General features: G+C 43.6%; 1 protein-coding gene across 2 annotated transcripts; it reads left to right on the top strand.

Moving 5' to 3' along the window:
• The first annotated feature begins 22,692 nt into the window (after positions 1–22,692).
• Positions 22,693–42,987, top strand: LOC110692412 (probable serine/threonine-protein kinase At4g35230). 2 transcript variants are annotated; one of them, XM_021869407.1, is made up of 10 exons: positions 22,693–23,266; positions 23,565–23,794; positions 36,361–36,496; positions 36,708–36,841; positions 38,041–38,146; positions 40,284–40,369; positions 41,176–41,364; positions 41,478–41,636; positions 42,098–42,211; positions 42,341–42,987. In XM_021869407.1, exons 1-10 carry the CDS (start codon positions 23,182–23,184, stop codon positions 42,590–42,592), a joined length of 1,491 nt encoding a protein of 496 aa, XP_021725099.1. In that variant the 5' UTR covers positions 22,693–23,181; the 3' UTR covers positions 42,593–42,987. The 2 variants fall into 2 exon arrangements, with proteins under 2 accessions (XP_021725099.1, XP_021725098.1); XM_021869406.1 differs by having other exon boundaries at positions 22,697–23,266; positions 23,562–23,794.
• The last annotated feature ends 29,102 nt before the right edge of the window (positions 42,988–72,089 follow it).

Here is a 72,089-nt window from a genome sequence, read left to right as displayed (position 1 = left end):
AGTTTTACGAATCAAAGGTTTACTCTTTTCTAGAGTTGCCTTTTTAATTCCACTCAAGGTTGTCTCAAATCCCAATACCAAGCTTGGTATTTATAGGGAAATGATCCCTTGATTTCCAATCTCCCATCAATGTGGGACAGTTGGTAAAATGATAATTATTTAATTCCAAAATTAAATAATTAATCAACTCAATCACAAATCGACACATGGCACAAATATAGAGAAAGCCAAGTAAGGACCAAGGCTTGGGGGGACCATTTCCTTGATCCCCAAGGTCATGTATTGGTCCCCACACACCATGCCCAAAACCGGGTCAAGCTGTCCTAGCTGGCTGCCAGCTAGCGTGCCTTGCTGCCCAACACCCAGCCAGCCAGCCAGTGCACGCTGCTGCTGGGCTGTGCTGGTGCTACATGCTGGCGTTGGGCGCCGCTAGCACCTAGTGCTGGCATTAGCCCCAGCAGCCCAGGCACTCACTCTTCGCGCCTCACTGCTAGCGAGCCACGCATGCTGGCCACACTGTCCCCCCGCACCATTCGCATACCCCATCGCACACACGCACTAGCACGATGCCTACGCTAGCACTAGCTAGTGCCTAGCACTGCTAGTGCTTGATGCGAGGCATGTGCGCACGTACACGCACTCGCATGCGTGGCGCTGCTGCCTAGCACCCAGCCAGGCATTGCACGCACACGCACCAGCCATGCGCCACGCACCACGCACTGCCAGCCCACACGCATCACATGCGAGGCTGCTTTGTGCGAGGCTAGTGTGCGAGGCTCCGAGTGCCAGGCCCTAGCATCGAGCAGGCGCGCAGCCCCTCGCATGTGCTGCGATGCTTAGTGCTTCCATGCGAAGGCTAGCACTCAAGCACACGCACATTGCGCGCCATTGCCAGGCAGCCAGCCACGCCAGCACCTGGTGCTTGCGATGGTGTTGCCAGGCCAGGCACGCACGCATGCAGCACCCAGTGCTTGCGATGGTGCGCCTGGTGATGCCATGGCCTGCAATAGGCGCCATATGCACCCAGGCACCACGCTAGCTGCTATGGGCTGCCTGGTGCCTGTGTGGCCTGCGATGGCTGCCATGCGCACCTAGGCACCCATGCTAGCTTGCGATGGGCTGCTAGGGTGCGCCTAGGCTGCGATGGTGCCTAGCACACCATGGTGCGCCTAGCACACACATGGTGCACCCAGGTTTGCGATGAGCTAGCCTAGCCTAGCTATGGCTACGCTCATGCTTGTCGATTGTGATTTTGCGACGCTCGGTATCGACGCCCTAGGCTCGATTTCCGACGTCTGTATTCGTAAAACTCTATCGATTCATTAAATTCTTTCGGATTAATTCGACGTCTCGGATCGGAGATTCGATTGGGTTCGACCCGAAGGGTTCAGTTAAGATTAAGCTGTAATATCAATTGTATCCTGATATTACTGATCGGAAGCGGCCTCCACCTAGGCATTCCGATCACTTGACCTTACTGAAGAATTACCTCTGTAATAATTCTGAACCCTCTATAGGAACAATACACTTGTTGGAAGGACACCATTCCTTTCAAATATCCTTTTGGCTACTGAGTTAATAAAGGGATATACTCATAAGTTCATTTCCCCCCAAGACCCGCTCACTAATTAAAGCAACTAAACATGCAATCACATAATTAACAACATAGGAGAGAGAAAGAGAAAAGACATTCTTACCCTTAACACGTGCTTCAATTCGCTCCTATAGAGATCGGACTTCAAAGCCTAAGCTCCGCAAGCGCGAGAGCCTCTGACGGAGTCCACCCTGAAGACCCGACCCGAACGGCCTCTACCCCGAAGGTTAGTCGGGGCTAGACCAAGAAAAGAGTAGAGTATTACGAACTTAAAGGTTTTCTCACCTTTAGGGAGATGCCTTATTGAATTAAACTCAAGTGATTTTTCCCAAACCCAAAACTTGGGTATTTATAGGGAATGAAGACTTGATCTCCCTTCTCCTATCAATGTGGGAGATTTGCATTTTCCTCTATTTTATTTTAATATAACAAAATAAAAATGCAATGCAATCAACAAGCTCCAAGTGTCACATGGAGGGAGAGAGTAGGTGAGGACCACCAAGGGGGGACCAACTCACCTTGCTCCCCAAGCCAAACACCAACCTCTTTGGTCCCCACACAAACCGGCATCACCAAGCCACTTGGCTGGCTGCCAGCATTCCTTGGCTGCCAAGGCTGCCAGCTGGCGCCTAGCACCAAGGCTGGGCTGCAAGCCAGTCTGCCCACGCACATACGCAGCCAGCAAGCACACGCATGCGCTGCTGCCTGGTGTGTGCTGCTGTGCGAGTGGCGTGGTGCTTGGTGTTGCTCGCTAGCACACACGCCGCATAGCCCAGCATGCCTAGCACGCTGCTGCTTGGTGCATGATGCTATGCAATAGGCGAGGCCTAGGGGTGCTTGGTGCGTGCCAGTGCCTAGCACGCATAGCCCATAACAGAAGTACGCATAGCGAGCTGCGGTACGTGTGCCATGTGCTGCTTGCTTGCGGTAGCGAGGCCTAGCAAGCACTTACGTGCTGCTGGCCTTGATTAGGGGATTTTGCTCCCACCAATCGGAATGCGCCACGTGGGCCAATCAGGTCCTGCAAAGTGTCCCCCAGTTGGACATCTCAGGGCTTGCCACGTGGCACACGCTTATTCGTCCACCCTGGACTTATTATGTCATGACACGTGGCATACTCCATGACTAATGGAGAAGCCGGTCACCTAGGCCCAACTTCCGAAGGAAGCCCAATCAGCCCAAGGTTAACCTAAACCTAGATTGGCACGTTTCCCGAGGTTATAAATACCACCCTTAATCCTCATTAAGGGAGATTACGCGAACAACGCAGATTACACACATTAAACACTCTCACCTAGAGAGACCCAATCACTTTAATTTCCGCATTAATTACTCCTTAATCAAGTACTAACTTGACCGTCGGAGGCGGATCTCCAACCATCCGGAGCATCCGTTTGTTTTGCAGGTACAGGCGTCCGGTTCCAGTCTCGGAATTGTAACTCTCCCGCAGGACATCAGAAAACCCCAAAACATTTTGGCGCCGTCTGTGGGGAGAGTACTTCTGAGATGGCACCCACGTTTGTACCGGCTCCTGAAGGGAGACGTCCCCTGGACGATCCTCTAGTTCAGTCGGACCGCGATACTGAGAATGAATTTGAAGTTGAAGCTTACACAGCTTCAGACGGGACCCTAAGGGCCCGACGTACCCGTCATACCGAAATGAGGGAACGGGAACATCTTCAAACTGGAAGCGAGCCAGCAGGCGCACCGTCTGTTCGGCAGCAGCCGACTGATGGGTCTGCTCCCATCACAAGGCACGAACTCATGACCTTCATGAGGGACTTCAAGGGAGAAATTCAAGAGTTGATCAACAAGAAGCCGCCTGCTCTGGACAAGGAGCAGTCGGCTAAGAAACCCTCCACTTCACGGAAGAGGAAGCCAGTTCAAGGGCGAGAGGCGACCCCTCATCCTAAATCTAGGAAGTGGGAGCCACTTGCCCTTGATTTCACAAAATACCGTTTTCCTACTCCAGGAAATAGGAAACATGTTCGTCATATTCAGGCGGACGGGTCGAGGAAAACATACACAAACGCTCGGCTACTGCTAGAGCAGAAGAAGAGTGACCGATTGTCAGAGTCGGCCTCTACTTCATACTTCCAAGACAGTCTGCGAAATACCTCGATGAGGCATACTCAGTCGTATCATAAGAGTCAGTCAGGCGGCACCTCCCTTCAGTCCGGCTTTCATAGCGACCAGGCGGTACCAAACTTACCGTTTGTACCACAACAACTGTATTTTTTACAGCCACCTCCGTTTGGTGGACATGCAGCAAAAAATGTCCAACCTATGGACTGGCAGCTACGGTTGCTTAGACTTGGTGAACAGCCGTCGGCCTTCTCCAAGGAAATTACTGAAGCCACTCAGCCGGCCAAAGTGAAAAATGTATTAGTAGGAGCCTAAGACGGCACTACTAACCCAGAAGACCATCTGATGGCATTCACCAACCTGATGTACCTTCAAGGGTTGGATGATCCCACTTGGTGCAAGTGTTTCCCAGCGACTCTCAAAGGAATTGCACAACAATGGTTCGGCAACCTGCCGACTGGTTGTGTAAATAACTTCAAGACGCTTGCTTACTTATTCACCTCCAACTTCGCCATGAACATCCCTACGAAGAAGACAACCCTTGATTTAAGAACAATTCAGCAGGGCGAGAAGGAGGGGCTTCATTCTTACATCAGGCGGTTTAACCTGATGAGAATACAGATTCAAGGGTTACCGGATGAAGTAGCATATACTGACTTTTTCAGAGGTCTCAAAGACGGGTCGACCTTCAAATTTGATTTGGTCCGAAAGAGGGTGGCGACTCTTCAAGAGGCCTTGATTGAAGCGCAAGCCTATATACAGGCGACTGATCTTTGTAGTACGGTAAAACAGTCAGACGGGAGAAGGTCCGACAAAAGAGAAGGACGACAGAAACAGTCGTCAAACAAAGACGAGAAGAGAAAAGAGGTCTGGGCGGCTGATTCCTCTAAACAGCCGGCCCAGAAGAAGAAAAAAGAATTCAAACCATACTCCCCAAAGAATGCGTTTAACAAGGATAGCCAATTTATCCTAAAGGAAATCAAGGGACGGATCTCAATTGAGAAGCCGGTCCCCATGAAGGGTTCTGCAAACAACCGGAACCAAGAAAAATTATGTGATTATCATGAAGATGTTGGTCATCACACCAATGAATGCATCAGTCTCATGCGGTATCTGGACCGCCTGGTTGAGCAAGGTGATCTTGACACTTATGTCAAGAAATCTACGGGGAACACTTCCTCGAAAAAGAAGTCGGCCAAAAAGAATCAACAGGCCGACAACTCCGATACAGATGATGCAGTTGTCTACACCATTGCAGGCGGCTTCTCAGGAGGCGGCCCCACTATTAGGGGCAACAAAGACAATATCAGACGGTTAGATGTAAATTCCGTTCACCAAGAACGGCCCTCCAAATATTCATTTCCTGAGATTGTCATCACTGAAGAAGATCTAGGAGGGGTAAGAGGGCCGCATGACGACCCTATCGTTATTGAATGTAAAGTGGCCAACAAGAGAGTTGACCGAATCCTCATAGATACCGAAAGCTCCTCAGATCTCATCAGTAGCAAATGTCTGTCGAAACTAAAATATCAGACTGATTGCATACATCCGGCATCCCACCCTTTAGTAGGGTTTGGAGGAGGAGTCGTCCACCCAGTGGGACGAGTGGATTTACCCATCCGCCTGGGCAAAAAAGGAGAAGGACGACACATGGTAGTCCGGTTCCTGGTAGTAGAAGAACTCTCGGCCTACAACATGATTCTGGGACGACCAACCCTGAATAATTCCAAGGCTGTTATAATCCCATCTCTTATGTTGCTCAAGTTTGAGAGGGATAATGAAACAGTCGGGTCCCTAAGGGGAGATCAGAGGATGGCCCGAGAGTGCTATCTCTCGGATGTCAAGCCCACTGTTATGGCCACTATGTCGAGCGGTGGAAAAGTAGACCTTGACAATGTCAAGGAGAGTGCGCCTGTTCAAGAAGCAGGCGGCAAGAAGAGAAAGGCATCCCAGACAGGGGCCGCAAGAAAAGACAGAAAATAGCAATCATTGGCAGAGGAGCGGTCGGATGAATTCCGCCGTCAGCCAGCTGGTGAGCATACGGACCTGATCTTAGATGACTCGCGTCCTGACAGAACAATCAAGGTTGGGACGACTGCTCTAAGGGACCTGGGTGACGACTTTCACAAACTATTGAAAGAATACAAGGACATCTTTGCATTCGAAGTCCATGAAATGCCAGGCATTAGTCCTGATCTGGCGGTACATAAACTGGCCGTGGATCCGAAAAAGAAGCCGGTACGGTAGAAGAAGCGGAACCATGGCGAAGAAAGAAGTCAGGCGGCAGCCGCCGAAGTTAAAAAATTACTTGATGCAGGGTTCATTCGGCAATGTTACTTCCCAAACTGGGTTGCAAATGTGGTGCTTGTTAAAAAGTCGAATGGCACCTGGCGAATGTGTGTAGACTACACAGACTTAAACAAGGCGTGCCCCAAAGGCAGTTACCCTCTGCCTAAAATTGATAACCTGGTCGACTCAACAGCCGGCCATGCTTTGATGAGCTTTATGGACGCCTACTCTGGTTTTCATCAAATTCCTTTATGGAAGAAAGATCAGGAGAAGACGGCCTTCGTCACTGATCAGGGGTTATACTGTTACACGGTCATGCCGTTTAGTCTTAAGAATGCCCCGGCCACTTTCCAGCGAATGATAAACACTGTGTTCTTTTATCAGATTGGGAGAAATGTCGAGGCATATATTGATGATATGATTGTCAAGTCTAAACTTCAGAAAGATCATCTGTCGGACCTCCGAGAAACTTTCGCCACACTCAGGAGGCACCATGTCATGCTGAATCCCAGGAAATGTTTCTTTGGAGTTGAGTCTGGGAAATTTCTTGGATTCCTTATCAATCAGAGAGGAATAAAGGCGAATCCTGAGAAGGTGCAGGCGGTCATCGACATGCAGTCGCCTCGTACCATCCGAGTGGTTCAGAAGTTAACAGGTTGTCTGACGGCCTTGGGAAGATTTCTAAGCCGATCAGGCGTCAAATGCCTATACTTTTTCCAGGCAATTAAGAAAAAGGCAAGGTTTGAATGGGGGCCGGATGCTGAGGCGGCCTTCCAGAAATTGAAAGTTCACTTGCATTCCTTGCCGAGGCTGGTCAGCCCTTTGCCCAAAGAAGTACTCTACATGTACCTGGCCGTCTCTGATCATGCGTTAAGCGTTGTTCTCCTTGCTGAAAGAGACGGCTGTCAGCTCCCGGTCTACTTTGTCAGTCACGTACTGAAAAATGCCGAGTTGAGGTATCCCTTAGTGGAGAAATTTGGTCTTGCACTCTTCATGGCTGTTAAAAAATTGAAGCCCTACTTTTTGGCACATGCAGTCGTCGTGTATACAGACCAACCTATCAAGCGGCCACTGACCATCATGGAGTCGTCAGGCCGAATGATCAAATGGGCCATAGAAATACAGAGCCTCGAAGTTACCTTCGAGCCTAGAAAAGCAGTGAAGGGGCAAGCCTTTGCTGACTTTATTGTTGAGATGACTCGTCCTCCTGATTCTCAAGTTCCAGACCAAGTCTGGAAGGTATATGTGGATGGAAGCTCTACTTCAAATGGTTGTGGAGCAGGCGTCATATGTTAGTCGCCAGAGGGCGACAGGTACGAGTATGCTCTACGCTTCAGTTTTCAGGTCTCAAACAATGAGGCAGAATATGAAGCTTTACTAGCCGGAATCCGCATGTGCAAGGCGGCAGGGGCAAGAAAAATAGACGCATGTTCTGATTCACAATTGATAGTGAGTCAGTACAATGGTGAATACGAAGCAACCCATCCGGCCATGATCAAGTATTTACAGGCGGTCCGACAAGCAGTCGGCTCCCTTGAGGATTTCCATCTGACCCAAGTGCCGAGATCAGAAAACAACCAGGCGGATGCACTTTCAAAATTAGCATCATCCGCCTCCTGTTATACTCCTCGAACTGTTTTTTGGGAAGTAATGGAGAAGAGAAGCATTGAGGAAGACCCTATTGGAATCTTAGACAGAAGCTCAACTTGGATGAATCCAATCAGGGCATATCTGACAAATGGTACCCTGCCAGATGATCATCAACAGGCGGCAGCACTGAAAAAATGAGCAACCTGTTTTGAAATAATAAAGGGAGAACTTCACAAAAGGGGGTACCTTCAACCCTTCTTAAAGTGTGTTACTCTAGAAAAGGGGCGAGAGATACTAGATGATCTTCACTCTGGTTACTGTGCTTCCCATATAGGCGGTAGGACGCTTGCTCAACGGGCAAGGCGGCAGGGCTACTTTTGGCCTACTTTAGAAGCAGATGCGATGGAGATGGTGAAAAAATGTGACAAGTGCCAAAGGTTTGGCAAACTAATTCACCGTCCGGCTACTGACCTCACTACCATTCATAGCCCACTACCGTTTGCTAAGTGGGGCATGGATATTCTGGGTCCATATACGCCTGCTACAGGCGGAAGGAGGTAACTACTTGTTGCCGTCGACTACTTCACTAAATGGGTAGAGGCGGAGGCTGTAAAGGGAATCAAGACGAAGGATGTAATTTCATTCATTTGGAAAAATGTCATCACTCGGTTCGGGGTTCCCATGTCTATGGTTTTTGATAATGGTCCCCAATTTGAGACGCCTGTTCTCAAAAGCTGGTTGGGTGACGAAGGAATTGCACACTACTTTGCATCTGTCGGCCGTCCACAAGCAAACGGCCAGGTAGAAGCCTTTAATAAAATCATCTCAGACGGTCTCAAGAAAAAGATTGAACGAGCAGGCGGCCTATGGGCGGATGAATTACCACATGTTCTCTGGGCCATTAGGACGACTGAAAAAGGGGCGACTGGAGAAACTCCATTCCTCCTAACTTATGGTGCGGAAGCTGTTCTTCCAATAGAGCACTACGAGCCGACTCTTCGAGTAATGCTATATGACGAAGAGGCAAACTAGGAAGCCATGCGACTGACATTAGACTCACTTCCTGAAAGGAGGGGCAATGCAGTCTTGCGCCATGAAATTTACCGCCTGAGAATGACTAGATAATACAACAAAAAAGTACACAGGCGTCCACTCAAAGTGGGGGACTTTTTACTTAGAAAAATGGAAGCAGTTGGAAGGGCTAATGAGTCTGGCAAACTAACTCCCAACTGGGAAGGACCCTACCGAATCTGTGAAGAGGTCAGGGACAGTACCTACCGTTTGGAAACACGAGACGGCCAACCGTTGCCTCGAACTTGGAATGCAGATAATCTTAAGAAATATTTCTTTTGAATGATATAAATAGTCAAGGGCTACTTAATAAAAGTTTGCATACTTAATATTCAATTTTGTACTAAGAGGGGCACGCCTTCTAACAAACAGTCGGCTACTCTCCATACTCAGTTTTCATTTTTACTTAAGAGGGGCATGCCTACTGACAAACAGTCGGCTACTCTCCATGTTTAATTTTTATTCTTACTTAAGAGGGGCAGGCCACCTATACATTTACAGTCGCCTACTCTCCATTGAGTATTTCACTTTATCATCAGAGGGGCATGCCGTCTGTACCTTTACAGTCGGCTACTCTCCATTGAGTATTTTACTTTACAGTCGGCTACTCTCCATTGAGTATGTTACTCTATCTTCAGAGGGGCATGCCGCCTGTACCTTTACAGTCGGCTACTCTCCATTGAATATTTTACTCTATCACCATAGGGGTATGCCGTCTGGATATATAGTCGGCTACTCTCCATAGAAGAGGGCCGACTGGTTCCAAAGCACACATCCACCCCCCTTATACTTAGTTAAAAATGATCAGGGCCTGGCCGACCCTATGCCTAAACAGGCGGCTACCCTCCTCTTACTTAGCACCTACGTTCACCAAGAACTAACCAAGGCCACAAGCCGAATGATCAGTCCAGGCGCCAAGCCAACTGATCCAATCTTTAAACTAATACGACCTGTCCCAACATCATAGCAGGCGTCCGGCGGCATCCCTCCGGATGAAATTCGTCGCAGAGAGCAGCTCCCTTTTGGGTGGAACATTGCTCTATAAACTAATTACACGGCACCTATACGACTGTCCCCAAGGGCAACCACGTAGCCGTTTTTGAGACAAGGATAACTCTATCACTAACCAAACCAGTGGTAGCAGTTGACACCTGAGTCAGATGACCGCCTGTATTACTTGGGATAAATGCAGGGGGTACCTCTTGAGTTAATAGCCAACAAACATTGGCGAATCAAAAGGTTCAGCCGGCCTCCGCCGCCTGGTACCTTTACTACTCAAGCAGGAGTGACGGCGATTGAGTAACACCAAAGTTAACTCATAGTCACTCTCTCAAACTTAGTATGGAGCCTAAAAGGTATGAGTCGTCCGCCTATTTTTAGCAAACAGGGGCTCTCAACCACTACTCCTGCTAGGTTAACAACCTATGAGTTAAAAGCCAACAAACATTGGCGAATAAAGGGGAACAACCAATACCCACCGCTTGATACCTCTACTACTCAGTTACTTGGTCACTCCTTAAAAATTTAGTATGAAACTAAAAAGGTGTTCATACAGCACCTATTCACACTAGATTAAATATGGCAGGGAACAATCGGCCTAGACGACCTAAAGTCTCTAGCCTAAAAGCATGACAAGTAGGAAACCACTTTCCTACTTGGTTAATTTTACAAATGACAGGACCGCCCACCTAAAGAGGATCCAGTCTTTAAAATGTTTCGAATACTGATTGGATAAATGGCCGACTGATTGTCTAACTTGGAAACAGACAACCAGTTGTCCAGGGGCATAGGCGGCGTGACTAACTATCCGTACCTGTCTGCAACTATCGGCCATGTAAAACAGTCGGTATAGTGTACAATTGGATATCAGAATATTCAATACTTAAACAAATTTGAAGCAAAACAAAAATATTCATGAAAAAGAAGCCGGTCATTAAAGACCGGCAAAATATTCAGAGCCCCGGCCCCCTGGCCGGGTAAATACAAACAAACGGCACGCAGGCCGGGGAAAGAAGACATAAAGCTTATGAAGGGGGAAGATCTTCAATATTAGCAGCTGCCGCCTGGTCAGCACTCTTTTTGCTAGACTCGGCTTCAGCTGCATCCTTCTTTGATGTATTACCCCCAAGCGGCACAAGCGCCACCACCGGCTGCTCCTCCTCCTCCAGTGCCTCTTCCTCAGCAGCCGCCAGGATCTCTTGATTATATCTATCAGAACACTGGCGGTACGTTTTTTCCCAGGAGGCAAAGTCGGCATTGGGGAAGAGGCGGCCCCAAGTCATGCGCTGGATTTGAGCAGAGTCTTCCATCATCTCCCGGACCAGCTCTTTCTTTTCTTTCTTGGCCTTTTCCGAGAGCTCCTGAGTAAGACACTTCTCCTGGGTCACCAGGCGTACCTTTACGCTCGCCAAGGATTTCTCCAAGGTTTCGTATGAGGACATCTTTTGGCGAAGAGGTCTCAGCTCGGCCTTGAGGTTGTTGATGGTCGCCTCCAGCTCGCTATTCCTCTTCTGGGCCGCCTCTAACTGAGCCCGGATAGCGGCGTAAGCCTGCGCCTGATAATAAAGAATATCAATGGTCAGAACTTCATTTTGGGCAATTTGAAACATTGCCTTATCACAGTCAGAGGCGGTCATAGCTTTTGCAGCCTTTACCTCTTTGTTCTTCCGGTCAAGCGGCTTGCGAAGGCCGTTCACTCGGAGAAGGGCCTAAGTAAAAAGGGGAACAGGCGTCAGTTTCCAAACAAAAAAGAAAACAGGCGTCCTGGAATTCAAATACTCAAAAATATGCTAAGTATACCTCAGCAAGGACCCCTGCAATCCCGTCTAGGTCAAGGGTGCCGACACCCCTGACCGCCTCCCTTTCAGCTGGAGGAACGGCTTTGATCATAGACTTGGCCACTTCGACCAAGTCAGGCTCCTGAGGGCCGGCTGCATCAAGCATAAACAAACGGATTAGACCTAGTAAAGGAGGGAGCAAGTCTAAAATTTACAAGGACAATTTCATACTTCTAGGTGGCCCAGCTGGAGTTTTAGAAGAAGTGGCCGGCTGTTTCTCAGCCGCCACATGTTTCCTGGCAGAACCAGGAGAGCTCGCAACAGTCGTCCTCTGGGCCTTGGGGTCCGGCTGTTGGGAAGAAGAAGCTCTTGGAGCGCCCGTCTAAAAAAGAAGAAAAGAGTCAGTATATGCATAAACACAACTCCAAAAAGAGGGTGAAAGGTTCGAAGCCCACCAAGGGTGCCCCCTTGTTGGGGGAGTCGGTTGAAGACTGTTGCATGATGGAGGCCCGCAACATGGCCGCCGCAGTCTTGGAGGCGGTAATTTTGCTCATGGCGTCCGCTGCAAAAACAAATAGCAAAGTTAATAAAAGTCATAACAAGAAATGCATGGAACAACAGAGTATTCGACAGGCCGGCTACCTCTTGAGCACCGACTGCTGAGGCCACAGGCGGCCAAAAAGTAATCGTCGTAGAGCCATTTGAAGCTCGGGACGCAGTGCAGGGGTACTTGCTCTCGTACCCCTGAAGTAGAGTTCACCTTCGACTCTACTTTGAAGAGTCCTTTATCTAGGATCTCTTCCTTAGCCTTGGGGGGAACAGGCGGCATGCTGCGGCCGCCTGCAAGAAGGGGCGGATTCCTGTTCCACCTGTTGAAGCGCTTGTTCATCTCTGTGTCTGAACTCTCAATGATAAGGAAGGTGCTCCGCCAGTCCTTCCATTTGTTTGCTTTACCTCTCGTCATGAGGTAGCCCCTGTGGCTCGTCAATTGATACCAGCCGGTACCGCTTGCCTTAGGGGTCCGGCTGAGGTAGTTCATGTGGGCGAAAGCCTCGAAGTTCGGCTCCACCCCGTGCAGTTCGCACCCGGCCACATAGCCGAGTACGTTAACCCAGGAGTTCGGAGCTAACTGCCATAACCCAAACTCATACCCATCCAAGATCCGTTGAACAACCGGATGTAGTGGGAAGCGCAGCCCAGCCTTGATGGCCGCCTCGTAGCAGCCAAAGCAGGCGCCATCATAACTGGTACCAGCCGGCCAGACGACTGTGTCTTCTGGATCCGGCACGAACACTAAAAAGCCGGGGCCCATTGTGTGGTTTGCGATAAAGCTCCCCATTTTCTCTTGCATGGCCGTGATCCGGCCCCGAGGTGCCGTGCAGTAGTAGGGGGTATTTTGCTCTCGGTGAGAGGCGGATGGCTCCGCCCAATCGTCCCCCTTCTCAACTGCGTGAGAAAGCCTCGCCTCTTGTAGGCGACTGTTTTTCTCTTCTGTGTCCAGAGAAGCATGGCCAGAAGAGCTAGACTCGGATTCGTCCTCTGACGAGTCCGAAGAGGACGACTCCTCCCCTCTCCCGGAGGGGCCTACCTCCTCTCCTTTAAAAGGAGCAGGAGAGAATGTAGAATTGTCAACTGTAAAATGGGAAGGGGTCACTTTGACTCCTCCCTCAGAACTGCCGGCTTTCAAGCCGCTTTGTTTCACTTCCACATCTGGCGCCTGGTCAGATGTTTCACTAATCGGCACCCTGTGGGAGGAGCCGTTTGAGTTTGAGATCCTGACAGTCTTTTTTGTTCTGGCCATCATGCTCTGCATAGACACAGATACAGTCAGACTTTGTATAAAGGGCAAAGATGGGTCCAGAAAAGGGCAGGCGGCACTCCTAGTCCTAGATTCAGCCGTCCCCGGTGACCGGCTGATCACTAACCTAGGTCGTGTCGTGTGTTTCCGTGGTGCCATTTCAAAAAAGAATAAAGTAAAGAGAAAATTAAGAGTAAGAGAACCGACGGTTACCTGAACGAGTGACGATTGATGAAGTTCTGAAAATCCTTTGCAGTCGGCTTGTCAGAGCAGGCGGTAGGCAGAAAGGGTCCAAAATGTCAGAGCAAGTTCAGGGGTCCGAATGTTCTCTCACAAAGTTTTCAAGTGTGAAAATGACCGAAGTCAACACTCCTTTATATAGGCGAAGTGAGAAGGCGAAGGGTCACTTCCAGAATTCAAAATTTTGGCGGGAGAATCTCTCGGCCTCTCGCCGAGTGACACCTGTAGCAGGCCGTCGCCTGTTACAGGGCGATACCTGTCACAGGTAACACGTGACCAGTCACGTGCCACCTGTGAGGGGCAAATGATTAGGGGATTTTGCTCCCACCAATCGGAATGCGCCACGTGGGCCAATCAGGTCCTGCCAAGTGTCCCCCAGTTGGACATCTCAGGGCTTGCCACGTGGCACACGCTTATTCGTCCACCCTGGACTTATTATGTCATGACACGTGGCATACTCCATGCCTAATGGAGAAGCCGGTCACCTAGGCCCAACTTCCAAGGGAAGCCCAATCAGCCCAAGGTTAACCTAAACCTAGATTGGCACGTTTCCCGAGGTTATAAATACCTCCCTTAATCCTCATTAAGGGGGATTACGCGAACAACGCAGATTACACACATTAAACACTCTCACCTAGAGAGACCCAATCACTTTATTTTCCGCATTAATTACTCCTTAATCAAGTACTAACTTGACCGTCGGAGGCGGATCTCCAACCATCCAGAGCATCCGTTTTTTTTCAGGTACAGGCGTCCGGTTCCAGTCTCGGAATTGTAACTCTCCCGCAGGACATCAGAAAACCCCGAAACAGGCCTTGCGATGCTTGCGGGCTGTGCTTAGCCATGCCCAGCATAATGCGATGGCTGGTGCTGCTATGCTAGCTAGCACGTCCAGCCATGCATGCATAACCACAGCACATGCACGCATGGCACACATCTTGTGATGCTAGTGCCATGCAATGTGCGTGTGCTAGGCGATGCTAGGCACGCATGGGATGGTGACCTCGCCTAGCCTAGCACTCGCATGGCTAGGCCAATGCGAGGCTACGGCTTGGCTCGAACTTGTCGCTTGCTTGATTTCTCGTCTCATCGAATTCTAAACCTAACTTGACTTATGACGCTTGGTTTCGGCGCTCCAAGCTCGATATTCGACGTCTTTGTTCGTAATACTCTAACGACTCATTTAATCCTTCGGATTAATTTGTCGTCTCGGATCGGTTACTCGATTGGGTGTGACCCGAAGGGTTCAGTCAAGATTAAGCTGTAATATTAATTACACATTAATATTACTAATCAGAAACGGCCTCCATCTAGACATTTCGATCACTTGACCTCACTGAAAAATTAGCTTTCTAATAATTCTGAACCCTCTATCGGAATAATACACTTGTTGGAAGCACACCATTCCTTTCAGAACCAAACCCCGCCCCGAACCACATGCATTAATTATTACAACTAATAAGCATATAATTAATAAAGCATTATTAAACATATAATCACATAAAGAAAGAAAGACTATTACCCTCGACGCATGCTTCACCACGTACACAAACACGAGCCATGATGTAGAAATCCTTAGACCCGCACTTGCGTGATCCTCCCCCTTTACACACCCACGTGTCCGAACACTACTAGAAAACAACTAATCAACGATGGAAATAATCCCACGGAATATCCTGAAATTCCGTCGGAACTGCCGATTTCCGACGGAAATCCGTCGGAACACACTGTCGCAAACTATTTTGTAGGAACTTCACTATATTCAGACGGAATTTCCGTCGGAAGGGTGTTTTCCGACAGAATTTTGTTGTCGGAAAAAGTATTTCGGTCACCGGAAAGTCCGCCGGAAAATTCCGACGAAATACAAATCCGCAGGATTATTTCGACGAAAATTCCGTCGGAATCTCCTACAAAAAAAATATAGAAAAAAACACGCCGCGCCACCACCGGCACGACGTCTCACCACCTCAGACCCACCCTAACCCACGCATAACCACCCCACCCTAACCCACGCATAACCACCCTAACCGCCCTAAACTTAACCCAAACCCACCCTAACCACCCCACCCTTAACACCACCGACACCACCACATTCCCACCCCAACACCAAACCAAACCGACACCACCACAACCCCATCCCAACGCCACCGACACCACCACAATAGTCCACCCACACCAAACCCAACCGACGCCACCACAACCCCATCCCAACGCCACCGACACCACCACAATAGTCCACCCACACCAAACCAAACCGACACCACCACAACCCCATCCTAACTCCACCAACACCACCACAACCCCATCCCAACTCCGCCGACACCAACACAACAGCCCATCCACACCAAACCAAACTGAAATCACCACAACCCCACCCCAACACTACCGATACCACCACAACAACCCACCCCACCACCACCGGCACCACCACACCACCACCATTAACCCCAAAAAATCAGAATTAACCCCAAAAAATTCAAAAAAACCGATAATTATACAACGAAAATTAATAGAAATATATAAATATACAATTGTCTAATAAATTTTATAAACTAACATTACAATTACATATAAAATTAACTAGATCTACACTCAAACCTAAATTACAAGATCTACAAAAATAAAAACCTTGAGACAGGTGGCTCGCGCGGTGGTTAATTGTTGTTGTTGACGGTACGGTGCCCTCCATGTTTGTTGTTGTTGACGGTAGGGAGGCGGAGAAAGAAAACGAAAGAAGAGAGGAAAGGAGTTTGAGAAGAGGCGATGAGAGAGAAGGAGAAAAAGAGAGGCGGAGAGAGACAAGGTGAGGAGAGAGAAAGAGAGGAGGAGAGGAGAGAGAAAGAGAAGAGGATAGGATGGGAGGAGAGGGAAAGAGAAGAAGGAGGTGGAGAGAGAGAATGAGAAATGAGGGGGGATCCGGTTTCTAAGCTAAGGTTAAGTATGTTTGTTTTTTTTTTTTTTTAAATTAGATTCCGACGAAAAATCCGTCGGAAAATTACTGTTCCGATGGAAAAATCCGTCGGAATTTACATATATTCCGACAGATTTAAATTCCGTCGGAACTTTCCGACGGAATTGTTGAATTTGTCGGAAATTTCCGACAGAGTAAAAATCCGTCGGAATATACGCATTTTCCGACGGAAAAATATGTCCGTCGGAAGGGGTCCGTCGGAATTCGGCGTATTTCTAGTAGTGGAACTAGGTTTGGGTCTCGTAGCTTAGACAAGACCAAAACTAAATTAATGAGTTTTACGAACTCTAAGGTTTTCTCACGGTTTATATCGAAGATGCCTATTTGAGTTCTACTTATGAGTTTTTTCCCAACTCCTAATGTTGGTATTTATAGGCATGACATCTCATGTCCCACACTATTCTTTCCATGTGGGACTTGTGGTAAAGTGAGAAAACTAGAGAAGGGGTAGATGAGGACCACAAGGGGAGGACCATAAGCTCCCCTTGTTCAATTCCCCAAGCAAACCCATCCTGCAAACCAGCCCCAAAATAAAAAATCGCCACCTGGTGGCCTGCCTTGGGCACCAAGGCTACCTCGCTGGCGCTTGGTCCCTTGGATGGACCTACTAGCTGGCCCATGTAGCAGCAAGCCCCGCACCAGCAAGCCACACATCAATGCGGGTTGCTGTGCGTTAGGCGCAACTACCCCTAGCGAGGTCCAGTAAGCCTTGTTGGCTGCTAGCCTTGGTAGCCTTTGCGGGCTGGTGCTAGCAGCAGCTAGCGAGGCCTAGCGAGTTTGCTAGCTGCTGGCCTTGCTAGGATATGGGTTGTGGCCTGCTCTCCCAGCGAGCACGCACATGCGGCTGGGCTTGCGGCCATGACCATGCATTAGGCTAGCACTCTTGCTGGCCATATTAGCCTAGCCCTCGCATGGCTAGGCCATTGCGAGGCTACGACTATGTGCGTTAACTTGTTATTTGACTTATTTCTCGTCTCGTCGATTCCTAAACCGACTCGACGTTTGATGCTCAATTTTGACCTTCTAAGCTCTGAATCCGATGTCTGAGTTCGTAATATCTTTATTGACGAATTTAACCCTTTGGATGAATTTGTCACTTTAGTTCGGTTACACGATTGGGTATGCCCCGCAGGGTTTAGTCAAGAGCAAGGTGTAAGATTAATTATATTAATCTTACTGATTAGAAGCGCTCTCCAGCTAGGCATTCCGATCACTTGATTTCACTGGATAATTAGCTTTTCTAATTAATTTCGAATCCTCTATCGGAGTATCACACTTGTTCGAAGGACATCATTCCTTTCAATAACAAGGAAGCAATTTACCGTTTTGTAAAGGTTGGGCAAGGTATTGGGAAGAAGTTTTACGGTTACCCGTATTGGCCCGTAAGTTTTCTAATTCTCTGAAATCGAACTCGATAACAAGTATTGCAAGAATTACAACAACGATTAAAAATTACAGCTACAACACGCAAACAATATTGTCAGACAACAACATGAAAGATTCAATTTTTAAGTAGCTACGATTTCCAATCACAAAATTTATATTAGTTTTGATATAATCAGGCCAGTCATTGAGGTGGTCAATAGGGCCCAAAAAAATTTAAGGCTAAAAAAAAAGTTAATTGGCTAAGTGGTTAACCAAAAATATAAATTCTCTTTCTTCTTCCCCACTAGACTTGTCAATTCTGATCCAGACCCGATGACTCAAAATTGATCTAAAATTGACCCTAAAACATTAACTTGGAAATGACCCGAAACTCGAAATTGCCCTACCCAACCCATACCTGACCCGAAAATTGAGTTGATCCGATCCTGACTCAACACCCGAACTGACCCGATCCGAAGTTAACCCGACCTAAAATTGACCCGAAGTGTTGGCCCGAACAAACCCAATACCCGAATAGATCTGATATCCGAATTATCCCGAATTAAAATTACTTTATAATTGAACTAAAAATGTCTGGTCCCAAAAATAACTCAAATTGTTCATCTTCAACCGTAGCCAAGCTCATAACTTGAATTGATAGTTCTGATTATAACAATAACAAAATATAAAATTATTGATTTGAGCTTGATCCACATATGGAACAACCCGAACATGACCTGACCTGATATTGACCCAACCCGAATATGACCCGAACATACTTGACCCGAAAATGGTCTGACCTGAAATGACCCAATCCGAACTCCACCCGATACTAGACCCAAATCGTACTCGAAACCCAAAATGACCAGACCCTATCTATACCCGACCCAAATGTTAACTGACCCAAAATTACCTAAATCGAAATGACCCCAACCAAAATTGATCCAACCTAAATGACCAATTTGCCAGGTCTATTCCTCATTATATATCACTGATTCCTCGTGAAAGATTTTTTTCCCTATTAAACCAATTCTAAATTTCTAACTCTTCAAATTCTCTTTCCAATTTCTCATGATTCGATTTCCATAGAACAAAATAATTCATTCTCTCCATTTACTCATCTAATACTCAAATTGACTATTAACTGGATTATTTCCTCTATTTTTTCGATAATAGTAAAGATTTCATTCATTAGTCAATCAAAGAATTAGAATCATCTTTCTCAAACTATCCACCTAAAATAAAGGTGTTCAATGGTCATATTTTCTTAAATTTATATCAGCATTTAGATATTTCTATGCCTACAAGTTTCCCAATTCAATTCTAATGTATAATTTTAATTTTATTAAAGGCACTCAACCTCTTCAATTTTTCCATTTTAATAATAGTCATGATTATATCTATTGTCTTACAAATTCATAATGTAAGAAAAATTCGTTTTACATTTAAATGTCATTTAAAATTTTATAGGGGCCCCGATAATCTAATATATATAAATAAAGTAGGCATTTTTCGAGAGCATTCGGCGCGCCACATAAGCAAAGGTATTATTTCGACCAATTAAAAATTAGATTTATATTTTATTTTAGGATTAATAAATTCACTCACCACCTAAGAAAAATTGACGAATAAGATTTAAGAATTTTGCCACATAGTTAAAACAACGAATAGTGATTATTAGGATTTAATTTATTTAAAAAACTAAAAATTATTTTTAAAAAATCATCTGTAGATATAGGATTTATATATCTAAGATAAATCTTGATAGTGTTTATGATAAGAAATAAAAATTATTCCTTAATAATAAATAAATTAAAATTTGTGATGCATACCATTATAAATTGACGCATCCTACAACACCAACAAAATTTCGTATCAATACAAAACCAAATCAAGCGAATTTTGTGTTAGTTTTAGTCATCAATAGCTAAGTAATTCTTAGCTTAATTTTTAAAATCCATGTTTAAATGTATATTTGTGATTATTGCTTACATTGTGTTTAATTGGAATTTTTAACGATTATATGTTTATGTTTTGTTTACTAAATTTTGTTTTTACACGCAGATCTGATTTAATTAGAGAATTAGATTCGAGCAAAAATGATTGAAAAATCAAAGTACGAGTTTCTCGCCTGATGGTCCTATTGGATGAGAAGGTATTATATCTTTATAAATTGTTTACATTTATTAAAATTTTTTATAAACCTTTGAAGTTCATATTTTAATTAATTTTATGATTAGAACAAAATTTTTGTGATTTAGGTAGCTTAATCAAGTCATCAAATTAACTTAATTTTGATTACGTTCATACCTCAATTAAAGCCAACATCGTACAATTCGTCCAAAATTAATTGAAAGCAAAGCTTACTCAATTAAATACTTTTCATTCGTTACAAATAAGAAGCAATATTGCACGCATTGCCAGTGACAACAAAATAATGATTCAATTTTCCAAATACTATTGTTCGCCGATTAGGGACGATGAAAAAATTCCAATGCATAGATTTGATTTTGTACAATTACAATTTTTAGATCAATTTCACAACAATTTTTCACTTCCTGGTAAATATATTGATTTATTTTATAAGACTATAACGGTTAATTTTATATTATTTTTTTGCTAACATGTTTTATTTATCCACTTTTATTAGATGGAAGAGATATGGGTGTGAACGAAGTAGGTGATTCTATTGAAATAGAAGATAAATAGTATACATGTTTTTATTATTTTTTATTATTTCTATTCTTTTATAAAAAAAACTAATAATGATTTAGGATTTAAATTATTCAAAAAATGAAAATAAATAAATTATATTTTCATATTAAAGATTTTAACCTAATATATAATCGATAAAATATCATATTTACAATTTTTTTTTTTTTTTTAGATATCATATTTACAATTTATTCATATTATTAAATTCAGTTGTCATATAACTAACAACAACGAATAAAATACAAAACAACAATAAAGTCGCATAATAAATTACATTGAAAAAAAAATTATACTTTTGTAATAGGCAATAACACTTTAATTAAATTATTATGTGTTATTTTTTTCTAAAATTATTAAATAGTAAAATAAATCAAATAATTATATATATAAACTTAGAGTCTATAGGAAAATATCATTTCTTGAGATTTATGTATGAAAAAAAAAACCCGTGCATCGCCACCTAGATAAAAGTAACGATTTAGATTTGATATATCTAAAATTTTAATGCCACGTAGATTATAATCCACGAATTAAATTATTTTAATGAAAAAAATAAAGTAAAAATATAGGAAAAGATAAATTTATTAATTTAGCACTACGAGTATAAGAAATCCAAAAATAATATACTAAAAATATTTAAATGATAAACGCTTATAATAACGTTTGAAATCTATCATATAAGATAAATTTTGATAGTATTTATGATAAGAAATACAAATTGTTCGTTATCTATAATTAAATTAAAATTTGTGATATCTACCATTATAAATTGACACATCATACGACACAAACAAAATTTTGTATCAATAAAAAACCCCATCAAGCGAATTTTGTGTTAGTAATTTTGTGTTAATTTTTGGTCATCAATGGTCGGGTAATTTTTAGCTTAATTTTTAAAATCCTATGTTTAAATTAGTATTTCTAATTATTACTTACATTGTATTAATTTGGGATACTCAACGATTATATGTTAATGTTTTATTTACTAAATGTTTTTTTACATGCAGATCTAACACATCATACGACACAAATAAAATTTCGTATCCCAATACAACACCCCATCAAGTGAATTTTGTGTTAGTTTTAGGTCATTAACGTCCGGGTAATTTTTAAAATCTTATTAGTTACATTGTATTTATTTAGGATACTTAACAATTATTTGTTTATGTAATGGCATACGATTAAATGCAGTATACTTAATATATGAGTGGCTTTGGTTATTTTTAGTGATGATGAAAAAATTCCAATGCATAGATTTGATTTTATACCCCAACAAATTTTCATTTATTGGTAAATATATTGATTTATTTTATATAAATGTAAAGATTTAATTTACATATCCATTGATGTAGGAGGGTTGGTTGTGGACGAGGTTGTTGATTCTATCGAAATAAAAGATATAGTAAAATAATGAAAAATGATTTAGGATTTAAATTATTAAAAATTTATCATTTCACATTAAAAGATTTTATATAATGGAAAAAATATCATATTTACAATTTATTTATATTTGATAAATTCATTATAAATTATAGTAAGAAAAAAAATATTAAACTTTTCTTGTCTGAAATTATTAAATACAATAAAACAAATAATTAAAGATAGATGAAAAAACCGTGCATCGCACGGGCTTCCATCTAAATGTATTTAACATAGGGCCTCCAAATAGCCGGAGATGACCCTGAATATAATCATCAACACAGGTAGGATTATTATCCTCAAAAATACTTTCATCAATTTTAATAAAAAAAGTGAAAACAAAAATTAGAAGTTTGAATAGCTTACCTTTTCTGTAGCTTCACCTAAGACGCTAAAACCCAACGGATGTCATCTAAGAGAGGGAATGCAACACAACAATGGCAACAACAACAGCTAAGTAATAACGTCCTTTTCATGGTGGGTGCTCGAATTAAGTGAGTGGCGAGTTGATGTGGGGAATAGATAGTTAGGCAATTCAATACTTCACGTCGGAAATTAAGTCATATGCGGAGGAAGATTTATAATTTACCTTTTAAAAATGGCACGTAGGTCATATAATCTGTTGTACCTCGTCATTTTAGAAGAGGGTCCCTTTTGAGAAGATTAAGTAAAAAGATGGGATTAATTTAAGTAATTTAAAAGGTTAGACTAATTTGAGGAGGTCGCTTAAAATTAGATTTATTCACGTTAATTTTTCCTATTTATTTAATTTTGTACATGCCAAACCAAACCGAATAGAAAAAAAAAAAAACTAAATTATTAATTTAGTTTAATTGGTTTTAAACCGAATTACTTCCACCCCTTACCAACCACCCTCTCTCTTGTCTCATTGTTTTTCCAAAGAAATTCCCACAACGTCCACAACTTTAAATGCTTGGTTTCATTCACTCTGCTAAGTTCAGTTTCCCTCCCCAATCTCCTCATTCCCCTAGCACGTGCTCCATCATGCTCTTATCATGTGACTTTCTTCCCTACTACTCATTTTTTTCTCTCTCCTATTTTACTCTCACTTGTCACAAATTTACCACTTCTTTCCTCACCCACTTACTGTCTTTTCTCTCTGCAAATTCTTCTATTTATCTTCTTTCTTCTGTACTTGAAAATTACTTGAAATTTGAAACAATCCTTCAATTTTCAGTTGAATTTCGATCTAATTAATCGATTATTTGCATATTTTTATTTTTATTTGATAATGTGAAAAGAAGTTATGGGCTGCATACAGTCCAAAACGACACACCTTACTTCTCCAAACGACGCAACTCCTCTCCCTGAATCCGACAAGCAAATCTCAGGTTTTTTCTTCTTTTCTTTGATTTTCCCACTTCGATTTCTCCATTGATTTTCTGGGTGTTGCTTTAAATTTTCTGCGTTTGTTCAATTTAGTTGATTTCAAATTGTTAATTACAGAGTATTTTTTTTTATTTATTTTAGTCCGACTTGGTTATTATTCAACCATTTGTATATAATCTATGAAATCCTTTTAATATTTTGTGATTGTTATTTCTGGGAATTGCTTTAATTTTGATGAATTTGCTGTTTTTTATACTGATTTTTGCTATTATGGGGTAATATAAATGTGTAATGCAGCAGTTGGAGAAGTAGGAGATGGGGATAATCAGCAGCAAAAAGTAGCAGCATTTAGAGAGTACAACTTGAGTGAGCTTAGGAAAGCAACAAATGGGTTTAGCACAGAATGTATAGTTTCTGAAAGTGGAGAAAAAGCACCTAATGTTGTGTATAAAGGAAGACTTGAAACTAATCGTTTCATTGCTGTTAAACGCTTTTCTAAGCAATCTTGGCCTGATGCCCAACAATTTCTGGTTTGGTTTTTCATCTTTTACCTAAACTTTATAAGTACTATTGTCACAATTTCAATTTTGAAATATTTGCTTCTCAGTGGTTTTAATTAGTTTTTTATAAGGTCTGGAAGAGTATAGATTAATGTCTTATCTTGTGTCATGATACCTGATTTCTGGTTGCGTAGTATACCCGGATGTGTGTCAATATTGCTGTTTTTTGTTCTATGTGAACACTCCCGAATGAAGGCTAATGTGGTGTAAATGTTGAATTTAAGATGGATTTGTTGGGGGGGGGGGAAAGTAGGGTATTTATGAAGATAAAAGTGATATAATGGAAAGTGTACCAGCTTTTTTCTTTCTGGGGTTGAGTCTTTTTCTTATTGAGTTAGTGAATTTGTACCATTTTGTCATTTTACAGTTGTTTTGTTTCCTTTGGTCAAGCATTTTGCAATTCTTTGACAATAATTGTTCACTTTATAGAACCCAAGGTTTCCTTTTTCTTTGGTTTCAATTGCAAACCATGGAATTTTTTTTCTTTTGAATTATATAGCATATTGGAAAACATGGAAGCAAAGGGCTTTTGATTGACTCGTTGATATCTTTTTTGCAATGACATTAGCTTCTACTAATGTTTCATTTTCCTTAATGGCCTTTATTAATTTCTTTTCTTGTTAGGGGTGGTTGAGAGTGGATTGGGGTGGCATTGTTGGACTTTTATAATACTAGTTGATTAGGGGATTTTGCTCCCACCAATCGGAATGCGCCACGTGGGCCAATCATGCCAAGTGTCCCCCAGTTGGACCTCTCAGGGCTTGCCACGTGGCACACGCTTATTCGTCCACCCTGGACTTATTATGTCATGACACGTGGCATACTCCATGCCTAATGGAGAAGCCGGTCACCTAGGCCCAACTTCCGAGGGAAGCCCAATCAGCCCAAGGTTAACCTAAACCTAGATTGGCACGTTTCCCGAGGTTATAAATACCTCCCTTAATCCTCATTAAGGGAGATTACGCAGATTACACACATTAAACACTCTCACCTAGAGAGACCCAATCACTTTAATTTCCGCATTAATTACTCCTTAATCAAGTACTAACTTGACCGTCGGAGGCGGATCTCCAATCATCCGGAGCATCCGTTTGTTTTGCAGGTACAGGCGTCCGGTTCCAGTCTCGGAATTGTAACTCTCCCGCAGGACATCAGAAAACCCCGAAACATTTTGGCGCCGTCTGTGGGGAGAGTACTTCTGAGATGGCACCCACGTTTGTACCGGCTCCTGAAGAGAGACGTCCCCTGGACGATCCTCTAGTTCAGTCGGACCACAATACTGAGAATGAATTTGAAGTTGTAGCCCACACAGCTTCAGACGGGACCCTAAGGGCCCGACGTACCCGTCATACCGAAAGGAGGGAACGGGAACATCTTCAAACTGGAAGCGAGCCAGCAGGCGCACCGCCTGTTCGGCAGCAGCCGACTGATGGGTCTGCTCCCATCACAAGGAACGAACTCATGACCTTCATGAGGGACTTCAAGGGAGAAATTCAAGAGTTGATCAACAAGAAGCCGCCTGCTCTGGACAAGGAGCAGTCGGCTAAGAAACCCTCCACTTCACGGAAGAGGAAGCCAGTTCAAGGGCGAGAGGCGACCCCTCATCCTAAATCTAGGAAGTGGGAGCCACCTGCCCTTGATTTCACAAAATACCGTTTTCCTACTCCAGGAAATAGGAAACCTGTTCGTCATATTCAGGCGGACGGGTCGAGGAAAACATACACAGACGCTCGGCTACTGCTAGAGCAGAAGAAGAGTGACCGATTGTCAGAGTCGGCCTCTACTTCAAACTTCCAAGACAGTCTGCGAAATACCTCGATGAGGCATACTCAGTCGTATCATGAGGGTCAGTCAGGCGGCACCTCCCGTCAGTCCGGCTTTCATAGCGACTAGGCGTTACCAAACTTACCGTTTGTACCGCAACAACAGTATTTTTTACAGCCACCTCCGTTTGGTGGACATGCAGCAAAAAATGTCCAACCTATGGACTGGCAGCTACGGTTGCTTAGACTTGGTGAACAACCATCGGCCTTCTCCAAGGAAATTACTGAAGCCGCTCAGCCGGCCAAAGTGAAAAATGTATTAGTAGGCGCCTATGACGGCACTACTAACCCAGAAGACCATCTGATGGCATTCACCAACCTGATGTACCTTCAAGGGTTGGATGATCCCACTTGGTGCAGGTGTTTCCCAGCGACTCTCAAAGGAATCGCACAACAATGGTTCGACAACCTGCCGACTGGTTGTGTAAATAACTTCAAGACGCTTGCTTACTTATTCACCTCCAACTTCGCCATGAACATCCCTGCGAAGAAGACGACCCTTGATTTAGGAACAATTCAGCAGGGCGAGGAGGGGCTTCGTTCTTACATCAGGCGATTTAACCTGATGAGAATACAGATTCAAGGGTTACCGGATGAAGTAGCCTATACTGACTTTTTCAGAGGTCTCAAAGACGGGTCGACCTTCAAATTTGATTTGGTCCGAAAGAGGGTGGCGACTCTTCAAGAGGCCTTGATTGAAGCGGAAGCCTATATACAGGCGACTGATCTTTGTAGTACGGTAAAACAGTCAGACGGGAAAAGGTCCGACAAAAGAGAAGAGAAAAGAGGTCTGGGCAACTGATTCCTCTAAACAGCCGTCCCAGAAGAAGAAAAAAGAATTCAAACCATACTCCCCAAAGTATGTGTTTAACAAGGATAGCCAATTTATCCTAAAGGAAATCAAGGGACGGATCTCAATTGAGAAGCCGGTCCCCATGAAGGGTTCTGCAAACAATCGGAACCAAGAAAAATTCTGTGATTATCATGAAGATGTTGGTCATCACACCAATGAATGCATCACTCTCATGTGGTATCTGGACCGCCTGGCTGAGCAAGGTGACCTTGACACTTATGTCAAGAAATCTACGGGGAACACTTCCTCGAAAAAGAAGTCGACCAAAAAGAATCAACAGGCCGACAGCTCCGATACAGATGATGCAGTCGTCTACACCATTGCAGGCGGCTTCTCAGGAGGCGGCCCCACTATTAGGGGCAACAAAGACAATATCAGACGGTTAGATGTAAATTCCGTTCACCAAGAACGACCCTCCAAATATTCATTTCCTGAGATTGTCATCACTGAAGAAGATCTAGGAGGGGTAAGAGGGCCGCATGACGACCCTATCGTTATTGAATGTAAAGCGGCCAACAAGAGAGTTGACCGAATCCTCATAGATACCGAAAGCTCCTCAGATCTCATCAGTAGCAAATGTCTGTCGAAACTAAAATATCAGACTGATTGCATACATCCGGCATCCCACCCTTTAGTAGGGTTTGGAGGAGGAGTCGTCCACCCAGTGGGACGAGTGGATTTACCCATCCGCCTGGGCAAAAAAGGAGAAGGACGACACATGGTAGTCCGGTTCCTGGTAGTAGAAGAACTCTCGGCCTACAACATGATTCTGGGACGACCAACCTTGAATAATTCCAAGGCTGTTATAATCCCATCTCTTATGTTGCTCAAGTTTGAGAGGGATAATGAAACAGTCGGGTCCCTAAGGGGAGATCAGAGGATGGCCCGAGAGTGCTATCTCTCGGATGTCAAGCCCACTGTTATGGCCACTATGTCGAGCGGTGGAAAAGTAGACCTTGACAATGTCAAGGAGAGTGCGCCTGTTCAAGAAGCAGGCGGCAAGAAGAGAAAGGCATCCCAGACAGGGGCCGCAAGAAAAGACAGAAAATAGCAATCATTGGCAGAGGAGCGGTCGGATGAATTCCGCCGTCAGCCAGCTGGTGAGCATACGGACCTGATCTTAGATGACTCGCGTCCTGACAGAACAATCAAGGTTGGGACGACTGCTCTAAGGGACCTGGGTGACGACTTTCACAAACTATTGAAAGAATACAAGGACATCTTTGCATTCGAAGTCCATGAAATGCCAGACATTAGTCTTGATCTGGCGGTACATAAACTGGCCGTGGATCCGAAAAAGAAGCCGGTACGGCAGAAGAAGCGGAACCATGGCGAAGAAAGAAGTCAGGCGGCAGCCGCCGAAGTTAAAAAATTACTTGATGCAGGGTTCATTCGGCAATGTTACTTCCCAGACTGGGTTGCAAATGTGGTGCTTATTAAAAAGCCGAATGGCACCTGGTGAATGTGTGTAGACTACACAGACTTAAACAAGGCGTGCCCCAAAGACAGTTACCCTCTGCCTAAAATTGATAACCTGGTCGACTCAACAGCCGGCCATGCTTTGATGAGCTTTATGGACGCCTACTATGGTTTCCATCAAATTCCTTTATGGAAGAAAGATCAGGAGAAGACGGCCTTCGTCACTGATCAGGGGTTATACTGTTACACGGTCATGCCGTTTGGTCTTAAGAATGCCCCGACCACTTTCCAACGAATGATAAACACTGTGTTCTTTGATCAGATTGGGAGAAATGTCGAGGCATGTATTGATGATATGATTGTCAAGTCTAAACTTCAGAAAGATCATCTGTCGGACCTCCGAGAAACTTTCGCCACACTCAGGCGGCACCATGTCATGCTCAATCCCAGGAAATGTTTCTTTGGAGTTGAGTCTGGGAAATTTCTCGGATTCCTTATCAATCAGAGAGGAATAAAGGCGAATCCTGAGAAGGTGCAGGCGGTCATCGACATGCAGTCGCCTCGTACCATCCGAGAGGTTCAGAAGTTAACAGGTTGTCTGGCGGCCTTGGGAAGATTTCTAAGCCAATCAGGCGACAAATGCCTATACTTTTTCCAGGCAATTAAGAAAAAGGCAAGGTTTGAATGGGGGCCGGATGCTGAGGCGGCCTTCCAGAGATTGAAAGTTCACTTGCATTCCTTGCCGAGGCTGGTCAGCCCTTTGCCCAAAGAAGTACTCTACATGTACCTGACTGTCTCTGATCATGCGTTAAGCGCTGTTCTCCTTGCTGAAAGAGACGGCTGTCAGCTCCCGGTCTACTTTGTCAGTCACGTACTGAAAAATGCCGAGTTGAGGTATCCCTTAGTGGAGAAATTTGGTCTTGCACTCTTCATGGCTGTTAAAAAATTGAAGCCCTACTTTTTGGCACATGCAGTCGTCGTGTATACAGACCAACCTATCAAGCGGCCACTGACCATCATGGAGTCTTCAGGCCGAATGATCAAATGGGCCATAGAAATACAGAGCCTCGAAGTTACCTTCGAGCCTAGAAAAGTAGTGAAGGGGCAAGCCTTTGCTGACTTTATTGTTGAGATGACTCGTCCTCCTGACTCTCAAGTTCCAGACCAAGTCTGGAAGGTATATGTGGATGGAAGCTCTACTTCAAATGGTTGTGGAGCAGACGTCATATGTCAGTCGCCAGAGGGCGACAGGTACGAGTATGCTCTACGCTTCAGTTTTCAGGCCTCAAACAATGAGGCAGAATATGAAGCTTTACTAGCCGGAATCCGCATGTGCAAGGCGGCAGGGGCAAGAAAAATAGACGCCTGTTCTGATTCACAATTGATAGTGAGTCAGTACAATGGTGAATACGAAGCAACCCATCCGGCCATGATCAAGTATTTACAGGCGGTCCAACAAGCAGTCGGCTCCCTTGAGGATTTCCATCTGACCCAAGTGCCGAGATCAGAAAACAACCAGGCGGATGCACTTTCAAAATTAGCATCATCCGCCTCCTGTTATACTCCTCGAACTGTTTTTTGGGAAGTAATGGAGAAGAGAAGCATTGAGGAAGACCCTATTGGAATCTTAGACAGAAGCTCAACTTGGATGAATCCAATCAGGGCATATCTGACAAATGGTACCCTGCCGGATGATCATCAACAGGCGGCAGCACTGAAAAAATGAGCAACCTGTTTTGAAATAATAAAGGGAGAACTTCACAAAAGGGGGTACCTTCAACCCTTCTTAAAGTGTGTTACTCTAGAAAAGGGGCGAGAGATACTAGATGATCTTCACTCTGGTTACTGTGCTTCCCATATAGGCGGTAGGACGCTTGCTCAACGGGCAAGGCGGCAGGGCTACTTTTGGCCTACTTTAGAAGCAGATGCGATGGAGATGGTGAAAAAATGTGACAAGTGCCAAAGGTTTGGCAAACTAATTCACCGTCCGGCTACTGACCTCACTACCATTCATAGCCCACTACCGTTTGCTAAGTGGGGCATGGATATTCTGGGTCCATATACGCCCGCTACAGGCGGAAGGAGGTACATACTTGTTGCCGTCGACTACTTCACTAAATGGGTAGAGGCGGAGGCTGTAAAGGGAATCAAGACGAAGGATGTAATTTCATTCATTTGGAAAAATGTCATCACTCGGTTCGGGGTTCCCATGTCTATGGTTTTTGATAATGGTCCCCAATTTGAGACGCCTGTTCTCAAAAGCTGGTTGGGTGACGAAGGAATTGCACACTACTTTGCATCTGTCGGCCGTCCACAAGCAAACGGCCAGGTAGAAGCCTTTAATAAAATCATCTCAGACGGTCTCAAGAAAAAGATTGAACGAGCAGGCGGCCTATGGGCGGATGAATTACCACATGTTCTCTGGGCCATTAGGACGACTGAAAAAGGGGCGACTGGAGAAACTCCATTCCTCCTAACTTATGGTGCGGAAGCTGTTCTTCCAATAGAGCACTACGAGCCGACTCTTCGAGTAATGCTATATGACGAAGAGGCAAACTGGGAAGCCATGCGCCTGGCATTAGACTCACTTCCTGAAAGGAGGGGCAATGCTGTCTTGCGCCATGAAATTTACCGCCTGAGAATGACTAGATCATACAACAAAAAAGTACACAGGCGTCCACTCAAAGTGTGGGACTTTGTACTTAGAAAAATGGAAGCAGTTGGAAGGGCTAATGAGTCTGGCAAACTAACTCCCAACTGGGAAGGACCCTACCGAATCTGTGAAGAGGTCAGGGACGGTACCTACCGTCTGGAAACACCAGACGGCCAACCGTTGCCTCGAACTTGGAATGTAGATAATCTTAAGAAATATTTCTTTTGAATGATATAAATAGTCAAGGGCTACTTAATAAAAGTTTGCATACTTGATATTCAATTTTGTACTAAGAGGGGCACGCCTACTAACAAACAGTCGGCTACTCTCCATACTCAGTTTTCATTTTTACTTAAGAGGGGCATGCCTACTGACAAACAGTCGGCTACTCTCCATGTTTAATTTTTATTCTTACTTAAGAGGGGCAGACCGCCTATACATTTACAGTCGCCTACTCTCCATTGAGTATTTCACTTTATCATCAGAGGGGCATGCCGTCTGTACCTTTGCAGTCGGCTACTCTCTATTGAGTATTTTACTCTATCTTCAGAGGGGCATGCCGTCTGTACCTTTACAGTCGGCTACTCTCCATTAAATATTTTACTCTATCACCATAGGGGCATGCCGTCTGGACATACAGTCGATTCCAAGACAGACGACCACCCTCCTATACTTAGCTAAAAAATGATGGTGGCCTGGCCGACCCTGTGCCTAAATAGGTAGCTGCCCTCCTCTTACTTAGCATCTGCGTCCACCAAAGGACTAACCAAGGCCACAGGCCGAATGATCAGACCAGGCGCCAAGCCAACTGATCCAATCTTCAAAACTAATACGACCTGTCCCAACATCATAGCAGGCGTCCGGCGGCATCCCTCCGGATGAAATTCGTCGCAGAGAGCAGCTCCCTTTTGGGTGGAACATTGCTCTATAAACTAATTACACGACACCTATACGACTGTCCCCAAGGGCAACCACGTAGCCGTTTTTGAGACAAGGATAACTCTATCACTAACCAAACCAGTGGTAGCAGTTGACATCTGAGTCAGATGACCGCCTGTATTACTTGGGATAAATGCAGGGGGTACCTCTTGAGTTAATAGCCAACAAACATTGGCGAATCAAAAGGTTCAGCCGGCCTCCGCCGCCTGGTACCTTTACTACTCAAGCAGGAGTGACGGCGATTGAGTAACACCAAAGTTAACTCATAGTCACTCTCTCAAACTTAGTATGGAGCCTAAAAGGTATGAGTCGTCCGCCTGTTTTTAGCAAACAGGGGCTCTCAACCACTACTCCTGCTAGGTCAACAACCTATGAGTTAAAAGCCAACAAACATTGGCGAATAAAGGGGAACAACCGGTACCCACCGCTTGATACCTCTACTACTCAGTTACTTGGCGACTAGGTAACAATCATGTTTACTTGGTCACTCCTTAAAAATTTAGTATGAAACTAAAAAGGTGTTCATACAGCACCTGTTCACACTAGATTAAATATGGCGAGGAACAGTCGGCCTGACGGCCTAAAGTCTCTAGCCTAAAAACATGACAAGTAGGAAACCACTTTCCTACTTGGTTAATTTTACAAATGACAGGACCGCCTGCCTAAAGGGGATCCAGTCTTTAAAATGGTTCGAATACCGATTGGATAAATAGCCGACTGATCGTCTAGCCTGGAAACAGACAACCAGTCGTCCAGGGGCATAGGCGGCGTGACTAACTATCCGTACCTGTCTGCAACTATCGGCCATGTAAAACAGTCGGTATAGTGTACAATTGGATATCAGAATATTCAATACTTAAACAAATTTGAAGCAAAACAAAAATATTCATTAAAAGGAAGCCGATCATTAAAGACCGACAAAATATTCAGAGCCCCGGCCCCCTGGCCGGGTAAATACAAACAAACGGCACGCAGGCCGGGGAAAGAAGACATAAAGCTTATGAAGGGGGCAGATCTTCAATATTAGCAGCTGCCGCCTGGTCAGCACTCTTTTTGCTGGACTCGGTTTCAGCTGCATCCTTCTTCGATGCATTACCCCCAAGCGGCACAAGCGCCACTACCGGCTGCTCCTCCTCCTCCTCCTCCAACGCTTCTTCCTCAGCAGTGCTAGGATCTCTTGATTATATCTATCAGAACACTGGCGGTACGTTTTTTCCCAGGAGGCAAAGTCGGCATTGGGGAAGAGGCGGCCCCAAGTCATGCGCTGGATTTGAGCAGAGTCTTCCATCATCTCCCGGACCAGCTCTTTCTTTTCTTGCTCGGCCTTTTCCGAGAGCTCCTGAGTAAGACTCTTCTCCTGGGTCACCAGGCGTTCCTTTACGCTCGCCAAGGATTTCTCCAAGGTTTCGTATGAGGACATCTTTTGGCGAAGAGGTCTCAGCTCGGTCTTGAGGTTGTTGATGGTCGCCTCCAGCTCGCTATTCCTCTTCTGGGCCGCCTCTAACTGAGCCCGGATAGCGGCGTAAGCCTGCGCCTGATAATAAAGAATATCAATTGTCAGAACTTCATTTTGGGCAATTTGAAACATTGCCTTATCACAGTCAGAGGCGGCCATAGCTTTTGCAGCCTTTACCTCTTTGTTTTTCCGGTCAAGCGGCTTGCGAAGGCCGTTCACTCGGAGCAGGACCTAAGTAAAAAGGGGAACAGGCGTCAGTTTCCAAACAAAAAAGAAAACAGGCGTCCTGGAATTCAAATACTCAAAAATATGCTAAGTATACCTCAGCAAGGACCCCTGCAATCCCGTCTAGGTCAAGGGTGCCGACACCCCTGACCGCCTCCCTTTCAGCTGGAGGTACGACCTTGATCATAGACTTGGCCACTTCGACCAAGTCAGGCTCCTGAGGGCCGGCTGCATCAAGCATAAACAAACGGATTAGACCTAGTAAAGGAGGGAGCAAGTCTAAAATTTACTAGGACAATTTCATACTTCTAGGTGGCCCAGCTGGAGTTTTAGAAGAAGTGGCCGGCTGTTTCTCAGCCGCCGCATGTTTCCTGGCAGAACCAGGAGAGCTCACAACAGTCGTCCTCCGGGCCTTGGGGTCCGGCTGTTGGGAAGAAGAAGCTCTTGGAGCGCCCGTCTAAAAAAGAAGAAAAGAGTCAGTATATGCATAAACACAACTCCAAAAAAAGGGTGAAAGGTTCGAAGCCCACCAAGGGTGCCCCCTTGTTGGGGGAGTCGGTTGAAGACTGTTGCATGATGGAGGCTCGCAACATGGCCGCCGCAGTCTTGGAGGCGGTAATTTTGCTCATGGCGTCCGCTGCAAAAACAAATAGCAAAGTTAATAAAAGTCATAACAAGAAATGCACGGAACAACAGAGTATTCGACAGGCCGGCTACCTCTTGAGCACCGACTGCTGAGGCCACAGGCGGCCAAAAAGTACTCGTCGTAGAGCCATTTGAAGCTCGGGACGCAGTGCAGGGGTACTTGCTCTCGTACCCCTGAAGTAGAGTTCACCTTCGACTCTACTTTGAAGAGTCCTTTATCTAGGATCTCTTTCTTAGCCTTGGGGGGAACAGGCGGCATGTTGCGGCCGCCTGCAAGAAGGGGCGGATTCCTGTTCCACCTGTTGAAGCGCTTGTTCATCTCTGTGTCTGAACTCTCAATGATAAGGAAGGTGCTCCGCCAGTCCTTCCATTTGTTTGCTTTACCTCTCGTCATGAGGTAGCCCCTGTGGCTCGTCAATTGATACCAGCCGGTACCGCTTGCCTTAGGGGTCCGGCTGAGGTAGTTCATGTGGGCGAAAGCCTCGAAGTTCGGCTCCACCCCGTGCAGTTCGCACCCGGCCACATAGCCTAGTACGTTGACCCAGGAGTTCGGGGCTAACTGCCATAACCCCAACTCATACCCATCCAAGATCCGTTGAACAACCGGATGTAGTGGGAAGCGCAGCCCAGCCTTGATGGCCGCCTCGTAGCAGCCAAAGCAGGCGCCATCATAACTGGTACCAGCCGGCCAGACGACTGTGTCTTCTGGATCCGGCACGAACACTAAAAAGCCGGGGCCCATTGTGTGGTTTGCGATAAAGCTCCCCATTTTCTCTTGCATGGCCGTGATCCGGCCCCGAGGTACCGTGCAGTAGTAGGGGGTATTTTGCTCTCGGTGAGAGGCGGATGGCTCCGCCCAATCGTCCCCCTTCTCAACTGCGTGAGAAAGCCTCGCCTCTTGTAGGCGACTGTTTTTCTCTTCTGTGTCCAGAGAAGCATGGCCAGAAGAGCTAGACTCGGATTCGTCCTCTGACGAGTCCGAAGAGGACGACTCCTCCCCTCTCCCGGAGGGGCCTACCTCCTCTCCTTTAAAAGGAGCAGGAGAGAATGTAGAATTGTCAACTGTAAAATGGGAAGGGGTCACTTTGACTCCTCCCTCAGAACTGCCGGCTTTCAAGCCGCTTTGTTTCACTTCCACATCTGGCGCCTGGTCAGATGTTTCACTAATCGGCACCCTGTGGGAGGAGCCGTTTGAGTTTGAGATCCTGACAGTCTTTTTTGTTCTGGCCATCATGCTCTGCATAGACACAGATACAGTCAGACTTTGTATAAAGGGCAAAGATGGGTCCAGAAAAGGGCAGGCGGCACTCCTAGTCCTAGATTCAGCCGTCCCCGGTGACCGGCTGATCACTAACCTAGGTCGTGTCGTGTGTTTCCGTGGTGCCATTTCAAAAAAGAATAAAGTAAAGAGAAAATTAAGAGTAAGAGAACCGACGGTTACCTGAACGAGTGACGATTGATGAAGTTCTGAAAATCCTTTGCAGTCGGCTTGTCAGAGCAGGCGGTAGGCAGAAAGGGTCCAAAATGTCAGAGCAAGTTCAGGGGTCCGAATGTTCTCTCACAAAGTTTTCAAGTGTGAAAATGACCGAAGTCAACACTCCTTTATATAGGCGAAGTGAGAAGGCGAAGGGTCACTTCCAGAATTCAAAATTTTGGCGGGAGAATCTCTCGGCCTCTCGCCGAGTGACACCTGTAGCAGGCCGTCGCCTGTTACAGGGCGATACCTGTCACAGGTAACACGTGACCAGTCACGTGCCACCTGTGAGGGGCAAATGATTAGGGGATTTTGCTCCCACCAATCGGAATGCGCCACGTGGGCCAATCAGGTCCTGCCAAGTGTCCCCCAGTTGGACATCTCAGGGCTTGCCACGTGGCACACGCTTATTCGTCCACCCTGGACTTATTATGTCATGACACGTGGCATACTCCATGCCTAATGGAGAAGCCGGTCACCTAGGCCCAACTTCCAAGGGAAGCCCAATCAGCCCAAGGTTAACCTAAACCTAGATTGGCACGTTTCCCGAGGTTATAAATACCTCCCTTAATCCTCATTAAGGGGGATTACGCAGATTACACACATTAAACACTCTCACCTAGAGAGACCCAATCACTTTAATTTCCGCATTAATTACTCCATAATCAAGTACTAACTTGACCGTCGGAGGCGGATCTCCAATCATCCGGAGCATCCGTTTGTTTTGCAGGTACAGGCGTCCGGTTCCAGTCTCGGAATTGTAACTCTCCCGCAGGACATCAGAAAACCCCGAAACACTAGTAACAAATAGAACTCCTTAGTAGCCTTTTTTATTCTAGTAGCATTTTGTTGATCTGTAATAACCTAGTGACATCTTAGAAGTGTTCTCTCCTGTATTCCTTCGATCAGGTTGTTTAATCCTTATAATTTGATTATGTTGAACTTTCTTGAACTTATATCCAATATGCTTGCTTTAGAATTTATAACTTAAAAATTTCTTGCTAATTTTTCACTTTTGCCTTGAACTAATAAAATGCTAAATATCATAGGAAGAAGCAGCTGGTGTTGGGAAGGTCAGACATAAAAGGCTGGCTAATCTCATTGGATGTTGTGCAGAGGGGGATGAGAGATTGTTGGTGGCTGAATACATGCCCCATGATACTCTATCAAAGCATCTTTTCCATTGTGAGCTTCAAATCTCGTGTTATGTTCACTCGTATTCTGTTACTCCCTCACATATATTTGGTTGGCTAAATAGGCTACATAAAGAATAAATTGTGTTTGCTTTTTCTTATGTGTATATAGTTGTGTAGACAAGGTGGTTATATGCCTTTGATGACCTTGATGTGCTGTGCATGATAACTACTTTAACTTTGGTCTTTATTTGATTTTGTAGATGATAAGCAGCCTCTTCCGTGGGAAATGCGTGTGCGAGTGGCCTATTATATTGCATTGGCTCTTGATCATTGCAATGCAGAAAATCGGAAAATTTATCATGATTTAAATGCATATAGAGTGCTTTTTGATGAGGTATATTCTGTTATTCTGCAAATTTACTGTTCCGAGCTTTGTGGCACTTTCTTTAGATGTCTTCTGTTGTGCTTTACTTTTCATTCTCTGCTTTGGTGTGAGTAGATAATAATGTTGGTATATATAGGTCGCAAGTAGTTTAGGAGTATAAACTATTAAGTGATTAAAGTCTAAAGCTACGTAGGTATTTACATGAAAGAAACAGCCAAAGTCCGAAGAGCATAATGTGTTTCTACTCTTGGGGAGAATGCAGACGTGTTGGATCTTAGAGGTCATATATCCTGTTGGAAACTATTTTCCATTGTCTTTATACATGTCATTTTTATGACTTACAACAGGGCAACAGGCTATGCAATACTAAAATGTGTTGATATTGGATGAACACTGCCAGAATTTCAGCCATGGTATTGAATTTTACAGACATGCACTGATATTTAGCTTCCTTGGAAAGATAGCTAATTGGTGCTTTTAATATTATTACGTACTTGTGGTTAATGTGGAATTGTGGATCTTGTATTGCTTACTTATACCCTTTTCCATGTCCTGTATAAATAAGCTGCATATCAAATGCTACACGCATGCTGTTGGCATTTAAAGGAATACTCCATCCATTTTTCAAATTAGTTGTTACTCTTATTTATTTTGGTTATTTCAAATTAATGGTTGAACTTTGCCATATTCAAATTTGAGGCATGTTGCCCACAATTTTCTATTAAATTCCTACACTTTTTGTACATATAGTATTTTATGGGCCCATAAGCTGTTTTTATGTTAATATGGCTTCTTAAAAAATTTCACTTTTTTCCATTTTTCTCTTAATCATTTCCTTGATTTTGATGAAAAGTGTTGCCATTGACTTGCAACAAAGGTAGTATTAGTTTTTATGTGGTTTTTTTTCTTTTAATTTAGGATGTCACTTCCAATACACCTATTTGCTTAAATGATATTGTGAACTTCATGAAGTTTGATTTTCTTTTTCTTCAAGGCATCATTACTACTCTTGGCTGGAGATAATATTTGTTTGATTATGGTGGATGCTTGTTATTTCGATCTTGGTATGGCAGAAACTGATTTTTCCTGAGTTGTTTGCTTGTTCAACTAATCTGCCTTTTGTTTTGATTGCTTCTTTAGATTAGCATTTATCCTGTGCGACAATTACGGCTGTCTAATCCCTTACAAAATTGGCTCTTTTTTTATAGGAAGGTGATCCAAGTTTATCCACTTTTGGCCTAATGAAAAACAGCAGGGACGGTAAAAGCTACAGCACAAACTTGGCCTACACACCACCTGAGTTTATGCGGACAGGTAATTTGTTTGTCAGATTTTCCCCATATCTCCTATCATGTTAAAGGGGAAGATGGTTTTAAAATTAGTTACTTTTTGCTCGAACCAGCACTCTGATGCAAAATAACTCTCAGATTACCCTTATTCAACCAAACTGTAAACAATTTGCTAATTTGCTTCTTGCTGTGACCACCCGTCCACCCCTATTATACAAAATAACTCTCGGATCACCCATATTCAACAAATTGCACACTGTGGATATTGGAAGTGTATAATTCCCCCCCCCCCTCCAAATCCAAACTATTGTGACACTAGACTGATAATGCCAAAGTCTATCAACATCATGAGCTAGCGGACTTCCTTGGATGTGGCGTACCATGTTTCTAAAAGTTTACTTGTAAATTCAGTGTTAGGTCGCCCATTTATATTATTCTGTGCTGAATTTCTTATAGAATAGAACTATAGAAGATATGACAGAACTCAGAAGAGTAAAATTGTGTCTCAATGAACTTGTTCGTAAAGGTTATCTGACAGTATTAAAACAACAAGTTTAGAGGCGCACGCAATGCGTGCACGACTATCCCCCCTCTTTATACTTTGTGCATAAAGTTATCTTTATAATTTACTTATTTGCGTACACGGCATATATATTGACATAATTTTATTACTCCGTATTTTTTATAATTAGTAAAGGTAAGAATCCATTAAAGGGATAAGCTTTTAACCATGCAAAACAATCCTAAATTTTACAGTGCATTTGTTATATTAGTTCTACAATTACATACATACTCATTTTTTTTAAAGGATGAATTGAACCCATTCAAGGTATTATATATACAAATGATTAAATAAATTTAAAGGGAATAGTCGTGCACGCATTGCATGTGCCTCTAAACTTATATCATTTAAATTATACATACTTGTAAAATATGTGTACAATGTAAATATTCGTACTACTAATTAAATTATAGTATGTTGCTTTTATACTTATATAAAAGTTGAAAAAACCAATGCAAACTTACAAACACCGACTTTTAAAACACCAAGTGTCAAATTTATATCATCAAATAAATATTCTCGAATTAAACTAATATACCGTCTAACATAACTACACTTGAAGGAATTATTTGATATGAGAAAAAATAACCACCATAAGAGAAGTTATCTTTTTAAATTTATGGAGTAGTTAGAAATGGAAGTTATATCTTAAGTTTAAATTTTAAATACATTTTAATTTTTTTTAATTATAATAAATATTTGTAGAGAGGGTAAAATGGTCCACTCAAAAATTCCCAACCAAAAACACTTCTTTTTATATATTACATAGATAAAAGTTGAAAAAAACCTATGCAAACTTACAAACACCGACTTTTAAAACACCAAGTGTCAAATTTATATCATCAAATAAATATTCTCGAATTAAACTAATATACCGTCTAACATAACTACACTTGAAGGAATTATTTGATATGAGAAAAAATAACCACCATAAGAGAAGTTATCTTTTTAAATTTATGGAGTAGTTAGAAATGGAAGTTATATTTTAAGGTTAAATTTCAAATACATTTTAATTTTTTTTAATTATAATAAATATTTGTAGAGAGGGTAAAATGGTCCACTCCAAAATCCCCAACCAAAAACACCTCTTCTCTTTATTTATTACATAGATAATTCTTCTTCTTATTATTATTCTGTTAATTAATTTGTTATAAGTATGTCAATATCTATCCATATATGTTAATCTTTGAATTTACGTATTTTGGACGCATCTTTTACATATTCCATAATAGATCCCTGGTTTTTCATCTACTATCTTCTTCTTCTGCTTGAACGCCTTAATCCCATAAGTGGAGTCGGCTACATGAATCAACATGAGGACTTTCGATTTGTAAATCTTAATGCTAGCAAGTCACGTAATTCAAAGTGGAAACTGGGAAGGTATATATATAAGTAGTATATAATTTTTTTTCTCAGTTGCCAATTTCAATATCCAAGATTACCATGAATAATATTAATAGCTTATATCTTAGAATACTCCTGGCCATCCACTTCACCTGTAATTCCTTATCTTGTTTTTCCTTTCTTCATGATTGTTGGAAACTAGTATCATTTAAAACTTGATACATCACTTAACTATTTAGCTGCCAAAACTCTGCAGGAAGGGTTATTCCCGAGAGTGTCATCTACAGTTATGGCACCATTCTACTTGACCTTTTAAGTGGGAAGCATATACCTCCTAGTCATGTATGTAATCTTGGTGCCCTTTATTTATATATCTTTTTATATTTATTTATATATTTTTAAAGTCTGGTTTATGCTTTCCTTGTTACCTGCGTTCTGGTATTTCCTTATAGTAGAAGTAATTTGTTGTGTCAAGATCTTTAGTTGTAATATATGACAGGAGGGCTGAAATTATCTTGGCTAATTCTTTACTGTAACTAGAAGCAGCTAGAATTTCTATCCGAAGTGTTATAGATCGCTTTCATTTGTCACTAGTTAATGATGAATTTGTTGCGTCTAGAATTTTCTCATCTTTCATTAATTTCACTCTTGACAATTTATTCCATGAATTCTGGAACTGAATCAAATTTGTCTGTCATTTTCTGAGTCCAGCCCTAACTTGAGCAGAAGGCCAAACTGTTAGTAGGTTTATCTCAACTGGGGCTCTTGTTAAGTTTCTGTATGGAGTATATATCACTTTCCGCTTAGTTATTGGAAGGTATTCTTTTGTGTGAAGATAATTGAAGTGTAGAACACATAAGTGCTAGTTGCAATCCATATCTTTGTACTCTGCTTCAAACAAGTACATCATTTGGGGCATTGTCTTAGAAGTTTTTGCAAGTTGGACATAGTTGTTTTCTAAGTTGGGGAAGTCCTGTACCTGCTGCCTGTCTTCATTTACATTAAAATATGATGTAGGTTGGAATTTATGTTTTATTTTTTGCCATGTGAATGTAATCTAGGTTTTCTATCAGTATTGGTTCAATGTGGATTTTTTTCTTGTATTGTTTTAATTGTTGGAATGTGCTGATTAAATGGCCACTGCTCAGGCATTGGACATAATAAGGGGAAAAAGCGCATTGGTATTAATGGATTCATCATTAGAAGGACAATATGTAAATGAGGATGCGGCTACAATGATTGAATTAGCATCAAAATGCCTACAGTATGAAGCAAGGGATCGACCTGATATCAAATTCCTTCTTGCAGCAGTAGATCCCCTGCAAAAACAGAAAGAGGTATACTTATTTTTCTGTGATTTTTAATATAAGTTATTGCAGTTATACTTGTTTTGATTTCTAGCTATTACATTAATTATAGATTCAGTATTGATGGAAATAGTTGATTTTAGGTTACGTCTCTTAATCTGATGGGGCTGGCCAAGGCTGCAGTAGTGGTTCCAATAATGCTTTCTCCCTTAGGAAAGGCTTGTGAAAGGTTGGACCTCACAGCTGTGCATGACATCTTGCTTAAAACTGGCTATAGAGATGAAGAGGGTGCTGATAATGAGGTACATCTGACTTTTACCCCACTGGTCGGACACTTATGCTGATTTGGTTTCTTTTGTTTCTTAACTCTTTATCAGTGAAAATCAAATGTGTCACACCTTGACAGGAAGAGTAGGATAAATTGAGTTGCATTTCCAAGCATGTTTCATACTTTTGATTATCTCCTTGATGCTGACTAGAGCAGTTTCTTCCTCGCTTTTGGTTATTTCGTTCAAATGTCGCTCTTTTTGCACTTGAATAGGCAACAACTGGTGTAACTAAACATCCATGAATTAATAATAATGTTGTTAGCCGACTCAAACAATCAATACATATAGCCAATGGTAGTAGTTGGTTAAACAAAAATGACTTTTATTTATGGGGTATTTTTAAAATTCCTGGTTATTTTTCCTCATCTACCCTAAATTGGATACAGATGGTTTGCCATCTCTTTGTGTTTCTCTGATAGTTATCCTCTATGCAGCTCTCATTTCAAGAATGGACACAACAAGTTCAAGACATGTTGAATACAAAGAAATTCGGAGATATTGCATTCAGAGATAAGGATTTTAAGAATGCTGTAGAAAACTATTCAAAGGTACTGATTTGCCAGCCTCAGTAGAGTCATTGACACTTTTCCTGTAAATTATGTCAAGAAATCTAGACTGTGCATTAAGAGATTATACATGCTCCTGAAACTCTTGCTTGTGTTTTTCAAACAATACAGCTGGTGGCTATGATGCCTGCACCTTCAGCTACTGTGTTTGCAAGGAGGACCCTCTGTTACTTGATGATTGGGCAACCCGAGCTTGCCCTTAGGGATGCTATGCAGGCCCAGGTATGCATACCAGAGTGGCCAACGGCATTTTATTTACAGGCCCTTGCGCTCTCCAAGCTAGGGATGGAAGCTGATGCCCAGGATATGCTAAATGATGGTGCTGCCTTTGAAGCCAAGAGGCAAAGTAGCTGGCGGGGCTGAAATTATTTCTACATTAAACGCCGTAATATTGCTGTAGAATATGGAGATATGAGAGGAGAGGTTATGGAGAAGATAGCTGGGATTGAGCAGTAGTTGGATCAATTTTTTCTCTTTAGCTTGAGGTGTTGGTTTTAATCATATACATATGATGTAATATGTCAAAGTATATTTAGTCATTTATTAGAGAATAGATAACTAAATTAGTTCTAGCTACTATTGTGAATTTGTGATCCTTCGTCATTTCTATCGGAGCCATTCAAAACTCCCATCGTAATTTTGTGTTCTTAGATGCACAGGGGCACCTCGAGCCCATACAAGACGAGTGTGATGAACTTGCATGTCTTATTACGAAACAAACTTTAATTTATATAGTGCTAAAAATAATCATCTATCAATCAATATACTCCTTCTGCTCCATATTGATCTTATTTGGAATCTTTTTACATAAATTAAGAAAAAGAGATTCTTAAGTATTAAATGAACTCACTCTATATTTTATTACTTGACCACTTTTCTTTTGCGGTTATATTTTATTACTTGTTTTATTTTATTTTTTGGAATTTTTTAACAATATTTTACAAGTAGTTACCCTTCTATCATATTTGAATATTTTTCATACTCTCTCCTCCCCACTTATACTCATTTTTGATTTTTTTTAGATTTTTGATTTTTTTTTATTTTTCTACCAATTCCACTTCTATCATAAAATAATACTTTATATTATTCCTTTAAACTTTGTATCAGGAGAAATGGAGCAAGTAATAAAATACGAAGAAATGGAACAAGTAATAACAGATTCGTTTGGGTTGGTCCCTTTTAATTTGTTAAGCTATGATTATTTTCCCTTTTCTTTTCTTTTTTACTTGGAACCAAAAAAATGCAACCATTACTCAACTCTATTTATGTTTTGTTCGAAGGATCTAGGAGATGAAATGATGATTAGTCCCTCCATCTTCCCCCAAGTGATGGGGGTTCGATTCCGCATCCCCTTATTCCCGTGATAAGATGAGGCCCTCCCTCGTATCTTACCGTTTAAAATAAAATAAAAAAATATCTTTGTTCTGTTCTATTCTCTAAAAAGCACTTGCTGAGTGGACTTAAATGACATTTAACAATGTTGTTAAGTCTGACACACTTTTTTAATTAACAAAAGTCTTTGTTTAACCTCGAAAACCACAAAAATTATCTAAAATCCCTCAACCATAATCTAACCTGAAATCAAACCTCAAACCTTTGCAAATCCCTTCCAACAGACTCAACACATAATCCTTAAACCTAAATATGCATCCAAACTAAGGGAAATTTCGCGAAAACCACTCAACTTAAGCCACAAGCTAACCTAGGAGCTAAATGGGAGCTGCCAGGTGGTGCATTTGGCACACATCTTGTGCACCCAATGCACATGCCAAACGCACAAGGTCGTGCGCCAAGTGTAGGGTTTCGTAGTGACCCGACACTACGCGGAAGTAAACCCACCAAGACCTGCCCCTTAATTAAAACAATTAACAAGCATATTAAACTTAATCAAACAAGATTAAGAACAAGAATTATACCTTTGTCGCGTGCTTCGCTCCCAAAGAGCTCTTACTTCAAAATCCCGAAAACACGAGATCTTCGACGGATCATACCCTCGACCCGACCCGAGCGTCCTAAGTCTTGAAGGTTAGTCAAGACCCGGACAAAATAACTATGAGTTTTACGAATCAAAGGTTTACTCTTAATTAGAGTTGCCTTTTTTTTCCACTCAAGGTTGTTCATTCCTAAATACCCAAGCTTGGTATTTATAGGGAAATGAACCCTTGAACTTCATTCCCCAACCAATGTGGGAGAATGAATAATTTGCTAATTAATTTATTTCTAAAATAAATCAATAATTCAATTCAATCACAATACAACAAGTGTCAAGGGGAGAGAGAAGGTTAGGTGAGGACCATGGAGAGGTGGGGGGGACCATTTCCTTGCTCCCCAAGGCTTTGCCCAAGCCTTGGTCCCCACCCCTCAAAATCGCCTCAACCAAAGGGCTGCTGGGCTGCTGCCAGCTAGCACGCCAGCTAGCAGTGCCAGCTAGCCCAGCCAGCTAGCACCTGCCCAGCCAGCAGCCTCACATCCCAGCCAGGCAGTGCTGGTCGATGCTTGGCGCTGGTGCGTGCCAGTGCTAGGCACTGGTGTTGGCCCTCGCATCCCACGCACCATACGCATCCTCGCTACACTTCTCGCACATGCTCGCATAGCCAGCATGCGTGCTGCTAGCGAGCCACGCATGCTGGCCCCTTTGCCTCGCCAGCCACACGCACCATCCTCGCAGCATCCCTCGCACATGCACTAGCTACGCACCATGCGCACTAGTCATGCATAGCACACATCAGCCTCGCACCACACGCACACCCACACATCACATAGTAGCCTTGGTGCGTGGTGATGCTGGGTTGCTATGCGTGGCCTAGCAATATGCTGGCGCCTAGGCCCTCGCCCATGCATGGTGCGCTGCTTGGTGCTGCCATGCGAAGGCTAGCACACAAGCCAGCACGCATGCTTCGATTGGCTGCTTGGTGCGCCTAGTGCCTGCAATGGCAGCGATGGTGCCTAGGCATCATGCTAGGGCTGCGACAGCGCCTATGCATGATGCTAGGGCTGCGATAGGCTGCCATGGCACCCCTAGGCTGCGATGGTGCGCCTAGCACACCTAGTGTGCTTAGGCTTGCGCCTAGCCATGCTAGGTGCATGCTAGCCTGAACTAGCCTAGCATCCACATGGTTAGGCCAGTGTGGTGCTAGGGCTATGTTTATACTTGTCGCTTTGTGATTTTGCGACGCTCGGTCTCGACGCCCTAGGCTCGATATCTGACGTCTGTATTCGTAAAACTCTGCTGACTCATTAAATCCTTTCGGATTAATTCGTCGTCTCGGATCGGTGATTCGATTGGGTTCGACCCGAAGGGTTCAGTTAAGATTAAGTTGTAACATCAATTGTACATTGATATTACTGATCGGAAGCGGCCTCCACCTAGGCATTTTGATCACTTGATCTTACTGAAGAATTAGCTCTGTAATAATTCTGAAACCTCTATCGGAAGAATACACTTGTTGGAAGGACACCATTCCTTTCACCAAGCGCATAACCTAGTCAACCCTCTCCATTTTCTATTAAATACCCCCTATTTTTTGTTCATCTGAAATGGAGGGGGGTTGAGTAATTTCTAAAATCCATCTAAGCACGACCATGCATTTTCACAGTCTCGCTCTTCGAGCGGCCTTGTAAACAACAAAACATTTTCCCTATTGTTAGTAGGGGGACAATCCCAGTTTTGTATTGTAAGTTCCTCTTACTAAGAGGACATAGTCTCCTGAGTGTTCCCGTTATGATCCCCAGTTACGGCAGACGTTAGGAAACATCAAAGAGTCTAGTACTCAAACAAGAAAACTTCACAATACTCATGGTCGGAGGAAACAAGTTCCGATAGTCGTAATGAGAAATGTACTTATGACAATTTTTTAAATTTCTTAAAGTACTCTCATAGGTCTTATCCAGTACAGTTCCAAACTATGCCTGTGCAAATGATTTATGACCGTCACGTCCTTGCATCATAAGAAACAGTGCTGTAAATCATACTACACACTAATCTATGGCGGTCATCAATCGTCCATCCGTTAGATGACCTCGATTAGGGGCAATTTTCGATTTAAATATTCAATGTTCACTTAACAGGTGTTTCTTTATCCAAGACATGGTCTTGATACCCTGTTTTGAATATTTCCGTAAATTGAATGGACTCACTATTTAATTCTAAACCACAATTAAATAGTAATGGAGTGAATGATAATTTTGCACAAAATTAATTACTCCATTAATGAATGGTTTTAATACAGTGTCTTACATTAAATATACTATTTAATTGAAACACATGTACAGGGAATTTCAAAGCCAGTCTCCAACATGCTTAATTCCCATCGCCTCAATGTGTTTGTTGTGTTTCACTTGAGGCAGCGGTTTAGTCAAAGGATCAGCTACATTATCATCTGTGCCAATCTTATAAATTCTGATTTCACCTTCGGATTTCCATTCCCTTATCATGTGAAATCGCCTTTGTACGTGTTTGACCTTCTGGTGCTCTCTCAGCTCCCAGCCCTGAGCGATAGCTCCATTGTTATCACAATAGAGGTCTATCGGCCCCTTGATTGAGGGTACAACACCAAGTTCGCTAATGAACTTGCGAATCCAAACAGCTTCCTTGGCAGCTTCTGAAGCGGCCAAGTACTCGGCTTCAGTTGTAGAGTTTGCAGTGGTGCTCTGCTTGGCACTCTTCCAGCTAAACGCTCCTCCATTCAGATAGAATATGTACCCCGACTGTGACTTGAAGTCATCTCTGTCAGTCTGGCAGCTAGCGTCGGTGTAACCTTCAACAAACAGTTCTTTGTGGCCTCCATACACCAGGAATTTATCCTTGTTCCTTTTCAGGTACTTATGGATGTTCTTGGCCGCAGTCCAATGCGCCTCTCCTGGGTTCAATTGGTATCGACTCGTTGCACTCAGGGCATACGATACATCTGGCCTTGTACATATCATGGCATACTTGATCGATCCGATTAGCGAAGCATATGGGATCTGATTCATTTTTTCCGCTCAACAGGTGTCTGTGGACACTGTTTCTTGCTGAGAGTTATGCCATGGGACATGGGTAAATGCCCTCTTTTGGCATTCTCCATGTGGAATCGAGCCAGTACTTTATCAATGTAAGTACTCTGGCTTAATCCAATCATCCTCTTAGATCTATCCCTGTAGATCTTGATGCCCAATATGTATTGTGCCTCTCCTAATTCCTTCATTGAAAAGCACTTTCCCAACCAGCCCTTTACGGACTCCAACAATTTTGTGCTGTTTCCAATGAGAAGTATGTCATCGACATACAGGACTAGGAATGCAATATAACTCCCACTGACCTTCTTGTATACACAAGATTCATCTGGATTTTTGATAAAACCAAACTTGCTAATGGCTTCATCAAATCGCAGATTCCAACTTCTGCTGGCTTGCTTTAGTCCATAAATGGACTTCTTCAGCTTGCAAACCTTTCCAGCGTTGCCTGGATCGACAAAACCTTCTGGCTGTGTCATATACACAGTTTCTTCCAAAATTCCATTAAGGAAGGCAATTTTGACATCCATTTGCCATATTTCATAATCGTAATATGCAGCAATCGCTAGGATGATCCGGACAGATTTAGCATTGCAACTGGTGAAAAAGTTTCATCATAGTCAATCCCATGGACTTGTCTATAACCTTTTGCCACCAGTCTAGCTTTGTATATTGATACATTTCCATCCTTGTCTGTCTTCACTTTGAAGATCCATTTGCAACCAATGGGTGTATAACCCTCGGGCAAATTCACCAAGTCCCAGACTTAATTTTCAGACATGGAGTCCATCTCGGATTTCATGGCCTCTTGCCATTTTGCAGAGTCGGGGCTCGTCATAGCTTGCTTGTATGTCGCCGGCTCATCACCATCCATGACTAGGATGTCCTGATCATCGGTTAAGACGATACCAAGGTATCTGCCTAGTTAAGATCTTTGCCGTTGCGACCTACAAAGGGTAATCGGTTGAGCATTTTCATTGTCAGTTTGATTCTGACCAATCTTCTTAGATGCTTCCAAAGCATCTAGATTGTTAGTTTTGTCAGGTTGACATTGTTGCTCGTCCTCTCGAACTTCGTCGAGTTCGATTTTCCTCCCACTTGTCATTTTGGAAAGGTGATCCTTCTCCAAAAAGACACCATCACGAGCAACAAATACCTTGTTCTCGGATTTATTGTAAAAGTAATATCCTTTGGTTTCTTTTGGATATCCCACAAAGAAACACTTATCCGATTTGGGGTGAAGTTTGTCCGAAATTAATCGCTTGACATATGCTTCGCATCCCCAAATCTTGAGAAAAGACAACCTAGGAGGTTTCTTAGTCCATAATTCATATGGAGTCTTTTCAACAGCTTTTGACGGAGCTCTATTCAGTGTTAGTGCTGCAGTTTGTAGCGCATGTCCCCAGAAAGAGATAGGAAGTTCACTAAGACCCATCATTGATCGAACCATGTCTAACAAGGTTCGATTCCTCCGTTCGGACACTCCGTTCCATTGAGGAGTTCCGGGAGGTGTCAACACCGAAATAATGCCATTTTCTTTCAAGTGATCGTCGAATTCATGGCTCAAATATTCGCCACCTTGATCCGATCGAAGTGCTTTAATTTTCTTTCCAAGTCGATTTTCAACTTCTTTCTGAAATTCTTTGAATTTCTCAAAGGATTCAGATTTATTCGACATTAGGTAGACATAGCCATATCTACTATAATCGTCGGTGAAAGTGATGAAATATCGGTAACCTTGTCTTGCGGGTGTATTCATTGGTCCACATACATCCGTGTGTATTAGACCTAATAAGTGACTTGCCCTTTATCCCAACTTGGAGAATGACTGTTTTATCATCTTTCCTAATAAGCATCCTTCGCAATTTTCAAACGACTCTAAGTCGAATGAGTCAAGAACACCTTCTTGAAGAAGTTTCTTGATGCGCTTGATGTTAATATGGCCAAGACGACAATGCCACAAGTAGGTTTGATTCGACTCGATGGTCTTAGTTCATTTGGTATAATTCCTATTTTCTTTGTGTAAAGCATGCAATTTAATTTGAACATATGTTTGAAAGATAATCTTTGAAACAACTACGTTAGAAGTCTTTCATTTCAAACATCTTGGTGTCCAACACCTTTGATAAAAATATTGTTCAAAAGCATGATAATACTATAATTAGTTTTAATTACATCTCAAAGACAAAATGGTGCATGCAAGCACGACCGAAAAACCATCTTCGTCGTCTTCTTGATCTTGCACCAACACTTGATAAGCTTCTCACTTGGTTCCTGAAAAGGCAACATAAAGTGAGTCATACTTGGTATCCAATACCTTATGATGAGCTTAATTCACAAGTGTTTAGGAAGATACTTGAGGTAGATGCTCCTTTTCTCTCTTTCTCCTCTCGAAAGAGCTTGCATTCTCTCTTGAAGTGGCCTTGCCCGCCACAATAGAGGCAACGCATCTTAGCCTTAACCATGAAATCCCTCATTCTTGACGATCTTTTGGTTGCCCCAAATGAGTTGGCTCGGTGAAGTAGCTCCACCACATTATTCAAGGAATGTGTCTCCTTCGATTCAGAAATATATGCCCTTAGTGCATCATATCCCGAGTGGAGTGAAGTGAGCATAATATGACCACCCATTCCATCTTCTAGTGGAATTTCGAGGAGTTCCATGTGCTTGAAGAGCTTAGTCATTCTTGCCACATGGGGTCGGAGGGGCATACCCGGTCTCAACTTGGTGTTGCAGATTGTAGACCAAAGATGGTACCTCTCTTTCGTAAGACAACCTTGATCCGATGGCTTTACATTTATGTCTGTAAGTGACCTAGTCACTTCAAACAAGAGTCCACCATTGTTGTCGTTGAAACTATTAGAGAATCTCACACCGACAACATCCCTTAGTCCTCCAAGGAACAAGTCCGGGAAAGAGAATGGAAGTTTTTCTTTCCATTCTTCCGGGATGGAGTTATCCATGAGTTGTGACACTAATTTGCAATCTTTTGACCATGCACAATAAATTTCGTCACTCAAGTGTTTCTTGGAACAAAGGGTTGGGAGGGAAGTATCCAGAACATACTCCTTGGAACAACTCCGGAGAGTTCTCCTGAGTTCTTCTTCCCATTCTTCAAGGTTTGTTAAGTTAAGCTTGATAGCTAACTTTTCGGGGAGTTTCGGGCACATATGGTTGTTGTTTGAGTTACTTGCAGACATTGTTCTACAATTGAAAGAATTTGAAGTGAAAAACCATTCATAAATTAATAAGTTGAAATTTAAAATGTTCATGCATATATTCAATCTTATTGAGCATTTTATCCATGCGTTTAAAATGTCCCTTATGGGCGAGAATAAAATGATTCCAAGATCCCAAAGATCAAGAAATGGTAAAGCATGCTTTGGCTTGTGTTAATCATTAAATATCTTAAGGTAAGCAATCTAATTGCTAATAGCTCCAAGCTACTCTCGGTTTGATAAAATGTCGCATCTAATGCATTCTTGACATTTTATCTCTTTTGCCACGACATCTAAGGACTCCTTACTGATATCGTTGAGCTTAACCAAGACAACTTGTATACCTAGTATACCTTACGTTCCTAGGGAAGTAGTGATGCCTCGCTTTGGCGTAGCCCATCACATACGCGCATTAGTTCGGTAAGTGTTGTTCTTGGAACGGCAAATTTTAGCTCAATATTATTAAGGGACCTAGGGTTTCTATGTTGGTTGATTTAGGTGAACTTAACTAATCTTCGCAACATAATAGAAATCCTAGACATGCATCTAGAAATCATATATAATAACAATATATATAAGGCATAAAAATAGATGCATTTGGGAACTAGCATGACCCCTTGAAATCTTCAATTTCCATGGGTCTTCATCTTGGCTCGTCTTCATTGAAACGCCGTCTTGAGACATCTTGGCCAAAATGAAATAATAGAAGCTAGCTAGAACGACTAAGATTAATCTAATAGTACAAAAATACTTAACGGTTCGCAGACCGTATTTAGATTTACAAAAATACATAACGGAAAGTAGTCCGTATTTTCTATCCTAGTCGGGCCCCACTAGTTGCCATTTTCAAAGAACTGTTTTGAATAACAATATTCCATTCATCCATTCACTATTTGTGAATGGCCCATGCAATTTTACGAAATACATAATTAAACACGCAAAACTAGTAACTAACTTAGGTGGTTAATCCAATTAACGCGCCTAATTAAAACTAGTCAAAGTCTTTTAATCCATTATTTCTAAACGCAAAATGCTTACGCAATTAATTAAGCTCCCACTAAATTCCGCATCCGTACTTAATTAATTCGATTAATTAAGTCGGCATAACCCATAATTTGTCAGAATTTTGCAAAACCGAAAATCGAGGTTTTTAGCCTCGTTAAAATAATTACCAATAATACTTTAAACACGGGATAATGCAAAAATCATAGCCCAAATCTTAAGCAAAATGCCCCAACACAACCCTTTGAGGGTGCGCACCATGGCTGCTAGGCAGCCCATGGCATGGCGCTATGGTGCGTGGGCGAGGCCTGCTATGCCCAGCTGCCTTCTAGCATGCTGCGCATGCCTGCTAGCATGCTGGTGCTTGCGAGCTGCTTGCGTGCTGGGCTGGCGCCTACTGATGTTAGCCAGCATGCATAGGCAGCCCCTGCCCAGCCATTGCCCCACGCATTGCTGCGCCCAGCAAGCTCCCTGCCACACACCCACACGCATCATTATGGCACACCCTTGTGCGCACCATAGGCAGCCACATGTGGGCTGCTGAGCAGCCCGGCTAGCCTTGGTGACGCTTGGGTATTTTTGCCTTGATTTGCGTGCCAATTCTCGAAATTTAATTCTAATTTGTGTGTGACAATAATTAATTCTAAATTACATTTTAGAATCAATTTGAGGGAAAATAAAATAAAATAAAATTAAATCCTACTTAAATAAAATTTATTTTATAGGTGCACAAGCCTAAATTATCCAAAAATTTTAATTTTGAACAAAATTAGGTCTAACTTTATGCTTAAAATAAAATGAGCTATGTCCATAATTAATCTTGCTAATATGCAAATTAACAATGGGTTTGACAAATGGGAGTTGGAAAAATAAATTAACCATCCAATGATAAATTTTTTTCCAACTTGCATACTTGTGTAAAATACCAAGATTACATCTTCCAATATGAAGATTAATCAAATTTTACTCACAAGTAATTGAACTTGATGGATTTTAATCAACCAAACATGAAAATCCAAACTTTGTTCAACATGGAATTTAGGGTTAGGGTTCCAATCATTTAAACCTTTAAAGATTAGAACTTTAACATTATAGGAACTTAAAATTACAAGATCACAACAAGCTTTCACATTTTATTGCATTTATTTGCAAAATTTGTGAAAAACAAGTTTATGTGAAAAAATGGTATATCAACTTGGGACTAATAAAAACTCCATTATTATGCTTAAGGATATTTTAAAACCAGTAGATTAGTGATGCAAATGTGCATTTAATCTAATCTTGTAATGCTTGCATTAATCAAGGCTTAAAAAGAATTAAAATTTTTCGCAGAAAAAATGGGTTTCTGGTTCGAATTTGGCTTCTGGACAGTCCTGAAAGAGTTGAATCTGTTCCAGAATGTCGATTCCACCCAAAAATCACTATTTTTGAGCCAAAATCTGTGTTCGACAGCCAAATCGAAATTAAAATCGAGTTTTAAAATTAATTAAAACGAGCATCTAATCTAATTAAAAGAACATGAACCAGAAAAATAAATTCTTTTAAAACACCTTAATTAAAAAAAATTGCAAAAATTAAAAGGAGCGTGGCTCCGATACCGCTGTAGGGTTTCGTAGTGACCCGACACTACGCGGAAGGAAACCCACCAAGACCCGCCCCTAAGCACTTCCTAAGCACCAAAAACACTACTGATCACACCAAAGGAAAGCAAACATATGTCTTCTAAACATTGGATTATCACAATATTGAAAATCCCTCCAAAAGTCCTCGAGGCCCGTGCATAATCGGTACATCCAAGGGTCCCTTAATAATCTAACATTTACTAAGCTATTTAAATCATTTTTTTTTACAGCTTTCCAAGCTTGTTTAACTATAGATTAATCACCTGATGATGTTCATACAATTGCAACCCGTTGTAGCATGAACTAGGGTATTACATAGAAACAATCTTGATAGGGTTTCATACTTACATTCTCTTATCAAAGAGATTCAAGAGTTCTACTATCTAATTTATGCACTCTTTATATTCGAAGTTTAATGTTTAAAGAGCCTTCACTCTTAGAAGTTTCCTTTGCACGATCAAAGCTTGCCAAGTAGTATTTTTAATTTAATTTTCTAAACACTTTTAAATTAAAGTTAATCTGATGATATTATTAATAAAGGCAACCCTTTTGTATATTTGGTATTCTTCTAAGTTTAGGAGTGATCTTTTTGCATGTGTCATTCTTGAACCTATGCATGAATTGATGTCCAAACTCATAATTCAACCTCTTACAAAGTGAATATCCAAGGATTTTATTAATAAGTGATAGAATATAGGATTAATATTCTAGATATTCCGTGATAGTAGGATATATTTTGTATATACTCTGTATTTATGTTTTGAGAGTTCCTAACAAGATTAGATCTCATACGTGTAACCCTATAGATTGGAATCAATGGAATACACTCCAATTTGAGGAGTTTCATACAATCTAACATGGTATCACAGCTTAGGTTTAGATCCAACCTCAGTTTCCACAAATTAATTTTTTTCTTTCTTTTCCCAAGCCTTAATCGCCACCCTTCTTCCTTCCCTAGCATCACCTAGCTGATCACCATAACTATAGATGGAGATTCTTCTTCTTCTTCGACTGATTTCACCATGCTTTTGGCGTTAATAATATCAGAAATTCAATCCTTTTGACCCTTGATCGTGAGAAAGTTCAATACTCAAATTGGGTTGAATTTTTTGAATGTCATGATCATGCATTCAACGTCCTTGATCATATTGACCCTAAACCAAAAAGCCAGCATATTTATCCGATGCTATATGGAAGCGACTTGATTCAGTTGTTAAAAACTGGATCTATGGAACAATCTCTACTGATTTACTTAAAACCATATGTGCAAAGGGGATACAGCGCATCAACTTTGGGATAAATGCAAGGAGATTTTTCAAGATGACAAAACTACGAGGGCAGTTTATCTTGAAAACAAATTCAATCAATTACATCTCTCTTAATTTTCTGACATTGCATCCTATTATCGGGAATTGAAGAATTTGAAGGGTCAACTTGCTAATGTTGATCAACCCATGTCGGAACAAAAACTTGTAATTCGCTTGGTTTCGGACCTTGTCAATATGGATTTCGACACCGTTACTGCCATGATCCAACAAACGGAGCCCCTACCGCCGTTTAAAACCGCACGGTCTCGATTGTTGCTCGAGGAATTGAGGCACGCCAATGATGTCTCTGCCCCGGCTACATCCTTTGTTACACAAACCGGCTCCCAGGGTCAACCCACCGCTGCCACGCCACAGCAGCAACAACCCCAGTCAGCAGGGCGCGGCGGATCACTAGGTGAGCGTGGCCAAGGTCGGGGCCGCGGCCGAGGTAGGGGCCATGGCCGGGGTCCGCAACAGCAGAAGCCCCAGCAACAGCAGCAGGGTGCACCAGCTTGGGGTCAGTAGCCGCAGCAGTAGGCAGGTGCTTACCCCCCTGCTAGTCAACAAGCCCCGCAATTGGGCTATCCCTCTTATCCGCACCCACAGTAGTGGGCTGCCAAGCCTGGTTTGTCACAGCACCAAGGCCACCACAGCAGGCCTTCTACTCGGCTCTCTCGCAACAGTAGCCCTCACCCCAAGGCACGGAGTACGGCTTGGCTATGACACGAACTGAGCTAGGCAATGCGTTCGCGACCATGGGATTCTAGAATTATGATTTGTTGTGGTACATGTATTCCGGAGCCTCTTCCCACATGACCAATAATGCCGGTACTCTCTTACCCCTTTTTAATTTAAGCACAAATAATTATATTCAAGTGGGGAACGGTTAACGCATTCCAATAACAGGTTTTGGTCATTCTACTATTGCTAATAAATCTCTGTCTTTACGTGATGTGTATTTAGTTCCTCAAATTATCAAGAATTTAATTTATGTTAGAAAATTTACTTCAAATAATTCTGTGCTAATAGAATATGATCCTAGTGGTTTTTCTATGAAGGATCTTCGAACGGGGAAACTAATAACCAGATGCAATAGTACCAGGGATCTCTATCATTTGACCAAAGCACCACCGTCAATTTGTCTAGCCACTTCTCTCACAGCTTTATCTCCATCCATATGGCACAACCGTTCAGGACATCCCGGAGCACCTACTTTTAATTTTCTTAGAAGTAAAGCTTCATTGATTGTAATAAGGAGCACGACTCTAATTTTTGCGTAGGTTGTCAATTAGGAAAACATACTCGCTTGCCATTTCATAATTCTAAAAGTACTACTTTTTCTGCTTTTGACATTATTCATGCCGATTTGTGAACTTCTCCCATTTGTAGTGATAAAGGTTACAAATAATATTTAGTTATATTGGATTATTTTACTCATTATGTGTGGACTATTCCTCTTCTTTACAAGTCTCAAGCTTTCAAAACCTTCCTTAATTTTCTTCAATATTTTCTAACTCAATTTGAACGTCCCATAAAGTCCTTTCAAAGCGACCATGGTTGCGAGTTTGATAATGACCCGTTCAAATTTTTTTGTGTGAAAAATGGTTTGGTTTTCCGGTTCTCTTGTCCTCACACATCATCTCAAAACGGCAAAGCCGAATGCATGATTCGTACCCTTAACAATGTTAAGCGTACTCTACTCTTCCATGCTTCACTACCATCGTCTTTTTGGCACTTCGCATTAGAAACGACCACACATCTCCTAAATATACTTCCTACCAAAACTCTCAAACAAATCACTCCGACTCAAGCTTTGTTTGGGGTTGTCCCGTCCTATAGCCATCTTAGAGTGTTTGGGTGTCTATGTTTCCCGAACCTATCGACCACCATGCCACACAAATTTGCACCTAAATCTACACCTTGCATTTTCTTAGGCTATCCGGCCGATCATAGGGGATATCGTTGTTTAGATATTACCACTAACAAAATCATCATCTATAAACATGTCACTTTCGATGAAAACACTCTTTCATATCGAAATATTGGTCAATTCCGTGCCACCGATTATGATTTTCTTAGTGTCGATGACCCCTCCCCTATTTTAATCATTTTTTGGCTACTAACCGTGTAGGACATCGTACACCGTAGTCAGGCTGCGGCACACAGCTACACACCACAGGCAGGCCGCGGAGTAGCCTGCTAGGCCACGCAGCCTAGCACAGCCCCCCACAGGCAGGCATCAGCACACAGCCATACACCGCAGGCAACCTGCAGACTGGCCTGCCGGGCCACGCAGACCAGCAGCACAGCACGCCCAGGCCCTTCCCCCCACTCTCCTACTGCTGCTGCTGGTCCTTCCTCGCCATGTGCGCACATGCCTTCCCCTCCTTCACCACACTCATCTCCTACCCCAAGCTCCTCACATACACAAGCCACATACACACCCCCACCTCATAGAGGCATCACACCTTTTACACCTACAAGACCACCTTCTTTATCTCCACCCATGCAAACACGGTCAAAGCACGACATCTTTAAACCGGACCCAAAATTTGGTTTAACCATGTCTATTCGCTCCCCGCTTCCAAAGAATCACAAACAACCCCTTTCTGACCCAAATTGGAATGCTACGATACGTGATGAATATAGTTCTTTAATTGAAACGGGGACATGGGAATTGGTTTCTAGGCCTACGGGGGTGAACATTGTTAATTGCATGTGGTTGTTTCATCATAAATTGAATGCTAATGGTGATCTTGAAAGACACAAAGCTCATTTAATTTGTGATAGCAGGTCTCAGGTTGAAGGTGTTGACTGTGATGAAACGTATAGTCCAGTTGTTAAAAGAGCCACTATTCGAACGGTGTTGAGTTTGGCTATGGCTCGTAAATGGTCTATTCACCAACTTGATGTAAAAAATGCTTTTTTACATGGTGAATTGAATGAGTGTGTTTATATGTATCAACCCCCTGGGTTTGTTGACAAAAGATTTCCAGGCTATGTTTGCAGACTTCGGAAAGCTCTGTATGGCCTAAAACAAGCTCTACGAGCTTGGTACCAGCGATTTGCTAATTATCTTTTGCTGATGGGGTTTCTCATTGCTAAAATGGACAATTCTTCATTTATTTTCCGGCATCGGAATGATATGGCATATTTACTGCTATTTGTTGACGATATTGTGTTGGTTACATCCACAGTATTGCTGTTACTCGTACTCCTTCATACTTGTTTCTGTCACAGCAAAAATATGCACAGGAAATTCTTGAGCTCGCGGGTATAAGCAGTTGTAAACCTGCACAGACTCCTGTGGATACTCAATCGAAACTTAGTGCAGACGCTGGACCTAAGTTTCATGATCCAACACTTTATCGCAGTCTTGCAGGTGCATTACAATACCTCACTTTTACTCGCCCTGATATAGCTTATGCAATTCAGCATGTTTCTTTATTTCTACATGATCTTGAAAGGAATGGTGTCCTTCGAACAAGTGTATAATTCCGATAGAGGGTTTGGAATTAATTAGAAAGCTAATTATTTAGTGAGGTCAAGTGATCGAAATGCCTAGCTGGAGGCCGCTTCCGATCAGTAATATTAATGAATAATTAATATTACAGCTTAATCTTGACTGAACCCTTCGGGTCACACCCAATTGTGCAACCGAACCGAATCGACAAATTAATCCGAAGGATTAAATGAGTCATGATTAGGGTAAAAATTACCCCTGCCACGTGGACCAATGAGGGCCTGACACGTGTCACCCTCTTACAGGCTCAAGGGGATCCACTCAGAGGATGCCACGTGGCGCTAAACCCCCAATGGAGGAGCAGATTCCCATCTTCTATAAAAAGAGGAATCCTCCTCATTTATTGGGCATTCACAAATATTCATAAATACATACCCAAATCCCGAGCAATATAAATAGCGGAATCTCCCTGAATCAGAGAGAAACAACCGTTTTTACTTTCCGCTCGCTTACTCATCCGGAATCATTCTAACTTGATCTTCGGAGGCGGAACTCCACCCAACTGGAGTTTCGTGGTTTTGCAGGTACAGGAGGCAGGCGCTCATACCCAGTATTGTAACTCTCCCGAGGGACCGAAAACACCAGAAACTTTTGGCGCCGTCTGTGGGGAGAGTACTACTGAGATGGCATCCGACACTGTACCCAATGCAGAGGGCGATCGGCCTACGGCTGACCCTGAGGTCCATACGGACCATGATAGTGGTGACGACAATGATGTCGACACATACATGGCCCTAGACGGGTCATTTCGTTCAAGACGCACCCGTTCCAAAGAAAAGAAGGAATGGGGCCAAGACAAAGCTTATCCCAACAACCCAGGCGGCAAGCACCCTGGACAACCCCAGGCGTCGGAGGGTGCTGCCCCCGTCACCAGAGACGAACTCATGAATCTCATGACTATTTTCAAGGGGGAAATCAAAGACATAATCAAGAAGTCAGCTGGCTCAAGCAAGGGTCAGTCGACAAAGAAGCCTTCTCCCTCCGAGAAGAAGCAAATCAAAGACCGGGTGCCTACTCCGCACCCCAAACCCAAGGGGACGGATGGGCCCCTAATCCACCTCTCAAAACTTTGTTTCCCTGAATCAGGGCAAAGGAAGGCCATCCGGCATACACAACCGGATGGGTCAAAGAAGACTTTCTTTGATGCCCGGATGTTCATCCAGGAGAAGAGAAGTCAGAGCTTGTCTCAGTCGGCTTCAACGTCGACCTACTAAGATAGTTTCCGAAATGCTTCAATGAAGCACTCGGAGACGCAGCAAGGGAGTCAGTCACGCGGCGTGTCCACACGAACTGGCCCTCACGTGATCCACCAGGCTCGATATGTGCCCCTACAGCAATATGCCCCGTATGGATTCATACAGTTGGCTCCTTTCGAGGGTCAGGAGGCATACAGCCTATGGAATGGCAGCTCCGGCTACTCAACCTTGGGGAACAGCCTTCGACTTTCTCCCGTGAAATAACCGAGGCGGCACAGCCGGCCAAGGTTAAAAATGTGTTGGTTGGTGCCTACAACGGTACCTCCAACCCGGAAGACCACCTAATGGCATACACCAACCTCATGTACCTACAAGGGTTGGATGACGCCGCCTGGTGCAGATGCTTCCCAGCTACGTTGAAGGGCATAGCCCAACGATGGTTTGGCAACCTGCCGGCTGGGTGCATCAATAATTTCAAGACGCTTGCATACCTGTTTGCGTCCAACTTCTCCATGAACATCCCTGCCAAAAAGACAAGTCTCGATTTAGGGGCTATACAGCAGGGTGACAAGGAGGGACTTCGGTCCCATGTCAGGTGGTTCAATCTAATGAGAATTCAGATTCAGGGGCTGTCTGACGAAGTTGCATATACATACTTCTTTAAGGGTCTGAAGGATGGATCAACTTTCAAATTTGACCTGGTCCGTAAGAGGGTGGCTACCCTCCAGGAGGCGCTGATTGAGGCTGAGGCCTACATACAGGCAACTGAACTCTGCGCCATCAAGCACCCGTCGGAGCCCAAGCGGTTCGACAGAAGAGACAGCCGGCCAAAAAAGAAGAAAAGAAAAGAAAAGAAGTCTGGGCAGCAAACCGCCCAGGTCAACCGTCCTAGAAGAAACAAAGAAAGTTGGAACCGTACATCCCCAAGTACGAGTTCAACAAGGACTGTTCCTCCATCCTCATGGAGATAAAAGACCGTTGAAAATTGAGAAACCGGCTGCAATGAAAAGCTCTGTCAAGAACAGGGACAAAAGCAAGTACTGCCAGATCCATGAGGATGTTGGCCATGATACCAATGGTTGCTATAGCCTCGGGCAGAGGGATCCAGCGGCAACCCCAAATCAAGTGGCGGACAACCATCCAAGAAGCCGACTGCTAGCTCCGAAACCGATGAAGAGCACATCTTCACTATAGCAGGCGGCTTCGCAAGCTGAGGTCCTACCATTCGAGGTGCCAAGGATAACATCCGAAAATTATCCAACCTAGAAGATGAGATCCAAGCGTCGAAAGACACCTTCCCTAAGGTCTTCATCTCTGAGAAGGACACAATGACCCCATTGTCATCAAATGCAAAGTTGCCAATCAATGAGTTGGCCGGATCTTAATCGATACTGGGAGCTCTTCTAACTCGATCAACTACCAGTGCTTGACAAAGCTCAAGTACAAGCCTAGTAGTATGCACAAGGCTCCTCACCCCCTAGTCGACTTTGGGAGAGGAGTAGTGCATCCGGTGGGCAGGATTGACTTAACCATCCGGCTAGGGGACAAGGGGGAAGGACGACACATGGTCGTCAAATTTTTGGTGGTCGAGGAATTAACCGCCTACAACCTTATTCTGGGTCGTCCTACCCTCAACGAGTCCAAGACAGTCATCATCCCCTCTCTTATGCTGATCAAGTTTGAGAAGGATGACGGATCAATGGGTGCCCTAAGCGGGGACCAAAAGACGGCTAGGGAGTGCTATCTCTCAGACGTCAGGCCAACTGCAGCTGCAGCCAGTCATAATGAGGGACTCACTGACCTTGATGATAAGGAAGCCGCGCCTGCTCCCTAGGCAACCGGCAAAAAGCGAAAGGCGGACCAATTGGCCCCCGTCGGAAAAACAAAATAGCAATCACTGATCGGGGAAAGGTCGGATGACTCTCGACCCCAGCTAGTCAGTGAAAGCATTGATGTCGTCCTGGACAACAGCCGACCCGACAGAACCGTCAAAGTTGGGATGATTGCTTTTGAAAAGTTGGGAGCAGACCTGCTCCAACTTCTGAGGGAGTTCAATGACATTTTTGCCTTTGAAGTGGAGGAGATGCCAGGCGTTAGCCCGGATCTAGCCGTCCACAAGTTGGCCTTTGATCCCAATATAAAACCCGTTAGGAAAAAGAAGAGGGATCATGGCGAGGAGAGGTCTCAGGCGGCAGCCGCTGAGGTTAAAAAGCTCCTAGATGCCGGGTTCATTTGGCAATGCTACTACCCGAATTGGGTAGCAAATGTCCTTGTCAAGAAGCCAAATGGTACATGGCGGATGTGTGTAGATTACACAGATCTGAATAAGAAATGTCCGAAGGATAGCTACCCACTTCCTAAGATCGACAGCTTGGTCGACTCTACAGCCGGCCATGCCTTGATGAGCTTTATGGATGCCTACTCAGGCTTCAATCAGATCCCCCTATGGAAGAAGGATCAGGAGAAGACGCCATTCGTCACTGATCAGGGGTTGTACTGCTACACGGTGATGTCGTTTGGGTTGAAGAATGCGCATGCTACCTTCCAACGAATGATTAACACGGTTTTTATCAATGAAATTGGAAGGAACGTAGAGGCGTATATTGATGACATGATAGTCAAATCCAAGCTACAGGCGGATTACCTAGCCGACCTCTGATAAACCTTTCCCACCCTCAGGCGACACAAGGTCATGCTTAATCCCAAGAAGTGTGTATTTGGTGTTGAGTCTGGGAAGTTTCTCGGATTTCATATTGATCAAAGAGGCATAAAGGCCAATCCGAAAAAGGTATAGGCGGTGATTGACATGAAGTCACCCCGTACTGTCAAGGAGGCCCAGAAGTTAAGCGGTTTCCTGGCGCCATTGGGAAGATTCCTCAGTCGGTCAGGTGAAAAGTGCCTTTACTTCTTCCAAGCAATTAGGAAGAGGTCTAGGTTTGAATGGGGAGAAGAGGCTGAGGTGACATTTCAGTGGTTAAAGCAACACTTGCATTCTTTTCCAATGCTAGTGAGCCCCCTACCTAAGGAGGTTCTCTACATGTACCTAGCCGTTTCAGATCACTCCCTTAGTGCTGTTCTCCTTGCTAAGAGAGATGGCAAACAGCTCCCGGTGTATTTCATCAGCCATATACTCAGAAATGTTGAACTCCGGTACCCAATGATTGAAAAATTTAGGCTGGCTCTTTATAAAGCAGTCAAGCGGTTGAAACCCTACTTCTTGGCTCATCCGGTGACTGTCTATACTGATCAGCCGCTCAAGCGTCCAATGACTACCATAGAGTCATCCGGCAGAATGATCAAGTGGGCTGTTGAAATGCAAAGCCTAGAGATAACGTTTAAACCTAGGAGGGCAGTGAAAGGTCAGGCGTTTGCCGACTTCATAGTTGAAATGACTAGGCCGGAACAGCCAGTAGGGAAAATGAACAAGGAAAGCTAACCCCCAATTGGGAAGGCCCCTACCGGATTTTTGAAGAAGTTAGAGGCGGTACCTATCGCCTGGAAACACCAGACGGCAGGGAGTTGGCCAGAACCTGGAATGTAGATTACTTAAAAAAGTACTACTTCTAAGGAGATATAATTATTATTTGTAAATAGAGTAAATAAAAAAAAGTAATACTTTATTTCAATTTGTGTGTTAAAATCCCAATGTGAAATGCACATCCGGGCATCCTTTAAAGTCCCATGTGCAATGCACAACTAGGCATCTTAAAAGTACCTTGTGCGATACACAGCCGGGCACCCATTTGCTCAACCAAATAAAATGCTAAGTACCTAGCTTAACCGTTTAAAATTCTAAGTACCTAACTTAGCCATTTAAAGGCACAATGCCAACATAATCTAAACCTCCTGGTTTAACCATTAACAGGCATCCGGCGACGCCCATCCGGGTGAATTCGTCGAAGAGAACATCTCCCTTTCTGGTGGTACATTGTTCTATGCGTCGTAAACTCAAACGGCTTTAACCGGTTAGGTTAAAGATAACCAATGGTCGTTCGAAGACCTATCACAATCAAGATATACCTGGTTATTGCCCCAAGGCAATAAAAACGGTGAACTAAATCTTGTTAAGTAGCCGGCTTTTGCCCAAAAGCACTACAGCCGGCTCCGCTTCTATCCCGAAGTTATCTCTAATTAACTTCAAAATCACATCTTAATAATTAGAACCGGCTATTGCCCCAAGGAAATACAACCGACAAATTTTTTCATACTACAACTGGCTATTGCTTCAAGGCAATACAACCGGAAAATAGCTTCATAGGTCGCAACCGGTTATTGCCCCAACGCTATACAGACGCTAATATTGACATTGATAAGGTTGACCGTGTTGACCTCAGCCTTCGCCCGACTATTGCCACAAGGCAATAGAGGCGGCAATCTATAACTCACTGTGCCACCGGCTTTTGCAAAAAAGCATTACAGTCGGCTACGATGTCAGATACAAGGCCAGACCTTGCTTTATACTTAATAAGTGTCCACAAAGCATACGTCCGGTCCGGGCCTGTATGAAGCCGGGAAAACCTGTTGTAAAAGTCAAAGATCTCTTGTACATTTATCCAGATAACTATGGACGGCTGCCTGCTTAGACTTAGCAGCTAAGCCACCAACCGTCCAGGGGCATACATAGCTGATACATCCGGTATATCACAAGAGCATGCAAAACAAAATTGCAATAATTCAAAAGTTGGAAAACTTGAAAAATATGCAAAGCAAACCGACATAGTCGGTATATATATATATATATATATATTATAATTTTAAATTCAAATGTTAACCGGACCCCTGTCCGGGAAAGTGATACAGAAATTCACGGCTCGCAGGCCTGTAAAAAGAAAATTTTAAAAGATCCTACTGCTGTTGTGGCTGAGGTTGCTGTTGCTGCTGGCCCTGACTGGAATTAGGGGCATTTTGGGTCTGTTGGGGTTGAGTTTCCTCACCCGGCACTTCTCCCTCTGCCTGATCATCCCCAATGCCGGTCCTCTCCTCGAAAGGCGCCGACTGCTTAAGCTCGAGTACTCGAGCATCAAATACTTCTGTTGCGTATTTGTACCTCAAGTCTAAGAAGGCATAGTCGGTGTCCGGGTGGATCATGGACCATTCAATCTTCATGCGCGCTTCGCGGTCGCGCTCATTCTCGGTGACCAGTCGGGTCTGTTCAGCCGACAACTGGTCTAGAGCATCCTTTTTGGACTTAACCAGATCATTCTTGGCTTTGTCCAGCTCCTCCCCCAGCTAGGTGATCTCATTCTTCAACCCGGTTCTCTCCTTCTCCGCATCCTTCAGAGCTTGGATATCGGTTTTGAGCTGGTCGATTTAGAGCTGTCGGTCGGCAGCCGTCTTGTTGGCTGTATCAGCAGCAGCCGTCAGCTGTTGGATGAGCTCCTCCTGTTTCATCTCCCGGGCTTTAGTTTGGATTTCAAGCATTAGGGAGTTGTATTGACAGACATCTATTAATTCGGCTGCCTGTTTCTGGGCATCCCTTACCTCCTCTTGCTTCTTTCGCAAGGGGGTTTTCAACCCATCCACCCTCAGCAACGCTTGCAAGATCAGCCGGTAATAGAGTTAGCATAATTCAACTAAAAAGCAACTGTCAGCTAGCAAATCTTGCACAAAAATACTCCATCTGGTAAATAAGCAGATTGCACAAAAATACTCCATCCGGTAACTTACCTCAGCAAGCAGTGAGGTAATCCGGTCAAGGTTGACCTGGCTGATGCCTAGCACAACCTCCTTCTCGGACCGGGTCAGGGTCCTTAGCATTCTCTTGGAAAATATTTTCATATCCGGCTAACGAGAAGCGATATCTGCATCATGAGAGATATCGGTTAAGTGTTGGGAATAAACGGCTCCTATATTCAGTCGGTTCCTGACCGAGTCCCCCGATTGAGAAGCATGAGACTTGACTCGAACTGGCCCAAGCGGCCAAGGGGGGTCAAAGGTGAAGTCCATACCTTGGTTATCAGGCTGAGGGGTGCCACCACCCCCAGCCGCATTTGAGCCGGATGCAATAGCTGGCACCCGGCTAGAAGGAGAAGGCTTCTTAGATCTAGCCTCAGCAGGCTCTAAGCTTAAGCCCAGACTTTGCAGACTTTTTCCTGCGGTCATGGGCTTCTCAGGAGCCGGTGTTCTGCCGGTTGAAGTTGGTGCAGGGCCACCTGAGACCCTACGCCTCTGCGGAGGCGGTTGGAGGAGCTCCTCACCCAGCCTCTTCACCATCTGGCGCAGGGAGCGAGGAATGTTCTGGCTTCCCGTCTGTAAAAGACATTCAACAAGTCAGTATCAAAGTTATTTGCAAGATATGCAGACGGCATAAAGCAAGCCGGTGCTTACCCCGCTCGTTTGGGCCGCAAGCTGGGCTCGTTTTTGTTCAAGCTGCTCCTTCCTTATCTTGGCAGCTGACTTAGCCGGCGTCATTTCCGGAGGAGTCATTTCTAGTCCTTTCTCTGCAAATAACAAGAAAAAATGTAAGAGCATTTAAGTATTGTACAGGCGACATAATACGCCGGTTAAGCAGTAAACCTACGTTTGTCCCAAAAGGTGCTAAGACCGCAGGCGGAGAGGAACGCCTCGTTTTTGAAGCAGTCCGGATGAGGGACCCAGAATTGGGGGACAATGATTTGTGTCCCATCATCCAGTGGCTCATTGGTTTTCTTAAATTGTCCCGGCTCCATTATGGCATCCCAAGCCTTAGCCGGCACCCTTGGTAGGGTGCACTTCTTTTCTAGTAGAGCCGGGTTCTTATTGTAAAGGCGCATCTGGTGATTAGCAGCTGTTGATGGGGAAGAGACGAAATAAAACTTGCTCTTCCAGCTCGTCCACTTGGAGGGCTTCTCCAAGGTCATCATATATTCCGGATGCGTGGTGAGAGTGTACCACGCGTTCGAGCTGCCTGTGGCGCGGCTCAGGTAGTGCATATGCGCGAACGCCTCCCAGCTAGGTGTCACGTCCTGCATCTCGCAAGCGGAAATGTATCCAATGATGTTCACCCAAGAGTTGGGTGTGAGCAGCTAGACATCAAGGTCATAACCCCGTAGAATGGCTTTAATTGTTCTATGGAGGGGGATCCGGAGGCCGGCTTTGAATGCCGCCTCATAGCAACCGAAGTAATTGGCGGCATGCTCCAGGTCGTCTTCCCAGACGACAGTTGCTGTAGCAGGCGGGACGCCAACCTCCCATCTGGCTCCAATCGGGCGCTTTTCCAAAAATACTAGGAGTGTTGTGTTTAACGTCACAACATCCCGGGCGCTCATGTGCGCCTCCATTGTATTGTTTATTGAAGGCCTGCTGTATGCCTCCTCATTATCTTGAGGGGCATCCGGTGTCATGGTAGACTCTGTAGATCCGGCTTCCTAATCGGTTTCTTCACCGTTTGAGCTCCCGGATTCTTCCAGAATCTCATCACCAGGCGTACTCGGAACGCCTGGTTGATCAAAGGGAACATCTTCAACCGGAGTACCGGGTGAATCATCTGACTTGTACTCGGGGTCAACAGTCGTTTTCCTTGTCCTAGCCATTATGTCCTGCACATGAACAGAGATGGTCGGATTCGCAGAAAAGTAAGGGTGTTCCATACACCCCCAGACGACATCCCTAGTCCTAGATTCAGCCGTATCCGGTGACCGGTTGACAACTGCCCTAGGCCGTGCCGTGTGTGTATTGAGAGAGTTCATTATTCTCTAACCTATACAACCGGTAAACTCAAGAGGTTACAAGGGGGAAAAGGTGATACCTTGATTTTGTGGAAACGGTTGTAGATGACTTGAGTGCTTAGTTTCCAAAGGTGGCTTGAAGATGCCACAGGCGGATCAGTCCGTTTGTATTTAAGAATCTGAAGCACAAAGAAACAGTCAGACATTTTAAAGAATTTTGCTCAAAGATACCCCAGACGGTATCGCAAAGTTTTACCCAAAGATACCCCAAACAGTATCACAAATTCTTGCTCAAAGGAACCCCAGGCGGTATCAAGGAAGCTTGCCCAAAAGTCCCCCAGACGGCATAAAGGCCGCCTGAAGTTCTAATGAATTGGGTTGCAGAGCATTGTTCAAAGACCCCCCAAGCGGGATTGATGAAGATTGCCCAAAACCCCCCCAGGCGGCGATAATACCAGCTGAGGGTCTTATGAATGCAAATTAAAATATGATGGATATTACTCAGAAATTCCCCAGGCAGATTATTTTCGGCTGTGGGTTTCACAAGGGCAGATCATGAGCAAGTTATGAAGAAAATTGCTCGAGCATAACCCCAGACGGATTAAGTCCGGCTGAGGGTATCATGGATCCAAGTCTTGAAGAACAATTGTTTGAAGATACCCCAGACGGTCCATAACTGTCTGTGGGTCTAGTTTCGAAAAGAAATTGTCTGAAGACACCCCAGATGGTCCAAAACTGTCTGTGGGTCTTGATTTGAAGATCCTTTGTTTGAAGATACCCCAGGCAGCTCCTAGTCGTCTAAGGGTCTATGAAATGCAAGTTTTTTGATAAGCAATTGTTTGAAGATGACCCAGGTGGAATATTTCCGGTTGAGGGTCTATTGAATGCAAAATATTAAAGACTATTGTCTGAAGATGCCCCAGACGACATGTAACCGTTTGTGGGTCTTTTAAATGCAACTCCTTGAAGACCATTGATTTAAGATGCCACAGGCAGTATATCAACGACTATGGGCCTATGGGATACATTATTTGAAAGTCCATTGTTTGAAGATACCTCAGACGGTCCATAACCGTCTGAGGGTCTATTTTTGAAGACCATGGTTTAAAAGATACCCCAGACGGTCCAAACCGTCTGTGGGTCTACCAAATGCAAGACATGAAAGAAAGGGCTTAAGGTGCCCTAAACGGTTTAAGACCGCCTGTAGTTCTACTCAAATCAAGAATAAATCTAGAGCCAGACGGTACCTGGGTGAGTTTATTGAAGAAGCACTCAACCGGTATCCGGATGTGTTCAAGCAAGGAAGCTGGGTGCACAATTAAACAGTCGGTGTCAGAGCTCTCAAGAATTTTTTTTTGAAAAATATGTAAAGTAAAGAAGAGAGAGAGGGTGTGCCTTTATTTATAGGCAAGCCCAGAAGGCGAATCGCCACCTTCTGCCTCAAAGCATTCGAATTCAAACCGCAAAGGAAAAAGGCGGGAAGCAGGCCAACAGTCGTCTTCCCTATGATTTACACCTGTCATAGGTGACACGTGGCTAAGCCATGTGACACCTGTGAGGTGCAAATGATTAGGGTAAAAATTACCCCTGCCACGTGGCTTAATGAGGGCCTGACACGTGTTACCCTCTTACAGGCTCAAGGGGATCCACTCAGAGGATGCTACGTGGCAATAAACCCCTAATGGGGGAGCTGATTCTCATCTGCTATAAATAGAGGAATCCTCCTCATTTATTGGGCATTCACAAATATTCATAAATACATACCCAAATCCCGAGCAATATTAATTGCGGAATCTCCCTAAATAAGAGAGAAACAACCGTTTTTACTTTTTGCACGCTTACTCATCCGAATCATTCTAACTTGATCTTCGGAGGCGGAACTCCACCCAATCGGAGTTTCGTGGTTTTGCAGGTACAGGAGGCAGGCGCTCATACCTAGCATTGTAACTCTCCCGAGGAACTAAAAACACCCGAAACAAGTCATAGAGTATTTACAAACAAAGACGTCGGTATCCGAGCTTAGAGCGTCGTAAGTCGAGTCAAATTTAATGAAAGACGAGACGGAAAAATCAGCCAAACAACAAGTCATAACATATAGCCCTAGCCTGGGAATGGCCGAGCCAACCGAGGGCTTGAGCAATATGGCTAATGTTTTGGGTAAAAATGCCCAAGGCCACGTGGCCCAATAAGATAGTGACACGTCTCACCCTTAGAGTGGTTCAAAATGAACCTCTCCTCTGTTGACACATGGCATCCCCAATGACTGGGAAAAAGACGGCCTTCAAGGCCCAATTCCCGAGATAGCCCACAATTCTTAGGTTTCAGTAACCTAAAAAAGCGACACAAATTCCAATAGGGAGATATTCCCACCAGGGGAGGATATTAAAAAACATTCACTGAAAAATGAGCAAACATTAATTGCAGATATTTACCTCTCACCTCAGAGAACACTCTCGATCTCGGAATCCGAGAAGATACTTTACTTTCCGCACTTTTTACATCATCCGAACACGTTCTAACTTGATCGTCGGAGGCGGAACTCCACCCAACCAAAGTTTTCGTTGTTTTGTAGGTAAAGGCGCTTGGAATCCACTCTTGGTGTTGTAACTCTCCCGAGAAACACAGAAAACCCCGATACATTTGGCGCCGTCTGTACCACCTCCTAATGAGAAACGGCCTACGCTCGACTTTGAGGTCTATACAGACCAAGACAGTGGTGATGATTTCGATGTCAAAATCTATGTAGCCCTAGACGGGTCATTCTGAACCAGGCGCACTCGTCCCATGGAAACAAGGGAATGGGGCAAAGAGCAAGTTGGTCCAAGTGAGACAATCGGACAACGTCTGGACAACCCCAAGCGGTAGAAGGCGTAACCCTAATTACTAGAGACGAACTCATAAAATTCATGACAACTGTCAAAGGGGAAATCAAGGACTTGATCAACTAGAGGATGGTTGACTCTAGCAGGGGTCAGTCGACCAAGAAGAAAAAGCCAGTCAAGGACCGCGTACCTACTCCGTATACCAAACCAAAGGATGTGAACCGACCCTTGATTAATCTATCTAAGATCCGATTCCCTGAAACAGGGAAGAAGAAGGCCATCCGACATGTTCAGCCGGATGGATCGAAGAAGACTTATTCTGATGCTCGGATGTTAATCCAGCAGAAGAAAAGTCAACAACTGTCTGTGTCGGCTTCAACGTCAACTTACCCAGACAACTTTTAGAATACCTCAATGAGGAATTCGCAATCAAACCGAGAGAGTCAGTCATGAGGCTTATCCGTTCACACTGGCCCTCAGATAATCCATTCGGCTCTGTATGTGCCTCAGCAGCCATATATGTCGTATGGGCAGCCATATATGCAACCGACTCTCTTTGGGGGTCAGACGACATAGAATGTCCAACCTTTGGACTGGCAGCTTCGTCTGCTCAAACTTGGGGAACAACATTATATGTTCTCCAAGGAGATAACCGAGGCGGCACAGCTGACCAAGGTTAAAAATGTGTTGGCGGGTAATTATGATGGTACCACTAACCCTGAAGATCACCTGATGGCCTACACCAACCTCATGTACTTAGAGGGGTTGGATGATGCCACCTGGTGCCGATTCTTCCCGGCTACATTGAAGGGCATTGCCCAACGATGATTTGACAACCTGCCAGCCAGCTACATCAATAGCTTCAAGACGCTTACGTACTTGTCTTGACTTAGGTGCCATACAACAGGGAGATAGAGAAGGGCTTAGGTCCTATCTCAGGCAGTTCAATCTGATGAGAATTCAAATTCAAGGGCTTTCTGATAAAGTGGCTTACACAGACCTCTTTATGGTCTGAAGGACGGGTCGACCTTTAAGTTCGACCTCGTCAGAAAGAGGGTTGCTACCCTACAAGAAGCTCTGATGGAGGCGGAAGCCTATATACAGGCGATTGAACTTTATGCCATCAGTAAGTAGTCGGACCCTAAGAAGTCCAACAAAGAAGAGAGTAGGCCTGCTAAGCCAACTAAAAAAGAAGATAGTAAGAAGAGAAAAGAAGTTTGGGTGGCAGATGACTCTAAACAGCCATCCTAGAAAAAGAAGAAAGAAAAAGAGTATAAACCACATGTTCCCAAGTATGATTTTAATAAGGACTGCTACTCCATCCTCATGGAGATCAGAGACCAGGTGACTATTGAGAAACCGGTTACAATGAAAGGTTCCATAAAAAATCGGAACAAGAACAAATACAGTCATTTCCATGAGGACATAGGCCATGACACCAACGACTGTTATAGCCTCAAACGGTTGTTAGACCGTCTGGCTGATAAAGGGGTGTTGAATTCCTACATTCTGAAGTTCAAGTTAACAATGAGGACAAACAATGGACAACCGTCCAAATAGGCGGCCCAACCTGCCAATAGTTCGGACACTGATGAAGAGCTGATCTATGCAATAACAGGCGGCTTTGTCGAAGGGGGACTAACCATCTGGGGCACCAAAGACTATATCAGGTGGTTGGATGTCAATTCAGTTAAAAGACACCTTTCTTGAGGTCATCATCACTGAGAAGAACAGGGGCAAGGTCAGGCGGTCGCATGATGATCCCAAGTCATTGAATGCAAAGTGGCCAACAAGAAGGTAGGTCGGATCCTTATTGACAGCGGGAGCTCGTTTGACCTGATCAGCCATAAGTTCTTGGCAAAGCTCAAGTACAAGCCCAACATTATGCATAAAGTAATTCACCCCTTAGTTGGTTTTAGGGGTTGAGTAGTGCATCAGGTAGGGAGGATTAACCTACCAATCCGGTTAGGGGAGAAGGGAGAAGGACGCCACATGGTAGTCCGGTTCTTGGTCATTGAGGAGCTGACCACCTATAATCTGAAATTGGGCCATCCAACACAGAATGAATCCAAGGCCATCATCATTCCATCCCTTATGCTACTAAATTTGATAAGGATGACGAGTCTGTAGGTTCCTTCAATGGGGATCAGAAGACGGCAAGAGAGTGTTACCTCTCAAACGTCAAGCCTACTGTGGCCGCATCAGACCAAGGTGAAGAGCTTATAGATCTTGATGAGTTCAAGGAAGCCATGCCTACTCCAATAGCAGCAGGCAAAAAGAGAAAGGTCGACCAGTTGGTGGCCGTAAAAAAAGAGAAGCAATAGCAATCACTGACTGGGGAACGATCAGACAAACTCCGTCCCCAACCGACTGGTGAACACATTGATATCATTCTGGATGACACACGTCCGGATCGAACTGTTAAAGTCGGGACGATTGCTTTTGCGAGGTTGGGTGTAGACTTGCACAACCTACTGAAAGAATTCAAAGAAATCTTTTCCTTTGAAGTAGAAAAGATACCAGGCGTCA

Source organism: Chenopodium quinoa, unplaced genomic scaffold, assembly GCF_001683475.1.
Source record: "Chenopodium quinoa cultivar QQ74 unplaced genomic scaffold, ASM168347v1, whole genome shotgun sequence".
Lineage (NCBI taxonomy): Eukaryota > Viridiplantae > Streptophyta > Magnoliopsida > Caryophyllales > Amaranthaceae > Chenopodium > Chenopodium quinoa.
The sequence above is the reverse complement of the archived record's forward strand: the minus strand, read 5'-3'. Positions and strand labels throughout refer to the sequence as shown.

Excerpts from the sequence above, each read along its gene's own strand:
- LOC110692412 (XM_021869406.1), top strand. The coding sequence starts at position 23,182 with ATGGGCTGCATACAGTCCAAAACGACACACCTTACTTCTCCAAACGAC. Across the intron at positions 36,497-36,707 it reads ATCAAAGCATCTTTTCCATT|ATGATAAGCAGCCTCTTCCG; the intron begins GTGAGCTTCAAA and ends TTGATTTTGTAG. Across the intron at positions 40,370-41,175 it reads AGCATATACCTCCTAGTCAT|GCATTGGACATAATAAGGGG; the intron begins GTATGTAATCTT and ends GCCACTGCTCAG.